General features: G+C 44.9%; 2 protein-coding genes and 1 pseudogene across 2 annotated transcripts; 1 reads left to right on the top strand and 2 right to left on the bottom strand.

The window, feature by feature from the left end:
- The first annotated feature begins 29020 nt into the window (after window positions 1–29020).
- On the top strand, window positions 29021–32874 carry LOC124695715. The gene is made up of 9 exons (XM_047228535.1): window positions 29021–29295; window positions 30142–30956; window positions 31102–31172; window positions 31256–31302; window positions 31439–31538; window positions 31622–31780; window positions 31860–32009; window positions 32371–32555; window positions 32762–32874. The coding sequence occupies exons 1-8, from the start codon at window positions 29021–29023 to the stop codon at window positions 32437–32439; spliced, it is 1686 nt and encodes a 561-aa protein (XP_047084491.1). The 3' UTR covers window positions 32440–32555; window positions 32762–32874.
- Window positions 32875–37347: 4473 nt separating this feature from the next.
- On the bottom strand, window positions 37348–37851 carry LOC124701506 (protein STRICTOSIDINE SYNTHASE-LIKE 10-like). The gene has a single exon (XM_047233577.1). The coding sequence runs from the start codon at window positions 37846–37848 to the stop codon at window positions 37348–37350; it is 501 nt and encodes a 166-aa protein (XP_047089533.1). The 5' UTR covers window positions 37849–37851.
- A 9631-nt stretch (window positions 37852–47482) lies between these two features.
- LOC124699524 lies at window positions 47483–48514 on the bottom strand (annotated as a pseudogene).
- Between the last annotated feature and the right edge of the window lie 23575 nt (window positions 48515–72089).

Here is a 72089-nt window from a genome sequence, read left to right as displayed (position 1 = left end):
AAAATACATCTATGGTACTTGAACTTCGGAATGTCAATTTTAAGTCAATGCAGATGCTCCAGGACCCCATCTACGGTCAATGTTCGATCGTTTTACCGTCCAGAGTCTAGAATTTAGACTAGGGCTACGACGTTCTTGCCCTGGTATTTCGTGGGGAATTGTTAAAGGATTTATGAGTCCCCAAATTCTGCATGTTTTATCTTTCTTACGCCTAAAGTAGTTTCATATTTGGTAGCTGACGGTATTCATGTGAGCCGTACTACGTTAAAATGGGGATGCACAAAATAAGTCAAATCCTCATCATTTAAAACTCTCTGCATTGCCACTCAACAATAGGCTCAAGTCAGGCACATGATGCACAAAGCATGAAAAAAATGCAACAACCGAAAACGAGCGCGGCAGAGCGCGCTTGAAGCGATTCAACCTGGTAAGGATTGGATCTCTGTACATATTGTGCTAGTCCCTGGATCGACTCGCTAGCACACACAGTTCGATGAATAAACAGAATAGCAAATGCGTCTTTTATTACAACGTATGATCCATAATGTATTACAACTTGCATAGCTTATGGCTAGCTCAAATAAAAGAGTTCAAAGCGGAAAACAAATAAAAGCAAAGAGCTCCATCACGCCACAGGCGAACATGCTGAGTGGAAGCTCGCGACCTAAATATGAAATCTCACTCTGTCTTCAATGTTACCTGCAACATGAAACGTTGCAGCCACGCAGGGTCAATACATTGAATATATTGGCGAGCATCACTAGAGACTTATAACAAACCTATCAAGTACATTTTCAAGGTGAGGGGTCAAACTTTTGTTTTGCACAAAGCAATCATAGTCTTGTACTAGTTTTATTCGATCAATTTTAATCTCCCCTCCTATAGTGCACATGCGAGTAGGTCAAGCTCAGGGTGCCTACCATGCTAATCTCCTCTCTTCCATTGCACATGCCAGTAAGTCAGGTTTTATACCCTTACCATGCTAATCTCCACTCCATTAGTGTACATGTCAGTAAGTCAGGCTATACACCCTTACCATGTCACTCATCACCAGTGTACATGTCAGTAAGTCTGGCTCAACACCCTTACCATGCTACTCACCACCAGTGAACATGTCAGTAAGTCAGGCTCAACGCCCTTACCATGCCACCCTCCCATCAACTAGTGTACATGTCAGTAAGTCAGACTTTATGCCCTTACCATGCCACTCGACCTATACATGTCAGTAAGTCAGGATCAAAGCCCTTACCATGTCGGTCGACCTACAACCTTCTCAAGTACTATTCATATCCACCCCAATTCATCTAATTGTTGTTTTGTCGACTAAACTAACCTTTCAACTAATACATACCCATGACATGATATTCCACCCACTTATAAAGAAAGCTTATCCAAGCAATCAAACATAGGTTGACAACCAATGAATCCAATCATAATAAACATATGGCTAGCCTACGTGGGTTTCATAGCAATAGCACACAATCCATCAATAACAATCCTACACATGTACTTGTACTAAAATCATTCTTCACGTATATGAAAACAATGGATCTGTTATGATCAAAAGTTCAACTTGCCTTATTTGTTGTTGGCGTTCGCACTCTTCTTGCAAGAACAAGTGTTACACTCCGCACGATCTAGACGATAAAATAATCACAATAAATATCTAGAGAGCACAAACAGATAAACACATAACAAAATAATGCATGCATGCTCCAAAAATAAATTTATATTTGAAAATAATTTACAAGAAAATTTATTTATTCAATAGAAATTTCAAATAGGCATTTTAGCACAAACAATAAACTTCTATATAAAATAGTTTCGTAAATTTTAGGAACATGTACTACTGCATAGAAAAATTCAATAGTTTTCATCTGCAATTTGAACCAATCAGAAATCACTTACATAACTTTAATTATATCATAAATACCAAAATCAATGTACACAGATTTGACGTACTGCAACTTTTGCAAATACAGAATCTAAAGGCTCCAAAATATTTTTCTCATTCTTATGAATTCAACGGTATATTATATACAATATTTGAAGTTACGAAACTTTAGTTATGAATTTTACAAGATTCGCATATTCCGTGTCTTTTATTTACGAGATTTTATAGTTGACAGTAAGCTGCGACGCACGGCGTAACGAGATTGGCCGCGGCGCTGACAGTGCATTGACGTGGCGTGCCACGTTGGCTGTTGTGCTCACCAGGACAACAAACGGAGGCTCGGAAGGTCGACGACGGCGGTGTTCCTGCGGTAACACGACTGCGCGAAGTAGGGGACGGGGTGCAGCGGCTCACGGCTATACTGATGGTGTCCTCGATGATAGAATCTCCTTACCAAAACGGTGCTGGCGTGCGGCTGTTCGTAGAAATCCGGCGATGCTCCGGCGGAACTCCGGCGACGGATTCAGCTCGCTCCGTCGCTCTGCGCGAGATGGGAATTGATAAGAACGACAATCGGAAGTTCGGGGAAAAGTTTAGACAGAGAAGGACGGCTCGGGGCGACGAGAACTTCAAGCTCGAGCTTGATGTGCGGCTGGCAACGGCGATCTCCGGCGAGAAATTTTGGCGGCCTGGTGGCTCGAAATCTAGGGTTTTTAAGGGGCAAAACCAGAGAAGAATATGGGGTATTTATAGGACAATTTTCGTGCAAAAGGGGACAAGAAACAGAGCAGATTTAGCGAAGGAATCGGGATAGTTCGGTTCTGTACGCGTACGCGAGGACGACTCCCAGGCTGGAGGTTAGAGATGACAAATGGCCCCACTTGTCTCAAAAAAAAAAAAACGAAAAGGAAAAAAACGTGAGGGGCAACGTGAGGCTCATGCTGCTAGGCTGAGTAAATGACGCAGAACTACCACATCACAGACGATGATGTCCGAAAACTACCAGCATTGGGCTAGGCGACACTTAACTACCCGCTGTGAGGTCAGGTCGAGACGCGCGGCACTGATTGGTCGAGTTTAGCGCTTAAGCCATGTCCACGTCGGCAAAGTTGGACGGAGAAGGAGGGACGGCGTTAGGGCGTCAGCGTGGGCAAATAAATAGCCGTTTAGGCCGATTTTCTTTGCCCCAGCTCACTCTTTCCCCATCTCACCTCCACTGTCCTCCTCCTCTGTTCCCGCCGCCGCCAGCGCCTGGAGCTCGCCGCCGCCGGTGATGGTCTCGTGGGGTGATGGTGAAGAGTCATCAGACTACCAGAGCTCGGATAGCGACGATGATGTGAGTTCTCTCTCTGCATCCCATCTCTTGTGGTCTGGGGAATGTGGGAAATCTGGGGATCTTTCACTGATTGAAATGAAAATGCAATGTTTAGGCACTGAATACAATCTATGACTCGGAGTATTGCGGGTCAGATGATGGATTACCTGCTGCTCGCTGCAAATGTCGCAAAGTAGCTGGCAGATTTGTGGCTTTCGAGGGATGGGACACTGGCAGGAGGTTTCTTGGATGTGATATGGAGGTGTGTGTCTCCGTGCAGTAATCTAAATTGTGTAGGAGTAGATAATATGTACCTGAGAAAAAATTATATCCATTGATTTCTGTAGGAAGGGCGTCGATGTGATTATGTGAAGTGGGTAGATGGTGAATGGCCCATGAACTTGAAGAAAGCATTAGGAAGACTTTGGGAAATGCATGGTGCTCAGAAGCATGATAGAACTACTGATGCTCTGGATCATTTTGAACAAAAGTTCAAGCTGCATGATGAGATTAGCAAGCTGCACAAGGATCTGAAGATGGCACAAGATGAACTGAAGACAGTGATAGGTGAGAAGCAGATGACACTTGCTCTCAAGGCTAAAGCAGAACAAGCTCTGATAGATGCAAGGGCAGAACTAGAGCAGAAGAAGCTCATTGATGCACACCATTCCAACATGCACATAGTTCTGAGAATTAGGGCAGAGAAGGATAGGGACCAGATGAAGATGGAGAGGGACCTGATGAAGAAGGAGAGGGATCTGATGAAGAAGGAGAGGGATGAGGTGAAGGCTGACAAGAGAAAGCTGGAGTTTATCATTGGAGATTTCCTGAAGCTGAAGGAAGAGCACATGTCCAAGATGAAGAAGATCATTGAAATTGCCTCAGAGTAATTGGGTGTTTGTATGTTAATTAAAGGTGCTGTGCACCTGGAAGAACTGTAATGGTGGCCTGGCATGTACTTTATCTATTTGGTAGTCTTGGATTGTAATGAATTTTAAGTTATTGTAATTCTGGTGAACAATGTTGTTGCAATATTAGCTTGAACTGATGTTCTGGAAGTTGTTGCAATATTAGCTTCAACTGATGTAATGGTTGCCTGGTGTGAACTATGTTGATGAACTATGTTGTTGCAATAAGATGATGGTAAGGTAGTTGCAATATATGGGGTTGTTTTGGACAAGGTCTCGACTCGATGTCGAGACCTTGCCATGTTAAAACAAAAAGTTGTTTTGGATAAGGTCTCGAGGCGATGTCGAGACCTTACCATCCTAAAACATAGATGTGGTTTCGACATCGTCTCGACTCGATGTCGAGACCTTACCATCTTAAAACATAGAGGTGGTTTCGACATCGTCTCGACTCGATGTCGAGACCTTACCATCTTAAAACATAGAGCCAAATAAAATGTTTGACACAAAAGAATCATCGAAAGACACATTCATTACTCAAATTAGGACAGATAGCATGTCATAGATGTTTGACACAAAAGAATCATGCAAAGTGACATGATTACATAGCAGTTCACTGGCAACTACTTTGCCCCAACCAAAATGACATAGCAGTTTTGACATAGTTCACTGCCTAACACTCAAAGTCATAGCATTGTCATCTAAAATGCTTCATCAGTTGGACCTGGTGCACCATAGTTCCTTGATGTAGCCAGGGGAGGAACTGATGCATCTCTACCAGCTGATGCATTAGCACCAGCAGTGAAGTAGCCCATCATTCCTGGAGCATGACTTGGACCTGGCCTTGCTGGTGCACTTGGAGCAGCTCTTGCTGGTGCACTTGGAGCAGCTCTTGCTGGTGCACTTTGTTGTGGGTATACTTTATGGGTATATCAACGGCATGGCCTAGATCCGGCAAGCCCGGGTGGCCCATAGTTGGTGGTGAGGCATGTGGCCCATCGGGCGGCCCAGTTGCTGTAGATCCTTGATGTCTACGCCCCCTCCTTTTCCTGTAGACAGTGTTGGGCCTCCAAGAGCAGAGGTTTGTAGAACAGCAGCAAGTTTCCCTTAAGTGGATCACCCAAGGTTTATCGAACTCAGGGAGGAAGAGGTCAAAGATATCCCTCTCATGCAACCCCGCAACCACAAAGCAAGAAGTCTCTTGTGTCCCCAACACACCTAATAGGTGCACTAGTTCGGCGAAGAGATAGTGAAATACAGGTGGTATAAATAAGCGAGTAGTAACGGCACCGAGAAAAGTGCTTTGCCCGGGACGAGTAAACAAGCGGTAGTAACGCAGCAGTAGTAACACAGTAAAACAAGTAAACAAGCAGCGATAGCGATATTTAGGAACAAGGCCTAGGGATTAGACTTTCACTAGTGGACACTCTCAACTTTGATCACATAACGGAATAGATAAATGCATACTCTACACTCTCTTGTTGGATGATGAACACATTGCGTAGGATTACACGAACCCTCAATGCCGGAGTTAACAAGCTCCACAATTCAATGTTCATATTTAAATAACCTTAGAGTGCATGAAAGATCAACACGACTAAACCAAGTACTAACACGAAGCATGCACACTCGTCACCTTCACACTATGTAGGAGGAATAGATCACATCAATACCATCATAGCAATAGTTAACTTCATAATCTACAAGAGATCACAATCATAGCCTACGCCAAGTACTAACACGGATGCACACACTAGTCACCTTTACACCATGCAGGAGGAATAAAACTACTTTAATAACATCACTAGAGTAGCACATAGATGAATTGTGATACAAAACACATTGCAATCATAAAGAGATATAAATAAGCACTTCACTACGCCATTCAACAATGAATAAGTATTCTGTGAAATATAGCCTAAGAGACCCACACGGTGCACACACTAGTCACCTTTACACACGTGGGACAAGGAGTCTCCGGAGATCACATAAGCAAAACTCACTTGACTAGCATAACGACATCTAGATTACAAGCATCATCATATGAATCTCAATCATGTAAGGCAGCTCATGAGATTATTGTATTGAAGCACATAGGAGAGAGATGAACCGCATAGCTACCGGTACAGCCCCGAGCCTCGATGGAGAACTACTCCCTCCTCATGGGAGACAGCAGCGTTGATGGAGATGGCGGTGGTGTCGATGGAGAAGCCTTCGGGGGCACTTCCCCGTCCCGGCGGCGTGCCGAACAGAGACTCCTGTCCCCCAGATCTTGGCTTCGCGATGGCGGCGGCTCTGGAAGGTTTCTCGTACCGTGGCTTTTCCGTATCGAGGTTTTAGGTCCAGGGGCTTCTTATAGGCGAAGAGGCGGCGTCAGAGGGTCAACGAGGCGGCGGCACCATAGGGTGGCGTGGGCCACACCCAGGCCGCGCCGGCCTATGGTCTGGTGGGCTCGTGGCCCCCTCCGGTCCTTCCGGGTGTTCCGGAAGCTTCGTGGAAAAATAGGATGTTGGGTCTTGATTTCGTCCGATTCCGAGAATATTTCCTTACTAGGATTTCGGAACCAAAAACAGCGAGAAACGAGAACCGGCCCTTCGGCATCTCGTCAATAGGTTAGTTCCAGAATATGCACGAATATGACATAAAGTGTGCATAAAACATGTAGATATCATCAATAATGTGGCATGGAACATAAGAAATTATCGATACGTCGGATACGTATCAACGACACATCCACCCGGACTTTTCCAACCGGTGCGCAGGACAAACCCGGAACGATTCCGTGGAACGTTGTGCGAGTTGGCTGAAGCATGTTTTCTGTTATGCGCAACGTATGCATGGTGTGCCGGTACATTATGTTTATGCTGCTCCCATTGTCTATCAGCACCTTGCTGAACTTGACGCGAGTCGTTGGCCCTTTCATGATTGGGTCCACCACGAGAGCGTAACCACCCGGGTTAGGCATAACCTTGGGGTGATCCTTGATCGACCATGAGATTTCCTGATCGACCACTGCATGTATTTTGAGTGCTTGCCGGCATCACCGCGTTTACTTCCATGGAACGGCGATGTAGGCTCTGCTCGTCTGTCGGCTCGGTGACGAACACGACACGGCACACGTACGGGTCCTCATAAACATTCCGGCCCAAAGGTGCCGGTGGAGGTGGTTGGCCGTGGCCCTCTCCCACCTGATTGACTTGCTGATACTGCTGCCTGTTTGGCTGAGGCTGTACCGGTAAAGCATTTGCTCCGATAAGCGGTGGTGGTAGTTGTTGCTGGCGCAGCATATCTTGTGGTGGTGGCAACATTGTGGCGCACCCTTGTGCTTGCGCATCTTTTACCGCCCCCTTTTGCATCAAGTACTTGGTCCAGGTACAATCCTTTATCAGGTGGTTTGACGGATGAGCCGGATTCGGCGTGTGCCACCGGCAAGGTTGATCCATGGCGGCTTCCATGGTGTATTTTCCAGGTTCTTGCCAATTCTTTTTCTGGCCCCAGGGTTTCTTTTCGACCCATTGTTTCTTAGGACCTGCCCATGGCTGCGATCCGGTTCTCTGCCTCTGGCTGCCGCTGGCATCAGAATTTTCTTGCACAGCAGCAACTTGCTGCGGACCGTACCTTCGATCCGGGAAATCTTCCCTCCTTTTGTTGTTCCGGTTGTCCCGGTATTGTTTCTGGCGCTGCTGAGGCGGGTTCGATTGTTCCGGCTTAGCTTGCACCGCCGGTTGCATTGGGTCTCCCAACGCATAGTTATCCGCCACACGTATCACCTCCGCCAAAGTTGTTGGCATGTTTCGCTGCAGCTTTTGCCACAAAGGCGAACCTCGCCGGCATCCCTGGCTAAACCATCCAATGGCTTGTGCTTCTATCACTCCTTCACAAGAGTTTCTAGTGGAGTTCCACCGGGCCAGGTAATCCCGGTCTGTTTCCTGCGGGCGCTGCACGCACAATGCGAGCTGCTGATGCCTGTTTGGCCTTCGGTAGGTGCTGCTGAAGTTGCTCACAAAAGCTTCCTCAAAGTCCAACCAAACGTTTATGCTTCCTGCCGGCAAGTTATTTAGCCAGATTCTTGCCGGTCCCACCAAAAACGTTGGCACGATTCTCACGGCCCAACGCCGGTTTCCTCCTCCGGCTACACAACCTCCGCCGCCTGCGACGTATACCGCGGTCACATAATCCGCGAGCCAATCTTCCGGCTTAGTGGTGCCATCATATGTTTTGGTATCACGGGGCAACTGGAAATTGCGAACTGGTGGTTGCTCTTTCATGATCCTTGGGCCAAAGCATTTCGGACCCGGAGGACCCTCTGCCACTATCATTTCAGATAGGTACACCCTGTCCAGACGGTGCCTCGCATCCCGTTCTGGCAGGTGTCTTTCTCCCAGGCGCTCTCCCAAAGGGTTCCGGTAAGCGGTGAGTCTTGTCGAGTCAGCTTCATCGTAACGTTCCGGTGCCGCGGCCCTTGCCTGCCGGTACCTTGGTGGAGGCATCTCCTCATCATCATATGCTGCCCTTGCAGCTGGATAGTTTTGCCCGGTTTCGTATCTACCGACATGATTATTTCCGGCATAGCCTCCTTTGGCGTAGCCTCGATCTGCCCCTTGGCTTTTTCTACCGGCATCGTGATGCCCGGCCTGTTGTTTACCGGCAAGAACCGGATCGTACACAGTCATCTGCTGTGCGTTCATTTCTTTTTCTCTCCTTCTGTCCGGATGGGGGGACGAGGCCTGCCCATGGGACTTGCTTCCGGCATTCTTTGTTGAACGCGCGGATTTTGAGGCCACAGCCTTGTTCAGCTTAGCCAGCTGCTCAGCATTTTGCTGCTCGATAGTTTCCAGCAGCTCTCTAACACGCTCTTGCTGTTTTAACAAAGCATCTCCGGAAAGCGATTCACACAACTCTACTGCAGCCTTAGCAGCTTTTATGGTTTTATCCGGGCTACTGTACTTAGGTTTCTCTATGATGTGATAAGGGGTGGCCCGATCTTCTCAGTAAGCAACGGTGGTGATGATGATCACGGAGTGATGGCAGCGGAGAAACACGACGATGAAGTGGATGATAACTTGTATGACGCAACAAGATCTCTCGATTGGTCCCTGTCGCCAACGCAACAGCTCTCAACCCTGCAAGATATTCGCAACTCCACACACTTGCGCACGTAGCCGCCGACCACGAAGCGGTAAGTTGCAACCGTCTAATTCCCAATGGAGCAATGAGATCACCGGGATCTACACAATATCAAGCAATATGGTGTAGGGATTCAATAGTTTTGCTAGAGCAAACAACTAAGAACTAGGGTTTATCTTAAACGTGGTCTCAAGCAGCTAGGGGGGCGTCCTGGGCACTTATATAGGTGTCCGGGACGAGTTCTGGTCGAAAAGATACAAAAATAACCGACCCAGAATAGATCTGGTCGAGACAGACTCGGACTGGTCCGGTCTGGAATCCGGTTGACCGGGCTGTGGACCGGCCGGTCCGGTCGGTGGTCCGGTCAACCGGGCGGCAACCGGGAAACTGCGTAGTTTCCGGTTTCTGCCCGGTACGATGCACTCCCTCCGGTTGGCGGCCGGTTGGCGGCTGGTTGACCGGGCCAGGGACCGGGCGGCCCGGTGTGGGGCCGGTCCGGCCGGGCGGCCGGACCGGCCTGGACTTCTTCTTCTCCTCTCGCGCATTCCTCCCGCTCCTCCCTCGCGCGTCCATGAGATATCTTCATGTCCAGCTCCTTGTCCAGCTTCACGTCCATCTTCACGTCCAGCTGCTCCTCTCCTCCTCGTGCGATGCTTGTCTCCTCTTCATACCTGATGATACATAAGTAATAGGACTTAGGTAGTATAAAGTTTTCATCAAACAAAATATCGTTTAGGAACAAGTTCACCTGTTGTTTAAGTAGCTTCACACGAGCTCGTGTCATTGGTCCAATCCTGACTTCATTGGACTTGAGCTTCACAGCAGGTTCATCTTCAGTTGGTAATGACGGAGGTAGTAGTGAGGTAGGGATGTCCTCATCATCTCCCCCCCTTCAAAAGGCGTCGACCCGACGCTCCAAGGTCTTCTTCGTCATATGGTGTCAAATCAGCAACATTGAAAGAATTACTCGACACCAAACTCATCCTCCGGAAGATCTATCGAGTATGCATTATCATTGATCTTGGCAAGCACTTTGTAAGGACCAGCACCACGAGGCTTCAACTTAGACTTCCTCGACTTCGGGAACCTATCCTTGCGAAAATGTACCCGAGACCAAATCACCAGGCTTGAACAACATCTCCTTGCGCTTTTTATTCATCCTTGCAGCATTGCTCTTGCCTTTCTTCTCAATCAACTCTTTAGTCTTCACATGAATCTTCTTCACAAAATCTGCCCTCTTTGATGCCTCCATATTAACTCTCTCATGTATGGGCAAAGGCAACAAGTCAAGTGGAGTAATGGGTTTGAAACCATACACCACCTCAAAAGGACATAGCTCCGTCGTAGAATGTACCGCCACTGTTGTAAGCAAACTCCACATGCGGCAAACACTCTTCCCACTCCTTCGAGGTTCTTCTTGATCATGGATCTCAACAGTTGTGACAATGTTCTATTCACCACTTCAGTTTGACCATCAGTTTGGGGGTGACAAGTAGTGCTGAACAGCAGCTTCGTCCCCAGCTTTCTCCAAAGCGTCTTCCAAAAGTAGCTCATGAACTTCACATCACGATCAGAAACAATAGTCTTCGGGACTCCATGTAGTCGAACAATCTCCCTGAAAAACAGGTTAGCAATATGCGACGCATCGTCGCTCTTGTGGCAGGCAATAAAGTGGGACATCTTAGAAAATCTATCCACTACCACAAATATAGAATCATGGCCTCGTTTAGTACGCGGCAAACCCAACACAAAATCCATACTAATATCTTCCCAAGGTGTAGTAGGTGCCGGTAACGGAGTATACAAACCGTGAGGTTTCAGCTTGGACTTGGATTTGTTGCAAGTAATGCATCTCCTCACATATCTATCCACGTCCCGCCTCATCTTTGGCCAATAAAAGTGGTCAGCTAGCATGAGTAGCGTCTTCTCACGCCCAAAGTGACCCATCAAACCTCCGGCATGTGATTCCTGCAATAAGAGCAAACGCACGAGACCATTCACGGAACACATAGTTTGTTAGCTCTAAACAAGAACCCATCGTGTATGTGATACTTTTCCCATGCTTTACCCAGAACACACAAGCGGTACGGTTCGGCAAAATCATGATCGATCGCATATAAATCACATAACACCTCTAATCCAGGAATTTTAACATCAAGATGGGTTAATAGCATAGTCTTCCTAGATAGAGCATCAGCAACAATATTATCTTTTCCCTTCTGATGCTTAATAATGTATGGAAAAGACTCAATGAACTCAACCCACTTAGCAAGACACCTATGCAAAGTAGATTGAGCTTTCAGATATTTCAAAGCTTCATGATCAGAATGTATGATAAATTCTTTTGGCCACAAATAATGTTGCCAAACCTCAAGAACTCTAATTAAAGCATACAATTCTTTATCATAGATTGGATAGTTCAACTTAGCACCGGAAAGTTTCTCGGAAAAATATGCAATTGGGCGACCCTCTTGCATCAACACACCACCAATTCCAATACCACTAGCATCACATTCAATCTCAAATTGCTTATTGAAATCGGGAAGTGCAAGCAACGATGCGAAGTTAACAATCGTTTCGAGTTCATCAAAAGCATGATCTTGGGCAACGCCCACTCAAATGCAACACCCTTTTTAGTCAATTCATTCAAAGGTGCAGCAATAGTAGAAAAATTGGGCACAAAACGGCGATAAAACCCAGCTAGACCATGAAAACTTCTTACTTGACTCACATTCAAGGGAGTAGGCCAATTTTGAATAGCTTCAATTTTAGACACATCTACTTCTACTCCATGCTTAGAGACAACATAACCCAGAAATATGACCTTATCTTTGCAAAATGTGCACTTCTCAAGATTACCATAGAGTTTACTATCACGCAACACTTGCAAAACATGTCGAATATGTATAATATGATCAGATTCATTGCGGCTGTAGATTAATATATCATCAAAATACACAACCACAAACTTGCCAATAAAATCACGCAAAACATGGTTCATCAGTCTCATGAAAGTGCTAGGTGCATTAGTTAAACCAAAAGGCATTACTAACCACTCATATAAACCAAATTTTGTTTTAAAGGCGGTTTTCCACTCATCCCCTTCTTTCATCCTAATTTGATGATAACCACTACGCAAATCAATTTTAGTGAAAACAGCAGCACCACTCAATTCATCTAGCATATCCTCTAAGCGGGGAATAGGATGACGATATCGAATAGTAATGTTGTTTATCGCTCTACAATCTACGCACATACGCCATGTACCATCTTTCTTAGGAACAAGAATAACAGGAACAGCACAAGGATAAGGCTTATGCGGATATAACCTTTGTCGAGTAGCGCTTGTACTTGCTTCTGTATCTCCTTTGTCTCTTCGGGGTTCGTTCTATATGGTGCCCGATTGGGTAGCGAAGCTCCGGGAATCAAGTCGATTTGATGCTCAATACCTCGCAATGGTGGAAGTCCTGCGGGTACCTCGTTCGGAAACACGTCGCCAATTTCTGCAAAACATTAGAAACACCAATAGGAAGAGGGGTCATGTCGTTAGAAACCAAAACCGTACCCCTGTACAAGAGCACAAGAGGCATGGCTGTAGGATCCTCACTAAATTCTCTCATGTCTTCTTTGGTGGCTAATGAGACTAAGGAATTCACTCTCTCACTTTTCGTTATATCACTCACAACATTACAATTCTCTCGCCTATCTATGGATGCATCCTCCAAGTTTACTTCAATCTTCTGACGAGTCTCATTGACAATTTGCTGTGGTGTCATAGGCTGTAAATTAATTTTCTTGCCCTTGAACTCCAAGTGATATGTATTAGCACGACCATTGTGTTGGACAGAACGGTCATAGAGCCAAGGCCGTCCCAATAGTAGGTGACACACCGTCATAGGAACCACATCAAAATCAATGCAATCCTTATACGGTCCAATAGCAAATTCAACACGCACCATGTGGTTTACTTTCATCTCACCATTGTTGCTCAACCACTAAATATAGTATGGATGCGGGTGCGGTAGATACTTCAACTTCAGCTTAGTACATAACTCCTTGCTTGCTAAATTGCGGCAACTCCCGCCATCAATAATGACCTTGCAAGCCTTGTCGGGACCAACTAAAGCCTTTGTTTGGAACAAATTGCAGCGCTGAGTAGATGCACTAGGCAACACATTAAGAGCACGCTGCGACACAACAATGGTGCGAGCATCACACGGATATGCATCTTCACCATCAGTGTCATAGTCATCATCTTCCGGAGCATTAGGATCAACATCATCTCCAGTCTCGTATTCATTGTCCTCATTGATAACCATGACTTTGCGGTTAGGACAATCTCTCTTGAAGTGACCCTTGCCACCACATGTATGACAAACCATATCATGGTTACGCGCAGTAGACACATTAGAGCCACTCATACTTGTAGCAGATTCGGACTTCTTTGTGTTAGACACATTGGAGACCGGTTTACTAGGCGGAGTAGAGTAAGGTGCGGAGCGCGTCGACGGCGTCGGCGCCGAAGATGGTGCCGTGCGGGGTGTGAAACGCCCACCTCCTGTAGCTCGACCTTTGACCTTTGCTTCGTCAGCCAACTGTGATTCAGCTTCTCTTGCATGATGTAACAATTGATTCATATTGGTGTAGCTGTAGTGACGAACAATGCCTTTGATATCATACTTCAAACCGTTGAGGAAACGCTGCATTGTCATCTCAAGAGACTCACGGACACGGCCACGCTGCATAAGCATCTCCATCTCCATGTAGTATTCATCCACAGTCTTCACACCTTGTCTCAATAGAGTCAGCTTATCATATATATTCCGCAAGTAATTTGTAGGAACAAAGCGAGAAGTCATTGCCTCCTTCATGGCACGCCATGTACGTATAGGCTGGTCACCATCCTCTTCGCGATTACGAACAAAAGCATCCCACCAACGCAAAGCGTAGCCATCAAACTCAGAAGAAGCAAGCTTGATCTTCCGGTCTTCAGTATAATGTGGATGTAAGCTCCACAACTTCTCAATCTTGAGCTCCCAAGTGAGGTATTCTTCAACGTCAGCTCCTCCTTCAAACTTGGGTATAGAAAACTTGGGCTTACCCAAGCCATATTCCTCATCTTGTCCACGACCATTGCGGCCAAGTGGAGCCCAACCACGAGGACGAGGACCACGAGGCGCACCACGAGCATTGTGTGCGTCATCTTCAAGCTCAGGATCTTCATCATCGTCTTGCTGTTGTTGTTGTGCAGTCAAATTCTCAATAGCGAGGCGCATATCTGCAATATTGCGCTGGATATCCGTCATTTGATCAGCCAATCCAGTGACGGTGACATTAGTAGCATCCAGCGTTTGTTTGATCTCGTCAACTGTACCCTTAAGCTCATCATCCTTAGTGCGGAATTCACGTCGCATCTCATTACGAAGAGCCTCATACTCCCTCCATGTGATGATATCTGCAGCACTCTTGTTTTCCTGGTTAACAATTTTATGATCACTAGCAGACATCGTTAGTAGATTAGTGCACTAAATCAAAAATATATGGTGGTACTCTCACAACTCACTCAAAACTGATAAGAAAAGGAGATCTTACCGTTCCAAAGTAAATTAGTGTTGCTTACCACTTGTAGTAACAACTAGTGCACGGATGTAGCGAAGCGAATATCAAGGGTATAAGAACAAATCACACGACAAAGCGAGGGTATATGTGGGGCTGTAGGTAGGCTACCTATTTGCACCAATAACAAGCTCTAGCGCTGACCGTAGACAACCAATGATACTCACACAAGGCGATATAATGGGGCAATGCAACTAGATGTGGGAAAGGTTGCAATGCACAAGAGAGACGCTAGCAAAGCTCAACGAGACAGGCACAAGATTGCTTAACTACGGGTGCAGTAAAGTAAACTTAGGCCTTCACTTGATTCAACTAGCACAACACTTTTCTTTTTGGATTTTTCTTTTTGTAGAACACACGCAGCTATGTAGCTCTTTTTGCTTCTTTTCAAATTTCTTTTTTTTGTTGATTTTATGACTCAACTCCTTGATAACACGGCCAACAAGATATGCAAAGCACCAAAACCCTAACGAGCAGCCTGTTGAGCGGTAAAACTAGTCTCTTATGGGGAAGTTCCTAGTCACTTATATCGATAGGCTGTGTCTATGGTTGGGAACAAGCACACTGTACGCTATGTGGACTCGGAGAAACAAAACTGACACACTATGATAAACTAGATGATAGAGAAAACACAAACCCTAACAATACTAGATTAAAGATAAAGTTACGCAAAAATAACTACGAAAAGCAACTAAAACTTGAAATTAGTGCAATCTAAGGCTATGGCAAACCCTAACCCTCACTTTTTATGGCTTTTTCTGGATAGGAAAACACTCACAACTCAACTATGGGGTGGATTGTGGATGGCTTACCGAGGAAAACTGGAAATCTGATACCAAGATGATAAGGGGTGGCCCGATCTTCTCAGTAAGCAACGGTGGTGATGATGATCACGGAGTGATGGCAGCGGAGAAACACGACGATGAAGTGGATGATAACTTGTATGACGCAACGAGATCTCTCGATTGGTCCATGTCGCCAACGCAACAGCTCTCAACCCTGCAAGATATTCGCAACTCCACACACTTGCGCACGTAGCCGCCGACCATGAAGCGGTAAGTTGCAACCGTCTAATTCCCAATGGAACAGCAGATCACACAAGACTTTTTCAGGATCTACACAATATCAAGCAATATGGTGTAGGGATTCAATAGTTTTGCTAAAGAAAACAACTAAGAACTAGGGTTTATCTTAAACGTGGTCTCAAGCAGCTAGGGGGGCGTCCTGGGCACTTATATAGGTGTCCGGGACGAGTTCTGGTCGAAAAGATACAAAAATAACCGACCCAGAATAGATCTGGTCGAGACAAACTCGGACTGGTCCGGTCTGGAATCCGGTTGACCGGGCTGTGGACCGGCCGGTCCGGTCGGTGGTCCGGTCAACCGGGCGGCAACCGGGAAACTGCGTAGTTTCCGGTTTACGCCCGTACGATGCACTCCCTCCGGTTGGCGGCCGGTTGGCGGCCGGTTGACCGGGGCAGGAACCGGGCGGCCCGGTGTGGGGGCCGGTCTGACCGGGCGCTGGACCGGCCTGGACTTCTTCTTCTCCTCTCGCGCATTCCTCCCGCTCCTCCCTCGCGCGTCCATGAGATATCTTCATGTCCAGCTCCTTGTCCAGCTTCACGTCCATCTTCACGTCCAGCTGCTCCTCTCCTCCTCGTGCGATGCTTCTCTCCTCTTCATACCTGATGATACATAAGTAATAGGACTTAGGTAGTATAAAGTTTTCATCAATCAAAATATCGTTTAGGAACAAGTTCACCTGTTGTTTAAGTACCTTCGCACGAGCTCGTGTCATTGGTCCAATCCTGACTTCATTGGACTTGAGCTTCACAGCAGGTTCATCTTCAGTTGGTAATGACGGAGGTAGTAGTGAGGTAGGGATGTCCTCATCATGATGCTAACAGATGCAGAGGTACTTTTGCCGGCAAGAATTTCCTTACGCAAATCCTGATCTAGATTGCGAGCTTTAAGCCGGTTCTCCGGTATCCTAGCAGCATGAGCGCTAACAGAAGCAAAGCCATGGGCAGCGTTGTACTCACGTAGTGTTAGGTTCAGCTCGCGCTGCGCCCTGACGATGTCGGCGCCGTTCGCGAGCAGCTTCTGGCGTTGTGCCTCCAGCTCCGCCTGAGCCGCTGCCGGGTCGATGTTCTGCGCGATGGGCGTTGCCAGCACGTTCATCGCCGCTTGGAGTGGTGTTGCCGGTGGTGCGGAAGATGCTCCCGCGGCGCCAGCGTCGCGCTGCAGCGGTGGCTTGGCCGCACGGGTCGAAGCCGCACGACCAGCACCTTCATCCGCAACCTCCTTGCCCGCGCCGGCCACGCCAGCCATCATCACCTCGACGCTGCCGGTGGCGTGGCCAGCACAGAGCCACCTTGGAGGGTCCGGTGCCACCAGCACCGGCGAGAGGCGCTGGCGCACAGGGACGGTGCCGAAGTAGACGCGGTGGCTGCCGAACTCGATGATGCGGCCGTTCTTGGGGAAGATGCCGCCGTTGGCGAAGCAGCCCGCGTTGTCGTTGATGAAGTCCATGGAGTAGAAGCGGCCGGACGAGCGCGGACACTCGTCCGCTCGCCGGCGACCTCGAGGATGCCCGCCCGAATATGTACTCCAGCAAGCGCCACTTCATGGCCCACGGTGGGCGCCAAGCTCGTCGTCGTGGTGAACGGACAGATGCCATAGGATGGCTTAAGTTGGGGCCGAATGGACGCTAGAGGATTCGGGGGAGGGTTTGTGATTAGACGGGATGAACTTCCGGATGGTTTCCTCAAGAACTTAGCCAAGGCTAGAGGTTGAAGAAGAAAGACATAAGGAAGAACTCGCTCTAGATCATCTTCTTTATTGATCTCCACAGGTTACAAGTTTCTCAGTACATGTGTTCGTCTATGCGTACATCTCTTCGTCCGTGCCCGTGAAGAGGGCTGCCCCCTCTCCTTATATAGGGGAGAGGGTAGCTTACAGGGCAAGAAACCCTAATGGCATCTTTGACTAGACAAACTACTTTACAAAGTTACTTTAATCATAGATGACACCGGGGTCTTCTTTAATCAGGGATGCTGACGCCCTCCGGCTTCTTTCATCGTCATCCTCCTCTTTATCGTCAGCCCTTCGTTTAAAGCTACTTTGCTTAGCTCATCTTTGTCTTCTAGCTCTGAAGAGAATCTTTGACCAGTCCTGCCGACTTGCTCTTCTTTCCGGTAGCCCGGTATCTTCTTTACCCGGTTCCGGCATACCCCTCTTGGGGATACCGGCTTAGCCTCACTTAGCCAACTTCTTATCTTTGTGCTCCGGTTCGAATATTAAACCGGTATCTTGATGGCTCAAACCATCCGATTTGGCATGCCTTTGGCATACCGGGGGTCATCCCCCCAACAGATAATGGACTCCTCTTTAATGCATAAGCATTCAACAACAGATAATATTCTCATAAGAGATTGAGGATGAATGTCCAAACTGAAACTTCCACCATGATTCATGGCTTTAGTTAGCGGCCCAATGTTCTTCTCTAACAATATGCATACTCAAACCATTTGATCATGATAAATCACCCTTACTTCGGACAAGACGAACATGCATAGAAACTCACATGATATTCAACAAAGGTGTAATAGTTGATGGCGTCCCCAGAAACATGGTTACCGCTCAACAAGCAACTTATAAGAAATAAGATACATAAGTAACATATTTAATACCACAATAGTTTTTAAGGCTATTTTCCCATGAGCTATGTATTGCAAAGACAAGGAATGAAATTTTAAAGGTAGCACTCAAGTAATTTACTTTGGAATGGCAGAGAAATACCACATAGTAGGTAGGTATGGTGGACACAAATGGCATAGTTTTTGGCTCAAGGATTTGGATGTACGAGAAGTATTCCCTCTCAGTACAAGGCTTTGGCTAGCAAGGTTGTTTGAAGCAAACACAAGTATGAACCAGTACAGCAAAACTTACATAAGAACATATTGCAAGCATTATAAGACTCTACACTGTCTTCCTTATTGTTCAAACACTTCACCAGAAAATATCTAGGCTTTAGAGAGACCAATCATGCAAACCAAATTTCAACAAGCTCTATGGTAGTTCTTCATTAATGGGTGCAAAGTACATGATGCAAGAGCTTAAACATGATCTATTTGAGCACAACAATTGCCAAGTATCAAATTATTCAAGACAATATACCAATTACCACATGAAGCATTTTCTGTTTCCAACCAAATAGCGATGAACGAAGCAGTTTCAACCTTCGCCATGAATAATAAAAGTAAAGCTAAGAACACCAGTGTTCATATGAACAAGCGGAGCGTGTCTCTCTCCCACACAAGAATGATGGGATCAGATTTTATTCAAACACAAAACAAAAATAAAAACATACAGACGCTCCAAGTAAAGCACATAAGATGTGACGGAATAAAAATATAGTTTCACTAGAGGTGACCTGATAAGTTGTCGATGAAGAAGGGGATGCCTTGGGCATCCCCAAGCTTAGATGCTTGAGTCTTCTTGAAATATGCAGGGATGAACCACAGGGGCATCCCCAAGCTTAGACTTTTCACTCTTCTTGATCATATTGTATCATCCTCCTCTCTTGACCCTTGAAAACTTCCTCCACACCAAACTCGAAACAAACTCATTAGAGGTTTAGTGCATAATTAAAAATTCACATATTCAGAGGTGACACAATCATTCTTAACACTTCTGGACATTGCTCAAAGCTACTGAAAATGGAACAAAGAAATCCATTCAACATAGCAAAAGAGGCAATGCGAAATAAAAGGCAGAATCTGTCAAAACAGAACAGTCCGTAAAGACGATTTTTTTTGAGGCACTTAACTTGCTCAGATGAAAAAGATCAAATTAAATAAAAGTTGCGTACATATCTGAGGATCACACACGTAAACTGGCAGATTTTTCTGAGTTACCTACAGAGAGACCTACTCAAATTCGTGACAGAAAGAAATCTGTTTCTACGCAGTAATCCAAATCTAGTATCAACCTTACTATCAAAGACTTTACTTGGCACAACAATGCAATAAAATAAAGATAAGGAGAGGTTGCTACAGTAGTAACAACTTCCAAGACACAACAAAACAGTAGCAAAATAAAAACATGGGTTATCTCCCAAGAAGTGCTTTCTTTATAGCCATTAAGATGGGCTCAATAATTTTAATGATGCACTCGCAAGAAATAAGAGTTGAAGCAAAAGAGAGCATCAAAAGCAAATAAGAAACACTTTTAAGTCTAACCCACTTCCCATGAAAAGGAATCTTGTAAATAAACAAGTCATGTAAGAACAAAGCAACAAGCATAGAAAGGCAACACAAGCACAATTTCAAGATTCTCAACATAAAGAGGGGAAACTTAATATTATTAAGATGCATATAACCATGTTTCCCTCTATCATAATAACTTTCAGTGGCATCATGAACAAACTCAACAATATAACTATCACATAAAGCATTCTTATTCACATGCATAAAAGTATCATTACTCTCCACATAAGCATAATCAATTTTATTAGTAATAGTGGGAGTAAAACTATCACAACCATCATTGTAATCATCATAAATTGCAGGCATGGTATAATCATAATAAACTTTATCCTCCATAGTATGTGGCACCAAAATACCACTATCATTATAATCATCATAAATGGGAGGCAAAGTATCATCAAAGAAAATTTTCTCCTCAAAACTTGGGGGACTAAAAATATCACAACCAGCTTCCCCAAGCTTAAATTCTTCCATAGCATTAGCAATAATAGTATTCAAAGAGTTCATGCTAATAACATTGCTACAACTATTTTGCAAACAAAGTTCCATGGGTTTTTTAATTCTCTCTTCCAACACATCATGTCCTAATTCAATATAAAGTTCATAAAGATCTCTAATTTTGTTGTTGTTTTCCATTAAGCCTAACTAGTGAAAATAAAAACAAGAAACAAAAAGATGCAATTGCAGGATCTAAAGGAAATAGCTTCGAGCACTCACACACCGGCAACAGTGCTAGGAAATAGCTTAGTAGTCGGAGGATGTGAATACCTTTTACCTTACCTCCCCGGCAACGGCGCCAGAAAATAGCTTGATGTCTACGGACGCTTCTATTCCTATAGACAGTGTTGGGCCTCCAAGAGCAGAGGTTTGTAGAACAGCAGCAAGTTTCCCTTAAGTGAATCACCCAAGGTTTATCGAACTCAAGGAGGAAGAGGTCAAAGATATCCCTCTCAAGCAACCCTGCAATTACGATACAAGAAGTCTCTTGTGTCCCCAACACACCTAATACACTTGTCAGATGTATAGGTGCACTAGTTCGGCGAAGAGATAGTGAAATACAAGTGATATGGATGAATATGAGTGGTAATAGCAATCTGAAATAACTATGGCAGCAAGTAAACATGCAGTAGAACAGTAAATAAACGGTGATTCGATATTTGGAAACAAGGCCTAGGGATCATACTTTCACTAGTGGACACCCTCAACAATGATCACATAAATAAATAAGTTCTCTTCTCTTATGCTACTTTCAAAGACTCTATTGTTGGATAACAAACACCATTCATTGTGTAGGGCTACGAGAGCACCCTCAAGCCGGAGTAAACAAGCTCCACAACGTCATAAAGGAATCACACACGATGCAAACACTGTCACTGTCACACCATGAAGAGTAATTCCGGAGTTCATATTAAAGTAACTCTAGAGTGCATAGTAATAGTTAACTTCACAATCTACAAGAGATCACAATCATAACCTACGCCAAGTACTACATGATGCACACACTGTCCACATTACATCATGAAGGAGGAATAGACTACTTTAATAACATCACTAGAGTAGCACATAGTAATAGTGATACAAAGCTCGTGATCACATAAAGATCACATGGGAGAGAGAGAGATGAACCACATAGCTACCGGTACAGCCCTTAGCCTCGGGGGAGAACTACTCCCTCCTCATCATAGGAGACAACAGCGTCGATGAAGATGGCGGTGGTGTCGATGGAGATGCCTTCCGGGGGCACTTCCCCATCCCGGCGGCGTGCCGGAACAGAGACTTCTGTCCCCCGAATCTTGGCTTCGCGATGGCGGTGGCTGCGTAACTTTTCTCGTACCGTGGCTTATGTTTTTAGGGTTTTCGCGACGGAGAGACTTTATAGGCGAAAGGGCAGCCTCGGAGGGGTCCTGGGGGACCCACACCATAGGGGGCGCGCCCCCCCTTCCCGCGCCGCCATGTGGGGTGGGGCCCCCTTGGCTCCCCTCTGGCCCCTCTTCGGTGCTCTGGAACCTTCCGTGAAATATAAGATCGTGGGCTTTCGTTTCGTCCAATTCCGAGAATATTTCCGTGTAGGATTTACTGAAACCAAAAACAACGAAAAACGAGAACCGGCGCTTCAGCATCTTGTTAATAGGTTAGTGCCGGAAAATGCATCAAAACGATATAAGTATGAATAAAACATGTAGGTATTGTCATAAAACTAGCATGGAACATAAGAAATTATAGATACGTTGGAGACGTATCAGCTGTGTTCTCGCTTAAGGCATTTTCCGCGTCGTGGAGCCTCTTTCGAAGACCCTCGACAGCGGCAGCATCTAATTCAGCCTTTTCGCGAGCTTTTTCACTTTGCTCCAACTTGAGGGCAAGATCATCAGCGCGCTTATTAGCCTCGGAAAGGGAATCTAGCAAAACAAAAGATGACAAAGGTTATAACAAAATAGAAGAGGAGAATCTACTCGATGAAAGGAAGCAAGAAAAGAATACCTTTCAACTTATTAGCAAGGTCACGGTACCCGATAAATTGGGTACCAAGACGAACGAATTACTTCATCAAAGGCTGAAAAGTAACACGGAATGAGAAAGAGCTGAAAACGTTCGACAGCAAAAATAGTTGAAAAGGTTCGACAAAAAGAGAACGAAAAAGGCACTTACGTCGTCCATAGGAGGAGTCGCCGAGCTATCGGTCAAGAGACTCAACTCTTTGCCAAGATCGGTCCTTGCTCTTTTCGGCGATGAAGCACGGGGGCTCACGACAAGACTGGGATGTCCTATATCCTGTTGAGGAGGCGAGGTTTCGTCTGCGTCAGGACGAGCCTCGGAAATAACTAAAGTACGAGACGTGCTCGTTCGAGCAGTCACGTCAACAGGAGGTTTTTCCTCCTCATCGCCACTATACACCAAGGAAAACTATAAGAAACAAAATAGGCAAAAAACATCGGGTGCAAAAGAAAAAGGCGACAGAAACTTACGAGCTGACGATGGCATCATCGTAAGGGTTGAAGGTTTTTTCCTCCTCTTCGGGTGAAGTTTCCTTGAGAGAGGACTTATCAGCTTTGGAGGTACCGGAGTCCGCGACTTCATCCCTTTTCCGCTTGTTCATCGGAGAAACAACAAAGGGGAGGGAATGTGTCGACTCGGAGGCCTCGGATTCTTCTCTTTCAGAGGAAGCCGCAGATTTGTGAGAACCCGCAACTTCGCTCTCAGGGCGAGAAGTGTCCTGGTTTTCGTCGGTAACGACGGTTCATTCTTCGACTTCCCCGCCTTGGGGAAGAGGAGGAAGAGAAGATAAAACTTGATGTTTCTACAAGAAGACAACATATATCGGCAGTAAGTTATACCAGGGAAGTCAGCAAAAAAGCAGTCGATAAATGTTAAAAATAGCAGTCGACAAAATAGCAGTAAGGACAATGATAATTTACCTTGGGGAGGGCGTTGGCGCCGCTATACGGCTCCACGCGACAGGAGGATGGAACGGTGTCTTGCTTGCTAAGCGACGAGATTCTTCGGACAAGCTTTTCCAAGTCCTTCACTGCAAGATCCTTGTAGAGCCGGTCGACATCTTTTTCGCCAGTGTACATCCAGAGAGGATTCTTGCGAGCCTGCAGAGGCTGCACCCTAATCCTAAGAAAATACGCTGTAATTTGGATACCCGACAATTCCTTGCCACGGGTATTTTGGAGCACGCGAATACGGGTCATCAGAGCCTCTGTCGCCGTTTTCTCTTCTTCGGTGGCCTCTGCGTCCCAAGATCAGCGTCGAAGAATTTCGGCACCCCCGTCGAAGGGGGCGATGTTATACTCCAACGAGTCAGGACATTCCTCGTGGACGTACAACCATTTTTTGCGCCACCCTTGTACGGAGTCAGGAAATTTGACGTCAAAATACTTGACATCAGGTCGAACGCAAATAACAACACCACCTATGTTGTAGGCGATGTTGTGGGAGCCATTGCGGCGGAGGCAGAAGATGCGCTTCCATAGAGCCCAATTAGGATGGACTCCAAGGAAGCACTCGCAAAGTGTGATAAAAATAGAAACATGGAGGATGGAGTTGGGAGTCAGCTGATGAAGCTGCAACCCGTACACAAAAAGCAGACCACGGAGAAAATCATTGATGGGAGCAGAAAGGCCGCGGATAAGATGGTCAACAAAGCTAACCCGATATTGCATGGGAGGCGTCGGGTAGCTCTCCTCGCTGGGGAAGCGCAGCGCTTCCTTCTTCTTCATCAGCCCCAGCTTCTTCATCAGATTGATGTCTTGGTTGGAAATCTTGGATCTTTCCCACTCCGAGGCTCCCAGAGCTTGCGCTGCCATATTTGATTCAGGTGTGTTGTGCCTCGTGAGTCTTGCGCGTGGTGGCATCAACAGTGGTGATGGAGGCAGAAGGGCAATGCGTGAGTGCTGGAGCTCTGGTGGTCGCAGAGGGGATTTTTGGAAGAGCAGAGGCGCGACGCAGCGAAGGGAAGAACGGAGGAAGAAGAAGGTCTTCTATAGATACCTTGCGAATCGATGCACCGTTAGATGAAGCAGTAATAAAACTGATGAGTTACACGTGGCTCAAGGGGTAAAATCGTATTTTCACTGAGAATGAACTGGACATGCGCTACAGTAAGCGTGCCAGAAAAAGCGGAGGACGTGTGTCCCCCACTTGCGTAACGTGTCAACATGCCACAGATTTTGGGTCCACAATTCAGTGACAGGACAGAATTCGCGTGTTCTCGATATAGAGTTCGTGGCTATCATCAGCATTGATGTCACTTTAACAGAGGAAAATTGCGACTGCGGTGGTGTGAAGATTGATGATAGAAAGAAGTGATGATAATTTCGCGAGCTTTTGATCAAATACAAGTTTTTGATCAAATGCTCGGGGGCTACTTTAGAAGGAAGGAAATCTCGAGTATGGCAAGAAAGAAAAGGCGAGAGCCTATGATCAAATGCAAGCATTTGTCCATAGCCTCGGGGGCTACTCCCATCGGGAGCGCTGGTCGCGCACCCGAAAAAGATAGGGGAACTCGAAAAAGACAACAATATAGTGACAAAAGGCGTTAAAATGGTGAGCCTACAACCAAGTCCAAGTACTTGGCTGTAGCCTCGGGGGCTACTCCCATCGGGAACGCTGTTCGCGTGCACGATGAATTTAGAAACAGCATGACGAGTATATTTCGAGTTATACAAATAACTCATCATATAGTCCCATCGGGAAGACAGTAAAATATACAAGTCATCTGATTGACTCGAATAAATGAGCTATTCCATCAGCCGAAAAAGGCACTCGACAATATATTCTCAGAGCGCCTCAGTAGCGAATAATCTCTGAATGCCGCAAAACTTTGCGAAGGTAAGTCCCCGGATACGTTCTGAGCGGCGTGGCACCGTCTCTGACGACGGCTTGCTACTTTTTTCCGTATCAACAGATACGAAGAAAAATCCTAACGGACGTGTTAGGTACCCGATAAAACATGACTGGAACTCGACATATGGTAAGACCTTAAGCGGCACGTGTCGAGTTACGCCAGTATCCCGAGATCATGTCCATGGATGTGATCTTGAAGTAGATTTTTGCGGATTGCCACTAGAGCAGTTAACTAGTACCTGATCCGTCAGATGAACTAGCCCCAATTACCGTTATCCCTGTACAATATATGACTGTTTTATTAAAGATATGTGTTAACTCGAAGAAGTTAGATGATGATTGTAAAGTTGGAGATTTTCCCTGATTCTTCGATTCAAGCAAAATCTCGGGGGCTACTGACATAGGCATCCCCAATGGGCCTGCCGAAGAAGGTACCCAGGGTTTACTGAAGGCCCACAGGTCGAAGAATATGAAGTTCAGAAGCCCAGTTAGTTGTTAAGGAAATATATAGTTGTATTAGGAAAGTAGAGATTTGTAACTTTACGGGTTGGACTCAGAGAGTCTCCCGGAATCTGTAAACTTGTGTAATACGAAACCCTCGACTCCACCTCCTATATAAGGAGTCGAGGGACAAAGAGAGGATCGAATCATTGTCAACACAACCTTAGTTTTCATAAACAGTCGAGTACTTTTCTGGCTGAAACCCTCGAGATCTACTTGCCCTCTACTTCCAACCAAACCCTAGTCTACAACTTGTAGGCATTGACAAGTTAATCCCTTATCAATATCCCCATCACCCGAGTATCTATTCAAGTCGTAGACTCAGGGGACTCCAAATGTCGAATCATCTTTGTGCAATCGTAGTCCGACAATTATGTCGGGTGAGGACATTGACCCGAAAAAGTATCAGGTCAGTATCATGCGTGTTTTAAGGTGTTTACCAGTCATAGGAATGTTGGTTTAACGTGTTTGGTGCTATCAACGGACCAGGGTCAGTTAATTGCTCTTGGGAAAAACAACATTAACCTACTTCAAGCTTGAGTCCCCGGACTCGAACCTAGTATATGTCGGGGTAGTTCGATTCATGTCGCGATGGCCTTATCGAGTCAAACTCTAGCTTGAGAGTGAGTACCCAACGCGTCCATCGGGATTTTCATCACACCATAGGTATAGAAATTTACCGGTAGAGCGCATCGGATGCAATTGTTAGGCATGTAGATTGGATCCGCTTGTCTTATCTTCACGTCGTAGACATGGCAACCAGATATGTTTCCGTAGCGGATGTCATCTGGACAGTCGAGGAGATTCCATCTCTCATACTCGGGATTATGTCGATTGCAATGGATACTACCAGCACGTTTAAGTGGACGGGTGCGTGATTAGCGCTCCCGATGGGAGTACCACCGAGGCTATGGTCTGTTACTTCTAGCCATGCATAGGCTTGTGTTGTCATGGCGTCGAACGATGTGTCCATCCAAGGAGGTACTCGACTTGGGCCCTGCACCAACTTGTGCGAGTAATTATTTGTTGACTCTGTTAGAGAACGCGATAAATATTTTTGGCGTAGTGGTCGTCACGGCTGATGTCACAACGTACTCTAGCGTTGCCTTGAGCCACTGGTGGGATGCTTCGTGGTGGCCCTGCAGCGAATCTTGATTGGTGTGTGTGGTAATTTAGGGTGATTTGATCGTACGTCGCGCGAGAACCAGAGAAGGTCGCTCCATGCGCTTCCACGTGTCGCCATGGATGCGAGCCACGCAATGGCGAAGTAGATCGGACGAAAGTGGATGGCCATGGGAGTGCTATAAAGGGCTTGGAAAAGGGGGTTACCCAAGCATCCCTTCATCCCTTCGTCCCTTATTCTTCCTTCTCCGTAGATCTCATCACCATAGCTACCCAGAAAACCTAGCTTTTGCACGATAGCATCCTTCAATCATGGGGAAAAAGAAGATCACCTCTACCAACGTTGAGTCACTAGAAATGGTGGGGAAGTGGGGTTGTGGGCATCCTCGCGGTAGCAAGAACAAGCCTAGGATCATCCTCTCTGCTACCGTGGAACAAACGACAGAGATGTGCCGCCGCGGTGAGCCTCGCTGCAACAAGAACTAGCCCAAGACCACTCCTACCATACATGTGGTAGGAGAAGTGGAGGAGCCTGGTCGTGGTAGGGGTGCGCATGACCAACACCCAGCCAGCCCCCTTCTCTTCCGCCATTGTTTCCCTCGAAGAAGGCAGAGCTCGAGGTGATGGGGTTTGCGGCAGAAAATAAAAAAATCTAACTAGCTTACTCTGATTGCCCAGATCTATCTAAGAGTAATGTTGTAATAGCAATAGTTTCGGTTATGTACCCTCGTGCACCGAAAACGTTTAACGTTCCACTAGAACATGGATGATTTAGTCGTACTCGTCGCCGACCTCGGGGTCGAGTTCAATCCTCCTCATACGACGTCCAGTGCTGCAAATGCAACACCTCGTAGTTTCGCACATGTACGCTCATTATAAGATTTAAAACTTGTAAACACAACTGAAAAGTATCATATATACATTGTGGGTTGACCTAAAAAAACCATTGGGCCAACGAGGTCGCTGAACTTTTTAAAATGGGTGGACCAGTGGACTCCTATATTGGCCTTGATCCCACAGGGGCTAGGTCCAAGGCCTTGTCCGAGTCGGATCATTCCCATCCTGAGATCCCAACGACAAAGCGACGGAGCACAAAATCGAGCGCTCAAACTCGTCGGACAAAAGAAGCAACAACCCTATCAGCCGAACCAGTAAAATTCCTTGTTGCCGCCTATTGGCAGCGCCAAATTGCGTGAGGGGAAGAAATCCGGTGCCGGCGGGCAGAACTTGGAGCGTTGCGCGTGTTATTGAATCGGAACACCGAAGGGGCGTCCGCCGGAGGTAGGGGTTTGAGTCTCCGGGGAAATGATGAGAGGTTGGTTGTCGTGGTGTGGGTGGCCTTTGCCCCGTAAGATGCAGCTGTCACTTTACCAGGGGAAAAGTTCTCGGGACGGGTGTAAGATGCGGCCTCAATCAGACGGTGACGACGTGAGTGCTCGTTCCGCCCGAGTACATTTTAGTGTTTTGGAGCAAAATTTCAGGCGACTGAGATGTAGTCGGGCCCGAGAAATAAAACAGACGACGCTGATAGCCGTGCTTCCTCTTGAAGGCAGCGTCGAGGTTGTATCCCCTCCCTCCATGCTCTTCATATCTCAGGTGAAAAAGCAAAACTTTGGTTTGGACGGCGGGGACGCTCTTGTGCCGTTCCCTCGATGGAGGTGCCATTTGGAGATAGCGGTTATGGGTGGACGAGCTCGGCGGTGGTGGTAGGCTTTGTCTTTGCCTGCTCCTGACAGCTTGGTCTGGTGTGTTGTGGTGTGGCATGTGGATGGCGGTGATGTTTCGTGGGTGGCGGCGCAGCGAGGCGAGTGCTCGGAGTCTTTCTCCCCAGTAGCGACCTCCGGTATCCATGCGTGCCCAGGGAGAGCAGTCTCCCACATGCGACCAGCTGCCCGCTCTGTGATCAGTCTGCGGAGACCATGACGCACCTCCTCACAGGGTGCTCATTCTCCAGGACGATCTGGTTTGAGGTCCTCTCGTGGATCCGATCCACTTCGGGACCTCCTGATGGGGGCGACTTCGTGGAGTGGTGGTCGCTGGTGGTGCGGACCACTCCCCGCCAGCTGCGCAAGGGTACCTCGTTGCTCATCATGCTCACGGCGTGGTGGATCTGGAAGCATCGGAACGCTGTGATCTTCGACAATGCACAGCCCTCGGTGCCCGCCCTCTTCAGCGACATCAGGACAGAAGCGCGGCAATGGGCGGACGCGGGAGCCCGGGGTGTCCGCCAACTACTCCCCTAGATTAGGGTCTCCTTTTTGGGTCGAGTTGTACTGCGGGGTGTTTGTCTCTCTCCGGAGGGGCATGTACATAACTAACTTTCTCTATCTATCAATGCATCGAAACGCAAGTCTTTTGCGTTTTCGCGATATAGCTTATGTTCAATGCAACTCTAGGCTGCAACAAAAGTACTTCATTCTTGCTCTATTACATCTACTTTCTTATTTATTCCCTTGTTTATTTTCTATTTTTATATGGTTGCATCTTTCCATTCCATGTTTAAAACCCGTCTGATATTTACCCGGCGGAAGGCTGGAATTTTTTGGGAACGGACGGGATACTAACTTTAATCCTCCCGCAGATAAAAATCGATATTTTGCTCTAAGTCCTTCCACCCCTCGATTGCGCAGCGAGTACGATCACCATTGTTAAACTCCTGATTCTTTCCCCAAAATCGATGGGCGACGCGCCATCCCCAATCGAGGCCGGCTGCCCTCGATTCTCCTCGCCCGGAAGACGCGCTTCACCGACAGCCGGAACGATACCACGGCCACAGCCAAATCAAAAGATGGCTACACCATGGCTGTCTCCTTCTGGATGGAAAACCCGCCGGACTTGTCCCTCTTCTCCATCCACTGTACCAAGCCCCCCCATGATTTGTCGCAAAACCTCAATTTCTCAGTTAGACCACTCGTGGTCGGCGCGGACGGCCCTTTCATCCTCCTCCGCGCCTGGACGGCTATCAGCTTCGAATCTATTCGTCCGAGACAAAATCATGGAGCACTAGGACACTGTACAATCCATGTCCTGGGCTCGACAGGGTTATACCCGACAAGGTGATCACGCTTGGACAAGAAGGCTTACTAGCCTGGGTTGATTTGTCACATGGCCTGCTCGTCTGCGACTTGCTTCTTCTTCAACATCAAGATCCTGGTCCTGTTGGTGCTCCTGTAAGCTGCTTCATCCCGTTGCCTGAGCCGTTGCCTGGAAACAGGTACAAACTCAATTATCCCTTTGCCCCCACCGAAAAGAAGAGAAAACACCCTTCATCGGACGAAACATCCCGCTCGCCAACCTGGTTTCGGGATCTCACATACGCCAATGGCGTGCTCAAGTTTGTTGAGATGGAGAATCATCCCGCTCCTCATCCTCAAAACAAGGAGGACAATATTATCTACGATGCAGACTTGATCATGTCGATCAAGTGCAAACCATTCGAAAGCGATATCTGTATGCAGCTCTCCTCCTTTAGGGATGCATGGAGGGCTGTGACGTGGACTCGGAAACTAGTTTGGCCGCTGCAGTCGTCGTCTAACTTTTGGTGCCAGACATGCGCTGCTCATGTTGCTGACATAAAGATGGGCGCACCATCGTTGGCATTGGCGGCATTCAGGGAACGCTACTCAGCTTTCCCCATCCTCAGCCCGGAGGATGGTGATGATATTATTTATCTCAAATCTATGGGGGAACCCAGTGATGGGAATGGATGGGTGGCTGCTCTTGACATAGGAGACAAGGCACTCAAAGCAGTTGGGCAGTATTATCTTCCGGATGATTTCTATTACGACTATCCTTTTGACCCTGAACATCCTTTCCGTGTCTCTGCATTGTCCCGCCATCTGGATATCACTCCAGGTATGCCTAGTCCTTATGTTCTTATTAGTTCTCTTCTTCTTGCGTCTGCCTTGTTTGTTTGTGTTTGATGGCACCTTCATCTTTGTTTGCTGGTTCTCTAAAAAAACGGTATTGGTGTTGCTTATGAATTTAGCGGCTTCTGTAGGCATTGAAGTCTCGGCATGTTGCAAGATCCCAGAGGCTAGCAGCTCTGCAAATCATCCAAACAACGCCTCAGTTAGTATATCTCCTCACTTTTTATTATTTCAAAAAATTGAATTGCTTGCTGCCAACTAACTTGCACTCTCTTTTGTGCATAGATCAATTTTGGTGAGGTCAGTTCCTGCAAAAGGAGCAAAATCCAAAGGCAAGTTTCTTTTTCTCTATGGAAACTCTGTTCTGCTAAGGCATGGGCATCTATAATTCGATTTGGATCAATTCATTCTATAATTTGTTTTACCTGATATTGCCATATTTTGTTTAATTGACTTTCTGTTCCTCAGGCTATCAGAAATCGCTGAGGAACTCAAGCGTATAGGAGATCATCAGAAGAGTGTACAGAATCATCATATTTCCGAGGTCCATCCTGTTACAAACTATCTGGTATGTTGTATTCCATATGCCCTGTTTCCAATCCATTTTTCCATCATCGTTCAGCAAGATTAATTAGAGTGCACCATTTCCAGCCACAACAACAAAAGTGGGGTGCGGCCCCTGTGTATCCATTGCGGCTCCATGGAAACAATCAGGCATGTGCGGCCCCTGTGTATCCATTGCGGCTCCATGAAAACAATCAGGGATGTGTGCCCCCTGTGTATCCATTGCGGTTCCCTGAAAACAATCAGGTATGTTGTATTTCATATACCTTATTTCACGTTTGTCTATCATCATACAACAAGATTAATTTAGAATGTACCATTCCAGCGACCGCAGCAATGCTTCAACAAGCCAAATGGATCCTGTGGCCCTGGGTATGCATCATTGACCCCTGTACATCGTGGTCAGAACTACCAGCCACTGTGGCCACCATCAAAGCATCAGTTGACGTCTAGCAGTGAGTTTAAACCTCAGGAGGTAAAAGCATTGGTGATATTCTGCTATCTCCTCTGTAGCTCTGGAACGGACCATCTCCATTTGTTATATATTACTCGCAAGATACATGTATTCTTAGTAGTAATTCTCTCACACGGCCGATGGACCCAAGTTGAAATGTTGTGTGCATTGTGCGTTTTGAAAGTAAAAGGGGAAAAAAGCTATGACACTTAGTTTAAAAATATGTCTAAAAGCAACTAAACTGTTACAATAAATTCATTATTTGAGGTCATTGTAAGTAACAAAGTTGAAATTATATATTTCTGCTATGCTGTGATGTGCTACTTTTGACGCCCGTTTTCCCATCATCTTACTATAAGCTGTTTGTTGCCTATGATTTCAGGCACCCCATACATGCTTCAGCAACCACCATGGGTATTCACAACAACTTTCTGCCCCTAATGATCCATGACTAGTGTGATGTCACTGGAGGCAGATGCAGCAGCGCAGGCGGCATGATCTGGCGTATCAAGAAGCCTGAAATAGAGTTGCGTCAGTATTAGCAACCTGCAGCAGGACGACCTGCAGGTAATGATTCATCCCCTTTTGTCGATTCATATCACTTGCATCTATTACTGCTCCTTCTCATGTGGTATTTCAGATTAAACTATCGCTTGCAAGTTTCAGTTTGCTTCTTCTGCATACAAACTAAATCCAGGCCCTGCAGCTCAATGTATATTAATGCCTCCTCAGGTGACCCCAGCTAAAATTGTTGTTTTGATTTTAACCTTCAGAAGATAAAAACGCAAATGGGTGCTGAAGTACTTGTATCTGCTCCAAGGGGACTCGAGAAGATCTGTCAAATGTATGTGCGTTTTTCTGTTTTACAACTTATTATTACTCCTTCCTCGTATCTCTGACACATATTAATCAAGGTTTTAAATAGCGTGCTATTTCATTTAGCGAGGACCTTCTCCAAACGCTATGCACGTTATAGCGTGCTATAGCGCGCTATATATAAAATAGCGTTTTGCAAAAAGATATGCAAATGTTAAGGATTTCGGCAACTAAAATCTTGTCCATCAGATAAATTGCATAACCAGATCGTTTAAAGTACATTCCCAGGATCAAATTAAAGACAACATTTTTTAACACATACTAACATTATGATTTAGAGCCAAGGAGGCAACAACAAAGGTGAAAGCACTCATTCAGAATTGGAAGAAGAATGCATGGCTCATCTACAAATCGCAGGATAGCTTGTACACTACCAATCTAGTCATCTACACATCAATAGTTCAATACATCTACGCATCTACAAATCAGGATGAGGAGGAGGTTCTAGTCAGCTCTAACCTAGTGGGTGATTTTCCTAAGGCGTCTTCGACATCCGAGCAGGAGGAAGTAGCCGATGGAACCCTTTGGGAGGAAGCAACGGATGCCGGCATCACGCTGGAAGAGGCAGCCACCACCGTCGCTAGGTTTTGTCGTACGTATACGGGCTATAGGTATTTAGCTTTGTTGGGGAAATTGGACTTTTGGGCGGATGGGTTGGCATGCATTTTTGGACCTTTGTTTTTGTAGCTAAACGTTTTAGCGCCGCTACGTGTTATGTGTTTTAGCACGATTTAGCGTGTTATTTCGTGTTTAGCACTGTAGCGACCATTTTCGGTCAAATATAGCGTGGAGGGTCCAAATCCGCTATTGCGCGCTAAAACCGACGAAATTGCGCGCTATTTAAAACCTTGATATTAATATCCTTCAGTTTATATCCTTATTGTTTCTCACTCCGTGTGCTAGATCTTCATGCCTTTCGTCAATTACAGACAGTTTATTTTCTATTCTATGGTCTCCAATAGTGCACCAACTATTACTTCTCCTTGCTGAGAATCTGACATAGCAAAAGAGCAAATTGAGAAGCTCTCAAGGCTGCTGCTAACATTGTATATACCACCAAGGGAATTGATGATATCTCACTGAATGTATTCTTTCATTATTCATGCAGAAGTTCATGGTCCTATTTTAAATTTGACTTCGGATATAGTTTGGCATCCTTGCAGTATAGACTATTTATGTAGTTCCTTTAACAAGTCCATGCTATTATTGATATATTTTATTTATCTGCTGCTAGTTTTCGTAGGTGGCACATACAAAATCTGCCGAATAATACTGACATAAATGATTCTTAACTAGAACTTGTAGTAATTCCTTCTCACGATTAATTCCTCCCTCATGTTACTTTTACAACTTCAACTTGCTAAAAGCTAGGACTACCATCACGGTTGTGACTAGATTTAGATTCACTTTTTTTTTTGCATCACGTGTTATATGCTTGCTTGCAGTTTTGGAATCTTACCATGGGAACCAATGCGAGTTTGAAGGGACATGGGTCCATGGTAGTAGTTTCTAAGTTTTCATTTTATGTTTTTCATGTTCTTTTATTAATTGCACATGTATCTGCGCCTTAAAAGAATTTAGAGTTTAAATGTCTGGCCCTGCAAACCTTAGTTCCTGGTGACTTTGATATGCTGTCGGCTGAATGATCTAGCTTGATAATTAAATGATTTTGATCATCTATTTTATGGATTGTTCAGGTCCCATCTTGGTTATTTCTTATATGGATTTCCTTTTTCATTTTTATCCGTGTGGTAGCCACAATGACTTGTGGTCTGATGAGCTAATTTAAATGCAGTGGATCGCAAACATGTCTTGCATGCTGAACTAGTTTAGGCATGCCACCAAGGTTAGTATACCTGCATTTTTTTCATGCAAGTTAACTCACTACACGCCGCACTGTCTTCTGCCACTTCGATACTGAAAAGAGAGTTTTGTATGTGCAGGTTCCATACATCAGAAGACTTGCTCTGTCGGATATCAGCTATAAATTTGTTGGTAAATTAGTAGAACCGATGTATATAGGACTAGGTAGACTATCAAATTGTGATGCAAAATTGTAAATTTTCTCCTTTTTGAGATAATTTTAATGTATGGATGGTGATTCCAATAATAAATATTTAATTTTTGTCACCAAATTCATTCATATTCTATGTTTTGTGTGATGTGATTTAGCATGTATGGACTACGGTCTTTCTATAAGAAAAATCTACCATAGCGATCAAACCAACCTGGCTGAAATATAATATTTTTTAAATAGAATTTTCAATTCATATAGTGATCAAACGCATACCCTTGTTGCCCTAAATCTGTAGCGATTTTGCAACGATTATCCCATGGGTTACTAACGCATCTATATTTGTTGCATTGTACTCCTGCAACACCCAAAACCGCAACGCATTTTTATCCGTTGGTAGAGTCGCTAGCAACGCTCATATGGACATTTAGATACGCATGACTGCGTTGCTGTAGGGGGGTGTCTCTTGTATTGGACCTAGCCCGTATCTCCGACCTACAAGACAAAAACCTTACCTCCGGCTCCGCAGAGCGTTCCCACGGCCTCGACTCCGGCCGTTGGAAACCCGATCTTCTCCCAGAAATCCGCCACAACCTCAGTCTGAGAGAGACCCGACGCACGGCCGATCGGCGTCACGTTAGGTTCCTCTCCAAGACACACGCCACGGCCTCCGCCACCTCCCTAGCATCATCGTCTGATTCCTCTTCCTCCGCGATGCAAACAAATCTAGAACCAGACACGGGCCACTCCGGTGAGGGCCTCTCCGGCGAGGGTTGCTTCGGCGAGGACTGCTCTAGCGAGGGACCGGTAGGCGGCCCTAGGGTTTCCATTCGGAGAGGATCGCAGCAATACTTGGGTGAGATTTCGGTCGAAATTTGATGACACCATACACTATCTTAGTTATGTGTTCCCACTTTTTCTAAATAACTGTAGAGTTTGCTCTCGCAAGTCTGATCCAATTTCTGAATTCTGCTCTGAGAAGAGGTTGAAATGATCAGTAGATGATGTCTGAGTGTCGGCCCCTGATAAATCTTCTGTCGCCCAAAGAGTTGATAATCACTTTTGCATGTCCGATGATGTTAATTAACCTTGTGAACTGAACTCGTACCACATGTCAAATGTTGTAATTGCAAAACATCGAAGACCGGAGAGATCACGTCAACTTTTGCAATTTCGAGTCTGGCTCTACGCTGGCAAATTATATCGTCAGAGTTCAGATTTGCATATTGCATACATTTGAACAACTTTAGTGACAGGGACAAGTTCAGTTTAGAGCTGATATGCTTCCCCAAGTTACAAGCGGTGGGAAAACCTGTAATTCTGCGTTGGCTGATTCTACGTTTATATGGCCTACCCATCTGCCTGCATATTATCTTCATATGTGGGAGTTCTTGATTTGGATAATTTTTTTGTTCATATATTTTGGGTCTTATTAGCTAGAGAATCGCTTGTTATGGTGGTTGGGTATGTTGAGTCTTGCCATGAACCATGTCACCAGCTGGTAGGTGTTTTAGTTGTGCCTGGTTTCTTCATATATTTTGCGCTCCTAGCTATACCGGATGGTGGCCGTCTTGCTTTAGTTTTTTCGATAAGGGGATGACCCCAGCCTCTGCATCAATCCATGTATACGGCTTGTCTCGCTTCAGTTAAGTTAACATGGCATTTCAAGCTTCAGTCTTTACGAACTATGAAGCTAACTCAGTTTGGACTTCGCTAGAACTGCTTGTACAAAGAAAATACAAATAAAACACCTATTAGGCAATAATCGAGCTACCTGATACACAATGATCATCAGCGTCATATTTATCACAGGAAATATCTCTATATATATTGTCTCTCAAGCAATAAATTATCCAGTCACTTATTCACCATCTTTGACTTCGCATCAATATGCGGGATGAGAAAACAATGTTTACTACTTGAGTACGAATATGTATGTGGGAGCTAAAAATTATATAAACACATATAAATGCAATGGGTGGAACTTTTTTATCCAACACAATGTTAAGGCTGAAGGGACTTGTCCCGACTCTGGCATGGCATGTCCTGTCTCCTATTGTTACTTGCTGGTCGAGTAATTAAGACACCTTGTTTTAACATCGTCTATAAAATTCAAAAAAAGTTTTTAAAGCAATAAATCCTCAGTGTATAATATATTAATTAAAAAACCTTTTTTTAGTTCAATAACTACCAGTCGAACAGTGAATTTTCTTGTACAGCTAGAGAACCCAGAATAGGGAGTATTTTTTGCTTTGCTTTTCAAAGGTCGTTTATCCACAGAAGGATAGCATGGTAAAAGCAGCTTGACAGAAATTAGCTTTTCTGGACATGAAAATGAAAGAAATAACATAAAATAATTTGCTGATAATATTTGTCGATTACATTGGTTATTCTGGCAGAAAATGAATTGGAAAATTACACAGAAGGATAAAATATAAGAAACAAAAAGCTATGTTGAATCAACCTATCTCATTTGCGTTTAACTACACTGACGTAAGGCAGCTCCACGGAACCCATGTAGATTTTGCCATTCTCCCTCTCCATGATCTCGGTCGGTCTCACACTCTTGGGACCTCTCATCTCTTCTAGTATCTTTCCGTTGGAGCCGACCCTCACAGCGAGCAAATGGCTATCCCGGCCCAAAGGAAGTTCGTTTTTCTCACGGTGTAAAGCCACCCAATAACCTCCCTTGTTGCTAGGTCTCACATTATCAGGATACCCTAGGAGGTCGGCAAAAGGCTCGGATCTTCCAGTGTTGGGACCTTTGATCCAGTGCCTTAGTAGCTTGCAAGGACCGGTCGATGCAACCACAAGGTGTGTACGGTCGGTGCTGACGGCGACGCTATTAGGGTAGGTCATGTCTATCTGAAGCACCGTGACATCTGAGGTTCGCGGGTCATACCTCATGAGACGCCCCGTGGAGTCCCCAGTTCTCGTCACCATCTCGTGCTGCGCCCTGTTGTAGTTCATAGAGCTGTCCATATACATGTTTGTATATCGCATATACATGTTTGCATATCGCATCATATCGAACCGTGATAGTTATGCATGTTCACCTATCATATATGCGGAGTATTTCAGAATACCGACTAGGTTTCCCCGCTCCGTTTAAATTGGAAGTAGCTCACCCTTTTTTTGTCTTGCCATGCTAACCAACTTTTAATATTGCCGGTACAAAAATAACTTGAACCATATAAATCTGTGTCGGGATTCCGATTCCGCTTAAATTGGATAAGTTGCATCGCATCATATCTGCCATGTCATGCATATCATCTTGAGCATGCCGATTCTTTTGCCGTAGTATAAAGTGGTGCATCCGTTGTTTGTTCTAGTGTTTTGCTTCTTCCCGGATAGGATCATGAAGTGGTGTTGTGAGATACGACAAGTTCTCTGACAAATTCTCCGACAAGTGCATCCGCTGTTTGTTCTACTGCTTTGTTTTTCACAGGCGAGCCCACCTTCTTCACCTATTTAACAGTTTCATTATCGTTGCTCTCCTGCTATCCTTATGTTGCGTTCTTGATCGAGTCACATGTCCTATTCCACTGTTACCCATATGAGCCCTGTTACCTATCCGCTACCTATCGTCGTTGTTTGTTGCTTGAGCCTTGCGAGTCGTAGCGCATATTTAGAGATCTGTTGTTATATCTACATCTGTTGGGTTTGTTGGAAGGTTATCACATTCTATATCAGTTGTTGGGGATTGATACGTCTCCAACGTATCGATAATTTCTTGTGTTCCATGCCACATTATTGATGTTATCTACATGTTTTATGCACACTTTATGTCATATTCGTGCATTTTCTGGAACTAACCTATTAACAAGATGCCGAAGTGCCGCTTGCTGTTTTCTCGCTGTTTTTGGTTTCAGAAATCCTAGTAAAGAAATATTCTCGGAATTGGACGAAATAAAAGCCCGGAGGCCTATTTTCTCACGAAGCTTCCAGAAGTCCGAAGGAGAGACGAAGGGGGCCACGGGGTGGCCAAACCCTAGGGAGGCGCGGCCCCACCCCCGGCCGCGCCGGCCCGTGGTTTGGGCCCCCGTGCCGCCTCTTGACTTGCCCTTCCGCCTACAAATAGCCTCCGTGACGAAACCCCCGGCACCGAGAGCCACGATACGGAAAACATTACCGAGACGCCGTCGCCGCCGATCCCATCTCGGGGGATCCCGGAGATCGCCTCCGGCACCCTGCCGGAGAGGGGAATCATCTCCCGGAGGACTCTACACCGCCATGGTCGCCTCCGGAGTGATGAGTGAGTAGTCTACCCCTGGACTATGGGTCCATAGCAGTAGCTAGATGGTTGTCTTCTCCCCATTGTGCTATCATTGTCGGATCTTGTGAGCTGCCTATCATGATCAAGATCATCTATATGTAATTCTATATGTTGCGTTTGTTGGGATCCGATGAATAGAGAATACTTGTTATGTTGATTATCAAAGTTATGCTTATGTGTTGTTTATGATCTTGCATGCTCTCCGTTATTAGTAGATGCTCTGGCCAAGTAGATGCTTTTAACTCCAAGAGGGAGTACTTATGCTCGATAGTGGGTTCATGCCTGCATTGACACCCGGGACGATGTGATGAAAGTTCTAAGGTTGTGTTGTGCTCGTTGCCACTAGGGATAAAACATTGATGCTATGTCTAAGGATGTAGTTGTTGATTACATTACGCACCATACTTAATGCAATTGTCTGTTGCTTTGCAACTTAATACCGGAGGGGTTCGGACGATAACCTCGAAGGTGGACTTTTTAGGCATAGATGCAGTTGGATGGCGGTCTATGTACTTTGTCGTAATGCCCAATTAAATCTCACTATACTCATCATGATATGTATGTGCATTGTCATGCTCTCTTTATTTGTCAATTGCCCAACCGTAATTTGTTCACCCAACATGCTGTTCGTCTTATGGGAGAGACACCTCTAGTGAACTGTGGACCCCGGTCCAATTCTCTTTACTCGAAATACAATCTCATCGCAATACTTGTTTCTACTCGTTTTCTCTGCAAACAATCATCTTCCACACAATACGGTTAATCCTTTGTTACAGCAAGCCGGTGAGATTGACAACCTCACTCGTTTCGTTGGGGCAAAGTAGTTTGGTTGTGTTGTGCAGGTTCCACGTTGGCGCCGGAATCTCCGGTGTTGCGCCGCACTACATCCCGCCGCCATCAACCTTCAACGTGCTTCTTGGCTCCTCCTGGTTCGATAAACCTTGGTTTCTTTCTGAGGGAAAACTTGCTGCTGTGCGCATCATACCTTCCTCTTGGGGTTGCCCAACGAACGTGTGAAATACACGCCATCAAGCTCTTTTTCTGGCGCCGTTGCCGGGGAGATCAAGACACGCTGCAAGGGGAGTCTCCACTTCTCAATCTCTCTACTTTGTTTTTGTCTTGCTTTATTTTATTTACTACTTTGTTTGCTGCACTAAATCAAAATACAAAAAAAATTAGTTGCCAGTTTTACTTTATTTGCTATCTTGTTTGCTATATCGAAAACACAAAAAAATTAGTTTACTTGCATTTACTTTATCTAGTTTGCTTTATTTACTATCGCTAAAATGAGTAATCCTGAAGTTGAAGTTCGTTCATTTAAGCAACAAGGGGGAGAATGTTTAAAAGATGCTTGGTATAGAATTAGTGATGCCCATAATAGGTGCACTAAGAAACACTCCACCACTATCCTACTCAGGAATTTTTATGTTGGTATCTCTAGTTGGAATAGATATGTTCTTGATTGTCTCGCGGGAGGTAACTTCCTAGGTGCTTCCGCTTTAGAAGCTAGTTGCATTATTGAGAGTTTATTTGGAATACCACCTGTTAATGAAACTAAAAGTGAAACCTCCCTTGAGGATGTTATGAAAAAATTGGAAACCATAGAGAAAAATTGTAGCATTGAAACTAAAATGGAAACATTACTGGATAATACTGATAAACTTGATAAAATCCTAAGAGGAATTAATGAAAGAATTGCTACTCTAGAAACTTGTGCTATCCATGATAATCAAACCCATAGAATTGGTAAACTTGAAGAAGCCATGAGAAAATTGGGTTCAACTTTTTCTTCTCTTAAATTTAATGAGAAAGCTTATGTGGGTAAGTAGCAAAAATTCATGTATGTCTCTAAGGTGCCTAAACCAAAGAATTACTATAGGCCTAAAATTGATAAAACTCCCAACACCGCTGGTAATGATGTTGATGCTTCATCTCTCGATGTTACTTGATACACACTTTCTGCGCCTAGCTGAAAGGCGTTAAAGAAAAGCGCTTATGGGAGACAACCCATGTTTTTACCTACAGTACTTTGTTTTTATTTTGTGTCTTGGAAGTTGTTTACTACTGTAGCAACCTCTCCTTATCTTAGTTTTGAGTTTTGTTGTGCCAAGTTAAGCCGTTGATAGAAAAGTAAGTACTAGATTTGGATTACTGCGCAGTTCCAGATTTCTTTGCTGTCACGAATCTGAGCCCACTGCCCTGCAGGAAGCTCAGAAAATTATGCCAATTTACGTGCATGATCCTCAGATATGTACGCAACTTTCATTCAATTTGAGCATTTTCATTTGAGCAAGTCTGGTGCCATTTTAAAATTCGTCAATACGAACTGTTCTGTTTTGACAGATTCTGCCTTTTATTTCGCATTGCCTCTTTCGCTATGTTGGATGAATTTCTTTGATCCACTAATGTCCAGTAGAATTATGCAATGTCCAGAAGTGTTAAGAATGATTGTGTCACCTCTGAATATGTCAATTTATATTGTGCACTAACCCTCTAATGAGTTGTTTCGAGTTTGGTGTGGAGGAAGTTTTCAAGGATCAAGAGAGGAGTATGATGCAACATGATCAAGGAGAGTGAAAGCTCTAAGCTTGGGGATGCACCCGGTGGTTCACCCCAGCATATATCAAGAAGACTCAAGCGTCTAAGCTTGGGGATGCCCAAGGCATCCCCTTCTTCATCAACAAATTATCAGGTTCCTCCCCTGAAACTACATTTTTATTCGGCCACATCTTATGTGCTTTTTCTTGGAGCGTCGTTTTGTTTTTGTTTTTGTTTTGTTTGAATAAAATGGATCCTAGCATTCACTTTATGGGAGAGATACACACTCCGCTGTAGCATATGGACAAATATGTCCTTGGTTTCTACTTATAGTATTCATGGCGAAGTTTCTCCTTCGTTAAATTGTTATATGGTTGGAATTGGAAAATGATACATGTAGTAATTGCTAAAATGTTTTGGGTAATGTGATACTTGGCAATTGTTGTGCTCATGTTTAAGCTCTTGCATCATATGCTTTGCACCCATTAATGAAGAAATACATAGAGCATGCTAAAATTTGGTTTGCATATTTGGTTTCTCTAAGGTCTAGATAATTTCTAGTTTTGAGTTTGAACAACAAGGAAGACGGTATAGAGTATTATAATGCTTTCAATATGTCTTTTATGTGAGTTTTGCTGTACCGTTCATCCTTGTGTTTGCCTCAAATAACCTTGCTAGCCTAAACCTTGTATCGAGAGGGAATACTTCTCATGCATCCAAAATACTTGAGCCAACCACTATGCCATTTGTGTCCACCATACCTACCTACTACATGGTATTTTCCAGCCATTCCAAAGTAAATTGCTTGAGTGCTACCTTTAAAATTCCATCATTCACCTTTGCAATATATAGCTCATGGGACAAATAGCTTAAAAACTATTGTGGTATTGAATATGTAATTATGCACTTTATCTCTTATTAAGTTGCTTGTTGTGCGATAACCATGTTTACTCGGGGAACGCCATCAACTCATTGTTGAATTCCATGTGAGTTGCTATGCATGTTCGTCTTGTCCGAAGTAAGGGCGATCTACACCGAGTTGAATGGTTTGAGCATGCATATTGTGAGAGAAGAACATTGGGCCGCTAACTAAAGCCATGTTCCATGGTGGAAGTTTCAGTTTTGGACAAACATCCTCAAATCTCTAATGAGAAAAGAATTAATTGTTGTTGAATGCTTAAAGCATTAAAAGAGGAGTCCATTATCTCGTTGTCTATGTTGTCCCGGTATGGATGTCTAAGTTGAGAATAATCAAAAGCGAGAAATCCAAATGCGAGCTTTCTCCTTAGACCTTTGTACAGGCGGCATAGAGGTACCCCTTTGTGATACTTGGTTAAAGCATATGTATTGCGGTGATAATCCAGGTAGTCCAAGCTAATTAGGACAAGGTGCGAGCACTATTAGTACACTATGCATGAGGCTTGCAACTTATAAGATATAATTTACATGATGCATATGCTTTATTACTACCGTTGACAAAATTGTTTCATGTTTTCAAAATCAAAGCTCTAGCACAAATATAGCAATCGATGCTTTTCCTCTATGAGGACCATTCTCTTTACTTTCAATGTTGAGTCAGTTCACCTATTTCTCTCCACCTCAAGAAGCAAACACTTGTGTGAACTGTGCATTGATTCTTACATACTTGCTTATTGCACTTATTATATTACTCTATGTTGACAATATCCATGAGATATACATGTTACAAGTTGAAAGCAACTGCTGAAACTTAATCTTCTTTTGTGTTGCTTCAATACCTTTACTTCGAATTATTGCTTTATGAGTTAACTCTTATGCAAGACTTATTGATGCTTGTCTTGAAATGCTATTCATGAAAAGTCTTTGCCTTATGATTCACTTGTTTACTCATGTCATACACATTGTTTTGATCGCTGCATTCTCTACATATGCTTTACAAATAGTATGATCAAGTTTATGATGGCATGTCACTCCAGAAATTATCTTTGTCATCGTTTTACCTGCTCGGGACGAGCAGAACTAAGCTTGGGGATGCTGATACGTCTCCAACGTATCGATAATTTCTTGTGTTCCATGCCACATTATTGATGTTATCTACATGTTTTATGCACACTTTATGTCATATTCGTGCATTTTCTGGAACTAACCTATTAACAAGATGCCGAAGTGCCGCTTGTCGTTTTCTCGCTGTTTTTGGTTTCAGAAATCCTAGTAAAGAAATATTCTCGGAATTGGACGAAATAAAAGCCCGGAGGCCTATTTTCTCACGAAGCTTCCAGAAGTCCGAAGGAGAGACGAAGGGGGCCACAGGGTGGCCAAACCCTAGGGCGGCGCGGCCCCACCCCCGGCCGCGCCGGCCCGTGGTTTGGGCCCCCGTGCCGCCTCTTGACTTGCCCTTCCGCCTACAAATAGCCTCCGTGACGAAACCCCCAGTACCGAGAGCCACGATACGGAAAACATTACCGAGACGCCGTCGCCGCCGATCCCATCTCGGGGGATCCCGGAGATCGCCTCCGGCACCCTGCCGGAGAGGGGAATCATCTCCCGGAGGACTCTACACCGCCATGGTCGCCTCCGGAGTGATGAGTGAGTAGTCTACCCCTGGACTATGGGTCCATAGCAGTAGCTAGATGGTTGTCTTCTCCCCATTGTGCTATCATTGTCGGATCTTGTGAGCTGCCTATCATGATCAAGATCATCTATATGTAATTCTATATGTTGCGTTTGTTGGGATCCGATGAATAGAGAATACTTGTTATGTTGATTATCAAAGTTATGCTTATGTGTTGTTTATGATGTTGCATGCTCTCCGTTATTAGTAGATGCTCTGGCCAAGTAGATGCTTTTAACTCCAAGAGGGAGTACTTATGCTCGATAGTGGGTTCATGCCTGCATTGACACCGGGACGAGTGACGTAAAGTTCTAAGGTTGTGTTGTGCTGTTGCCACTAGGGATAAAACATTGATGCTATGTCTAAGGATGTAGTTGTTGATTACATTACGCACCATACTTAATGCAATTGTCCGTTGCTTTGCAACTTAATACTGGAGGGGTTCGGACGATAACTCGAAGGTGGACTTTTTAGGCATAGATGCAGTTGGATGGCGGTCTATGTACTTTGTCGTAATGCCCAATTAAATCTCACTATACTCATCATGATATGTATGTGCATTGTCATGCTCTCTTTATTTGTCAATTGCCCAACTGTAATTTGTTCACCCAACATGCTGTTCGTCTTATGGGAGAGACACCTCTAGTGAACTGTGGACCCCGGTCCAATTCTCTTTACTGAAATACAATCTACTGCAATACTTGTTTCTACTGTTTTCTCTGCAAACAATCATCTTCCACACAATACGGTTAATCCTTTGTTACAGACAAGCCGGTGAGATTGACAACCTCACTCGTTTCGTTGGGGCAAAGTAGTTTGGTTGTGTTGTGCAGGTTCCACGTTGGCGCCGGAATCTCTGGTGTTGCGCCGCACTACATCCCGCCGCCATCAACCTTCAACGTGCTTCTTGGCTCCTCCTGGTTCGATAAACCTTGGTTTCTTTCTGAGGGAAAACTTGCTGCTGTGCGCATCATACCTTCCTCTTGGGGTTGCCCAACGAACGTGTGAAATACACGCCATCAGGGATACTCATGCCTTACTTTAATGTTAACAACTAAAATTGCTAAGGAGTGGCATCTGTGAGCCCCTTTGCGAAAGCATCGTATCTTTGTCTCGCTAATGTCCCCAGGATCCGAGTTCTTGTTATCTGTTCCGAGATTGAGCGCTCTACCCATTCGTGGGGATGATTATTGGGACCCCCTTACCCATTACCTTTTCTCAAGTCTATTGAAAAGGGGGCCACAACCTTGGTTTTAGTTGCCTATGCCATGTATGTCATGCTTTACTTACTGTTGCCTTCGGGTGGTTTATATTATGCAATGTACCTTGCGGGACGTTTAGCGAATCGTGTGGTTTGCACGCCTAGCCGCCGACGCAGACCCTGAGTGTGCGTCAGAGTACGGCCGAGAATTTCGTCACAGGTAGCTTAGTCGGGTGGCCCCCTAGACTTTCTTGTTGGTCTGGAAACGGTCTTGTTGTGAGGCGGAGCATAAGCGGGTTCGAGCATGCGTATGATTAGATTTGGGCAACCTCTATAGGGTGTACATCTTATCGATAAGTCGTGTCCGTGATTATGGATGACTTGGAGCTGTATGACTCGATCATAGAACAACTTGCACCCTATACTTGTTGCTAATAACTTGATAATAAAACTCTTACAAAAGTGGTGTGCCCTTGTGGTTATGTTTGCACATTATAGAACCGTTAGCGTATGCGTTCTCTCACCTTCTTTGTTTAGACGAATGTTGTTGCGTGTCTCTATTGGTTACTACACCGGACAATATATATTGCCCACTGGCAAGCACACCGGTCTAGTCTCGCAAGTATGTGTCTTGGTACTTACTCTCGCCTTTCTTTCTCTTTTGTCTCCTCCCCTCTTGTCGGCAACCCTTGGCCCAACTTTCACAGGTATGAGATGACGATGTTAGCAACGTTACTCTTCCGGCTTGGCCTGGACAGGGTTATGAACGATACTGGTTATCTTCAGGACTCTTAGTCCCATTTATATCTTGTTCATACTCGGACGTATTTGATTTTTTTGTATGATTCAGATCTTTTTATTGTATATTTTTATTCTTGACTCGTTGGAGTCGTTGTTGTAATATATGTTTCATGTAAGCTCTATTATAAACCTGTTGTAATGTAACCGCTCGTGGTAATTCCTCTTGCATCACGTGTGTGATTCGCCGTGCACGTCGTGTAGAAGGGCGTCTCAAAATCGACATTGTGCGAAATTTTGACGGAATCGTTGAAATCCTCATGGTACCGGTTTTGAAGCTAAATCAGTTTGGACTTTGCTAGAACTGATTGTACAAAAAAAATACAAATCAGACACCTATTGGGCAATAATCGAGCTGCCTGATACACAATGATCATCAGGGTTCAGAATACAAGCGTTATATTTGTCACACGAAAGAGATCTCTATATATATTGCCCCACGTGCGATAAATTATCCAATCACTTATTCACCATCCATGAATCTCTCAAACTATAGTCTCATGCATCAATATACTGGAAGAGAAAACAATGTTTACTTCAAAGCCTGAAAACTTGAGTATGAATATGTACGTGGGAGCCACAAATGATATAAACATACATGATGCAATGGGTGAGAATATTTTATCCAAGACAATGGTGAGGCTCCCACAAATGATATAAACATACATGATGCAATGGGTGAGAATATTTTATCCAAGACAATGGTGAGGCTGAAGGGACTTGTCCTGACTCTGGCATGTTATGTCTTGTATTATAACTTAGGATTTATTTGTTGTAATTGCTGGTCGAGTGATGAAGACACCTTGTTTTAACATTGTCTATGAAATTAAAAAAAGTTTTTATTATTAGAGCAATAAATCGTTAGTGTGTGTTATATTACTTCAAGAAAAGCTTTTCAGACCAATAAATTGGCAGTGCATGTTATATCAGTTCAATAACTAACCGTGGAACAGTGAATTTGCTTGTACAGCTAGAGAACCTACAATATATAGTGAGTATTTTCTTGCTTTGCTTTTGAAAGGTTCATCCCACAATAAAAGGAGCTTGACAGAAATTATCTTTTTTAGACATGAAAATGAAAGAAATTAACATAATAATTTTCTGATAATACGTGTCAATTACACCAAGAGAAAATAAACTGGAAAATTACACGAAAGAATAAAATATAAGAAACAAAAAGCTATGTTGAATCAACCTATCTCTATTTGCGTTTAACTACACTGACATAAGGCAGCTCCACGGAACCCATGTAGATTTTGCCGTTGTTCCTCTCCATTATCTCCGTCGGTCTCACACTCTTGGGACCTCTCATCTCTTCTAGTATCTTTCCGTTGGAGCCGACCCTCACAGCGAGCAAATGACTATCCCGGCCGAAAGGAAGTTCGTTTTTTTCACGGTGTAAAGCCACCCAATAACCTCCCTTGTTGCTAGGTCTCACATTATCAGGATATCCCGGGAGGTCGGCAAAAGGCTCGGATCTTCCAGTGTTGGGACCTTTGATCCAGTGCCTTAGTAGCTTGCAAGGACCGGTCGATGCAACCACAAGGTGTGTACGGTCGGTGCTGACGGCGACGCCATTAGGGTAGGTCATGTCTGTCTGGAGCACCGTGACATCTGAGGTTCGCGGGTCATACCTCATGAGACGCCCCGTGGAGTCCCCAGTTCTCGTCACCATCTCGTGCTGCGCCCTGTTGTAGTTCATAGAGCTGTCCGTGAAGTAGACCTAGCCGGTAGTTTGGTCGACGTCAACCCCGTTGGTGAAGCTTAGAGGTATGCCATCGACATTGTTGACCAGCACCGTCGCCTCCCCGCCGCCTGGGCCAACCCTCATGAGACCCTTGTACGCGTCGGCGATGTACAGGTCTCCTGTCTTCTGGTCGAACCGAAGGCCGAGCGGGCGGCCACATTGGCTCTCCGTCGCGGTCTCCGGGCGGAATTTGGTGGCCGTGCACAGCTTGCTGTCGTAGCCGGGGCCGTGCGTGTAGGTGGTCCAGCCAAGCTTGTCGCCGTTCCACTTGAGGACGCGGCCGTCGGAGACGCCGCTGTAGGGGCCCTGGCCCTGTCCGTCGAAGGCGACGCTCTCCGGCCCGCGGACGTTCCCGCGCGGCAGCGGGAGGTGCTGGCTCCGGGTGGCGTCGAAGCTGGCGGCCGCCATAGCGGCGGGCAGGAAAAGCATGACCAGGATCACCAGGGCGATCGTAGCCTTGGCAAGGCGGCTCATCCCGCAACCCATATTTGCTTGTTGCTTCTTCGATTGGTCGATCTATCAAGTTCGCGTCGTTGGCTAGCTCGTATTTGGTTCTGCGATGGAGCTTCGTATGTGGTTGGCTGATTCGCTAGCTCGATGGTTTGTGGAGAGTACACGGTGGGTGCCTGCACTTATATACTGTAGTAGTAGTACTGACCGAGAACTATTTACCGTTCCGAGTCGGTGCATGAAACAGATTCCGAGTCGAAGAGAAGTACTACTTCGTACTACTGTGGAGAACTATCCTACTCTTGTCTCTCGATCGGAGTAGTAATTTCTGCGCGACTTTGCTTAAAGTGCAGCGATTCCGAGCGCGATGGTGACTCCGCGTTGAACACGACGAGCTGCCCACGAACGGAAGGCCTCTGATTCAGTTCGTGGCCACATACCTGATTGTTTCATAGATCTGCAATGGATACACAGGGGGCGCACCCCACTTTTGCTGTTGTGCTGGAAATGGTGCACTCTAATTAATCTTGCTGAACGATGATGGAAAAATGGATTGGAAACAGGGCATACGGAATACAACATACCAGATAGTTTTCGTATTCTCGAAGAAAAAAAACATACCAGATAGTTTTTAAGGAAATAGTTTTTAACAGGATGGACCTGGGAAAAATGCTTGGAGTATTGCTTTTCTATCCTCTGTATTGTGTCATTTCTATTCTGATTTTTGCCTGTCTGGAACATTATGGCCGAAAGTTATGCACCTCTTTCATAGGTTCAAAACTGACACATGGATATTGGTGCACGGTGCACCTGTAAATGTGCACCAATTTTTTTTTGTTCAAGTTAGTTTGTTCCACTGGTGGAAAAAGGGCTTTTGGTCGCGGTTCGCAACTGCCATTAGTCGCGGTTGCGCAACCGCGACCAAATTAGCGCGACTAAAGGCCCCCCCTTTAGTCGCGGTTGCTTACGAACCGCGACTAAAGGCCCGTCCACGTGGGCGCCAGGCGACCGTCGGGCGGAGGACCTTTAGTCGCGGTTCTTCGGCCAACCGCGACTAAAGGCCGCCGCAGGTTTAGGGTTTTTGGCCCCCCTAAACCTGCCCCCCCCTAAACCAGTTTTCTGTTTAATTTGTATTGTTTTATTTCTTTTGTGCTTTATTGTAATTTTGAAGGAGTTTCACATATTCTACGGTACTACATACATGCATATGAATGTACAATTTCAAACAAATTTGAAATTAGAACCAAAAATAATTCAAGAGGAATATACAATATATATTCAATATCATCGGATGACCATATACAAGTTTGAACAAGTTTCCATACATAATTTAATGCATGTATAGTTCTACGTCCTCATAATGGTGTTCTCCTTTAGGATCGAGGACTTCCCTCCTGAACCATCCAGCTAGTTCCTCTTGAAGTGGTCGGAAGCGAGCTTCGGACTAAGCATCATCCGGAGGTTATTCCTCTGAGCATTGGTATCACTCGGAACGCGCTCAGAGGTGTATCTCCGGATCATCTCACAGACATAGTATCCACATAGATTGGTCCCCGGTGGCTGAATATCGCCACCATTCTTAGCCTTTGACCGCATGAAATGTAGCTCTTTTTTGAATTCACCGACCTTTGTATCTGAGAACCGTCTCCAAACCCTACGAGGCAAAGAAAATTAAATGAACAAGAGAGTTATTAGTTAATTACTTGAAGCTTAATTAGGAAATGAACGAAATAGGCCGATCGATATAGAGCGCAAATGAATGAAAACAATTACTTTTGAATCATTTTTCTCATGTCGGCCCAAAGCGCCGGATCCATATTCAGAGAGTCGTGGAGGAGACATTCTGATTTGTCAACTTTAATTACTAGCGAGAATCCAGTGGAACCTGCGGACACGATACATGCACGAGTACGTCATGCATAACTCATCGATTAGCCGGCCACATACCATGCATGGAGTAAACAAAAGAGAATGTGCTCAAGACATAAACACTCACCCAAAATGGTAAGGAAATAGAATATCACTTTTGAGTTCCTGCTTTGTAAGAAACTGCCACGGGTCTGCCTCCACGTCGGCGGGGGTGATGCTGTAACGTATATCCATTAACGATGTGTGGGTCAATGAACCCAACATCATGGATGTTCCTTACTCTGCATTCCTTAATCTTCAATCTGCATGTATAATAGCGGACACAACAATATAGTTAGGACATATATATTGTGCAGGCAATATGAACGAGATGGGGTAGAAATTAATCACTTACAGAACGTAGCAACTGATGATAGATTTGTCGAGCACGCGCAGATTGAAAAGCTGGAACAATTCACTCAGATGAATTTGTACAGAGTAATGTTTGAAGTGATGCTCATATCCAACTTCCGCATAAATATATTCTTTGGCGTTTTTATTTTTTATGTAACCCTTGTACCATTTCAGCAGACCTTTCATTTGTGGAGGTAGATCCTCTTCCTGCGCAGGCTCGACGAGAGGCCCATTCTTCACATATGTAAGTACTACCTCCTTCACTGGCGCCTCATCAAGGCCTAACAATTCACGAAGAGCAATACCTAAGTTGGCCGCTTGTTCTCTGGCACTCGTTACAGTCAATCCCTGTGCTGCCGCAGCTTCTATGATATCGGGGGCATCCGGACCAGCGGCTGTCACTATAAGCGGGGCAATCGATTGTTTACTTTGTTCCCCGAGCTGGGCAACTCGTTTCCCGCTTTTTTTACTTTCTAATTCCGCTTTCTCGGCCTCCTCTTTCTTCTCCTTGAACATGCGTGCCTGATTACGAAGTTCACGTGCATAGTCGTCAGGCAGATTCTTCGCGGCTTGGGACGGTGCGTTCAAAAATGACTTAGCCCACTTCTTTTGCTCATCAAAAAATACTGGCTTGGGCTCGGGCTCTCTTTTCTTCTTGCAGCCCGCCTTCCATTTCTCATATTCAGCAGTCGCGGCCGCATCGAATTCCTCGGCACTACGTTCCCAAGGCCTCGTGGGGAGAGGCTTCAGTGATGGCTCCGGTACCTTTGTTATCTTAGGTACATAAGGGTCCGGGTTAATACTCCAGGACTGCTGCTTCTGCTTCTTCGCCGGAGGTGGATTGGGGGGCGGAGTTCGCACCGCCCGGGGCGGACTAGGGGGCGGCGGCTGTTTACCCGCCGGAGGTGAATTGGGGGGCAGCGTCGGCTGACGTGAAGGAGGTGTAGGTGAAGCACCACCACCACCACCGCCACCACCACCACCGTAGGTGTGTGGACTTGTTGGCGCCTCGCCTGGAAACTTGATAAACTTCTTTTGCCATAGAATGAACTGGCGCTTGACATCTCCAAGTCTTCTCGCCCCTTCAGATGTAGCAATGTCAATGTCCAGGTCCTCAAACCCTTGTACTATGTCCTCCACTGTGACACGAGCATAGCCATTTTGAATGGGGTTGTTGTGGTGGAGTGCTCCAGGTAAACATGGTAAAGCACTGCCGATGGCTACCTTCATGGACATGTTCCCGATAGGATAATACAGATGACATTCTTTCATCTCCTTTATATCGTCCACGGGGTAGCGAGGAGGCTCCGGTGCAGTAATTTTGACCACCAGAGGCTCGGGTGCAGTAATTTCGATCGTCGGTGCACCAGCCGGTGGGGCCTCCGTGGAAGCCACGCTGCTTCTCCGCTGCTGGCTTCCGAGATCCAATGGATGATCTTCATGCTGCGCCCGAGCTGCATCTCTTTCGGCTACTAGTACACTCACGGTTTTCTTCATCACATCCATTTCCGATGCCAACCGCGCCACAACATCTGCTTCCCGATCCATCTTTCTCTTACGGCTTCGTAACCGTACGGGTCATCGTTACGGGGAACCCTATTTTCCACGGAATGTGTCCCATGCCTCGTACACGTCCTCCGTGTTCAGGATTCCCGAGGGCTTTTGTCAGCGCGTCGTTCTCTCTGTTGAACTTGATCTTCCCCTCTTGAGCATCCCTCATTGCCTCAATAAGCTTTTGGGTGGGTTTAATTATTTTGCCCCGGTAAACACACTCCCCTGTCTCCGGGTTCGGCGATCCCCCATGCCCGTACCACCAGCTTTTGGCCCTTGGGTCCCATCCCTCCGTACTCGGACGGATTCCTCGCGCCCTCAGCTCGTTCTCCATCTTCTCCCACCTAGGCTCCCAAAGGCGATACCCTCCTGGCCCCATAATATGATTGTACTCCTTCTTAGCCGCATTTTCCTTATTTTTTTCGATATTTGAATGAACTGCTCCGATTTCTTTTGCTTCACAAATTCTGGCCAATCATATTTCAGTTTCTCATATTGTCCTTTGAAATCCGGAGTCTTGTTATCCTTGACAAAGTCATGGGCTAGATTTTGCTTGAATTTCCGGAATGCGCCGGACATCTTATGAAGAGCGAACTGTTTGACTAGCCTCCTCCTCTCCTTGTTTTCCTCAATCTTGTTACCCTCCTCATCGAATTTGTTGTATTCCGGAGGTAGAACGAAATGTTCCATAAGCTTCTTGAAGCAATCTTTTTTTGTTCTCTTATCGACAAAAGTGAAACCAACTCGTGCCTTCTTTGGCTCATTCCACTCCTCGGACGGTGATCGAGACGTTGTCTCTAACAATGGCTCCGCATTGGTTGACAAACTTGGTGGCGTTCTTGCGGGGCTCCAACGGCCTGCCGGTTGCACTCGTCGACAACCTCGATGGTGCATGTTTCTCCTTGTTTCATCGTCTTGGTTGCGCCACGCTTTGACGACGTACTCGATTGTTTCGACGATCCGGCCGAGGGCTAAAATAAGAAAGAGAGTCGCGCGCGTTAGTACACACATATTTATTCAAATCAGTTAGTTTGTATCACCAGAATATCGCCGGCACATATAGAATATCGCCGTTTATGATGCCGAACATATGGTCTTCAGCGTCCGGATCATAGTTGTCCATAATCGGGTCAGCTCTATCGTCCGCCATATGTCAGTCCTGAAAACATGTAGTAAAAACAAATTAATTGTGTATATGCATTATCACATCTCTTCTACATATAAAGAGAGAGGGCGACGAGGGAGGCGAGAGGGGGGACGCAGTGACCGCGTGACCGGTGGCGGTGGCGAAAGGGCGGTGGCGGTGCCGAGGACACATAACCCTCGCCGCCCCCTCTCGATCCCCAAAAAAACACCGCGCGTATACGGAGGGGCGACGAGCTGCCCCCTCCGTATACGCGCGGTGGTTAAGTTATGTGTCCTCGGCGCCCTAGTGCGTGTGTGTGGCGCGCCGCCCTAGTGCGTGTGTGTGGCGCGCGCCCCCGGCCGGCCGCCGGCCTCCCTCTCTCTCTCCCGCGGTGGAGGCAACGGCGGCGCGTGTGGCGGCGGCGCGCGCGTGGCGCGCGCGTGGCGGCGGTGACGATGACGACGACGATGACGGTGGCGCGTTTTAGTTTTGTTTTTTGAATATGTAACTAAGTTTTTTTTTAGTTTTTTGAATTGTTACTAAGTTCTTCACATATAATACACGTCCACAAAGTTGTTTCGTTTTTAATTAAAAAAAACTTAGTTACAAATTTACAAACTTAGTTACAAATAAAAATAAATAAATAAACTTAGTTACAAATTAGTTCTTCTAATAGACGTTTACAATTTAATTAAGTTACAATTTTAATTAAAAAAACTTAGTTACGATTTAAAAAAAAACAAAAAAAACCAAAAAAACGGCCAGGCCCCTGGCCCTTCTCTCCTCTCCTCCTCTCTGTGCTTCGTCGTCTCTGCCGATCGGCGCGCGCGGCGAGGGCGCCGGCGACAAGCGGCTAGGGGCGCGCACTCGGGGGCAGCGCGGCGAGGGGCGGCGCGGCAGGAGCGGCGGCCCCCGGCCTCCTCTCTCTCTCCCGCGATGGTGGCAACGGCGGCGCGTGTGGCGACGGCGCGCGCGTGGCGGCGACGACGATGACGTACTCGGGGCGGCGGAGATCGAGCGGCGGACGACGAACTCGGGTGGCGGACGACGAACTCGGGGCACGGCGAAAGGACTCGGGGCGCGGCGAAGGAGATCGATCGATCGGGCGGAGAAAGGAAGAATGAACCGCCAGGGCGCGCGCGCGAATTTATAGCGGCGACCCTTTAGTCGCGGTTGGGGACCCCAACCGCGACTAAAGGGTATTTTCGCCGGGTTTAAGTTTCCCGCGGAAAATACCCTTTAGTCGCGGTTGGCGAGGCCAACCGCGACTAAAGCTATTTTACAAATTTCTTTTCTTTTTCAGAGATATATCAATAAATTCAGAAAAATAAAACTAATTCAATTCAAAATCTTAAAAATACAAATAATATATCAAAAAATTCAGAAAAATAAAACTAATTCAATTCAAAATTTTAAAAACACAAATAATATATCAAAAAAATCATAAAAATAAAACTAATTCAATTCAAAATTTTAAAAATCCAAATAATATATCAAAAAATTCATAAAAATAAAACTAATTCAATTCAAAATCTTAAAAATACAAATAATATATCAAAAAATTCAGAAAAATAAAACTAATTCAATTAAAAATCTTAAAAATACAAAAATATATCAATAAATTCAAAAAGATAAAACTAATTCATTTAAAAATCTTAAAAATACAAATAATATATCAAAAAATTCAGAAAAATAAAACTAATTCATTTAAAAATCTTAAAAATTCAAATAATATATCAAAAAATTCAGAAAAATAAAACTAATTCATTTAAAAATCTTTCCGCCTCCCTCTTCCCACCAGTTCTTCCCACCAGTTCTTCCCGGCCGCCTTTGTCTTCTCGTTGGCCCCCTCTTCCCGCCTCTGTCTTTCCGCCGGCCCCCTTTTCCTGCCTCGTCTTTCCACCCCCTCTTCCCGCCAGTTCTTCCCAAATGTCCACCCACGCGTCCTTATCCTGCCGACAGATTTAGTCACGGTTGCACCCTCCAGCCGGGACTAAAGCTTACCCAAATGTCCTTATCCCACCGATAGTTTTCTTAGATGACACAAAACCAACTTTAGTCCCGGTTGCACCCACCAGCCGGGACTAAAGGTTAGATGACAAGCTCTGGATTCCTCTTCTTCCCGCCATTTCTTCCCTGTCTTCCCGCATCTTTCTTCCCGCCACTTTCTTCCCGCCTCCTATCTTCCCGCTCCCATTTTTCTGTTGATTTCTTCCCTGTCTTCCCGCCATTTCTTCTTCCCGCCATTTCTTCCCTGTCTTCCCGCCTCTTTCTTCCCGCCACTTTCTTCCCGCCTCCTATCTTCCCGCTCCTATTTTTCCCGCCATTTCTCACTACATATATGTAGCCCGGCTTGGCCAGCATTATCACATCTCTACAATCTCTCATCACTCTCTCATGGCTTCCACCGTACCCACTCTAACCTACCAGCAGGTGGAGGAGCTTTGCGCCTCGAACTACCCTTGCCCACCGGGCTACCGCGTTCCCGCCGGGCCGGAGCCTAGCGCCGGCGGCGTGCCGGTCCCTCCCGTCCCTCGTGGTACCGCACGCCGGGCGGCCATCACAAACCACTACTACCTCGACCTCACGCCGGAGCAGCGGATGAATCCCCGCCGGCATCCCGATAACCGAGCATACTTGGGACGCCTTCTTCATCAATCGGCGTGAGAGGGCGCTCGCCAGGTATGAGGAGGACGGTCCGCCTCCCGGGAACTTCCACGAGGCCGGCCGTCGGCTATGGTGGTATGGCCGGACTCGCAGAGCGTCATGGACTACATCACGGCCGGCGATATCCCCCGCCTGCGCTACCCTCGGCTCGAGCCACGAGCGCCGCCCGATGACGAGCGACGACGACGGTGACGACGACGGCGGCAACTTAGAAGGCGACGACTACCAGTACAACGGCGGCAGCTATGAAGACTACGAGTATGCATATTATACGCCTAGGCAGGAGTATGACTGAATCACTCCAAATTTCATGTATCATTAGTGCTATCTCGAGTCAATTGAATCATTCGAAAATGGACACCAAACACATCACGGGTAATATAATTCACATGATCCATTCAACAAAGTTTGGTACAATAAATTATTACACATCATTTCTTTCCTTGTGTCCCCGCTTGCTTACGATTGTGCCGTATCCATGGAGCATCCTCATCATTTAACTTAATGCTTGGGTCGGTGTTCACTTTGAAGGGCGGAATTTCAGCAAACATATTATAATCTTCCGACATGTCTGTCTTGTCCTCCACTCCCACGATGTTTCTTTTCCCTGAAAGAACAATGTGGCGCTTTGGATCATCGCATGATGTACTGATCGTTTTCTTATCTTTCCGTTTCCTCGGTTTGCTACTCATGTCCTTCACATACAAAACCTGAGCGACATCTTTCGCTAGGACGAATGGTTCGTCAAGGTAACCAAGATTGTTGAAATCCACCATTGTCATTCCGTATTGCTGGTCCACCTTTACCCCACCTCCTGTTAGCTTGAACCATTTGCACCGGAACAAAGGGACCTTAAAGGAGGGTCCATAGTCAAGTTCCCATATCTCCTCTATGTAACCATAATATGTGACCTTTTGCCCATTCTCGGTTGCTGCATCAAAGCGGACACCACTATTTTGGTTGGTGCTCTTTTTATCTTGGGCGATCGTGTAAAATGTATTCCCATTTATCTTGTACCCTTGGAAAGTCGTTATAGTCGAAGATGGTGTCTTGGCCAACATGTACAGCTGATCTACAACATGATCGTCATTCATTAAATGTTTTCTCAACCAACTGCCGAAAGTCTCCATGTGGGCCTTCCTAATCCAGGATTCAGGCTTCCCCCGGTTGTCCGAGCGTAAAATATTCTTGTGTTTCTCAAAGTACGGAGCCACCAAGCTGGAATTGGTCGAAGCTGTGTGGTGTGCTTCGATCGGAGAATGGCCGTCCATACATATCGTTGATTTCCTTCCGATCGTGCCTTTTCCACTTAGTCTCCCCTCGTGCTGCGATCGAGGAAGACCAATCGGCTTAAGGTCGGGAACAAAGTCAACACAAAACTCAATTACCTCCTCATTTCCATAGCCCTTGGCGATGCTTCCTTCCGGCCTAGCACGGTTACGAACATATTTCTTTAATATTCCCATGAACCTCTCGAAGGGGAACATATTGTGTAGAAATACGGGACCGAGAATGGAAATCTCATCGACTAGGTGAACCAGGAGGTGCGTCATAATATTGAAGAAGGATGGCGGGAACACCAACTCGAAACCGACAAGACATTGGATCACGTCGTTCCGTAACCGTGGTAGAACTTCCGGATTGATTACCTTCCGAGAGATTGCATTGAGGAATGCACATAGCTTCACAATGGCTACTCGAACATTTTCCGGCAGGAGCCCCCTCAAAGCAATCGGAAGCAATTGCGTCATAATCACGTGGCCGTCGTGAGACTTCAGGTTTTGGAACTTTTTCTCCGCCATGTTTATTATTCCCTTTATATTGGACGAGAATCCAGACGGTACCTTCATACTGCTCAGGCATTCAAAAAAGATGACCTTCTCTTCTTTGGTCAGAGCGTAGCTGGCCCGTCCTTGAAACCATTCCGGATGCCGGTCATCAGGGTCTTTCAAACGTTGCTGGTCTTGCCGTGCTTCATTTGTATCATTTGTCTTCCCATACACGCCCAAGAAGCTTAGGAGGTTCACGCAAATATTCTTCGTAACGTGCATCACGTCGATTGCAGAGCGGACTTCTAGGACTTTCCAATATTCTAGCTCCCGAATATAGATTTCTTCTTCCACATGGCTGCGTGCCCGTCAGCTCCCTTCGGAACTGATTGTCCGCCAGGACCCTTTCCAAAGATGACTTTCAAATCCTTGACCATATCAAATACCTCAGCACCAGTGTGTTCCGTAGGCTTCGGCCGGTGATCTGCCTTGCCGTTGTAATGCTTGCCTTTCTTTCTTACTGGATGAATTTTCGGAAGAAATTGACGATGCCCAAGGTACACGTTCTTCTTACAATTTGGCAAATGTACACTTTCAGTCTCATGTAAGCAGTGCGTGCATGCATTGTATCCCTTATTTGACAGTCCCGAAAGGTTACTAAGAGCAGGCCAATCGTTGATGGTTACGAAAAGCAACGCTCGTAGGTCAAATTCCTCTTCTTTGTGCTCATCCCACACACGGACACCAGGTCTGCCCCACGGTTGTAAAAGTTCATCAACTAATGGCCTTAGGTACACATCGATGTCGTTGCCGGGTTGCTTCGGACCTTGGATGAGCACTCGGCATCATAATGAACTTCCGCTTCATGCACAACCAAGGAGGAAGGTTGTAGATGCATAGAGTCACGGGCCAGTGCTATGGCTGGAGCTCGCTCGCCAAAAGGATTCATGCCATCCGTACTTAGACCAAATCTTATGTTCCTTGCGTCGACTGGAAAATCTTTGAACTCTTTGTCGATCTTTCTCCATTGCATTCCATCTCGCGGGGTGTCTCAACTCCCCGTCCGACTTACGGTCCTCTTTGTGCCATCGCAACAACTTGGCATGCTCTTTGTTCCCGAACAGACGTTTCAACCGTGGTATTATAGGAGCATACCACATCACCTTGGCGGGAACCCTCTTCCTGGGTTTCGGCCCTCAACATCGTCACCAGGGTCATCGCCTCTGATCTTATAACGCAATGCAGTGCATACCGGGCATTCATTCAAATTCTCGTATTCACCGCGGTAGAGGATGTAGTCGTTGATGCATGCATGTATCTTCAGAACCTCTAAACCTAGAGGGCAGACAACCTTCTTTGCTTCGTACGTACTGGCGGGCAACTCGTTATTCTTTGGAAACATATTCTTCAACATTTTCAGCAAGTTTTCAAATGCCGAGTCAGCTACACCTGCCCGTGCCTTCCATTTCAGCAAATCCAGTGTGCAGCCCAGCTTTTTCAGACCATCATCGCATCCGGGGTACAGCGCCTTTCTGTGATCCTCTAACATGCGATCCAAATTCTCCCTCTCCTTTTTAGTTTCGCAGCGTCTCCGTGCATCAGCAATGGTCCGACCAAGATCATCAACGGGCTCATCACGTGCCTCTTCTTCACCTTCACCTTCACCTTCGAGCATCCTCCATGAAAGTATCACCGAAATGAGCAAGATAGCTTTCATCGATGAAATCATCCCCTTCTTCATCTTCTTCCATTATAACCCCTCTTTCTCCATGCTTGGTCCAACAATTATAGCTTGGCATGAAACCGTGCCGAAGCAGGTGCATGTGAACATCTCTTGAGGAAGAGTAACCCTTCTGATTCTTAGAGTTAACACATGGACAGATAACAAAACCCCCTGCTTGTTCGCATTAGCCACTACGAGGAAATCTTTCAAACCCGTAGTGAACTCGCCGGAGAGTCGGTTACCGTACATCCATTGCCGATTCATCTGCATTATTATAATATAAAATATATAATTAACCATCATGCATTTGTTAAACTAACTAGCTACAAACAATATAAATTAAACAATGAACTACACACATGCATATTTTATCAATGACACATGAAAGGTTCAAGTTGCTAACCGCGATCGAGGAGGAAAAAATAAATAAGGAAGCTCAAGTGTGGCTCCAACACTTCATATCATGTTTGTTTCATGCTCTTGGGGCATTTTTATCAAACACCTTGTGTGCATAAGAGGAACCAAAAGCAAACCTACACCCCTTGTGAAGCTTGTGAAGAGAAGTGGCACCAAATGGCTAAGTGCTGTGAGCTGAGGTCCTTTTATAGGGATGGGCCTTTAGTCCCGGTTGGCCTGGCCAACCGCGACTAAAGGCCTTCGGGCCAGGCCTGAGGACCTTTAGTCCCGGTTGGCCTGGCCAACCGTGACTAAAGCCCCTCCCGTCCACCAGCTGGCCAGCGAGCGCGCTGGGCACAGCTCTTTAGTCGCGGTTCGCCACCCGAACCGCGACTAAAAATCCCATTAGTCACGGTTCCTATATTTTGGCGACTAATGGGGCTGGACGGAAGGCCATTTTTCTACCAGTGTTCACTGTCATATAACTTAGGCTTACACTGTTTTCTCTCTCAGCATTGATTCAATCTCTAAAATCCTCTCCGAGATGAGGTTTGGCTACAAAAAAAGGCAGGCTCATTTACAAATCTTATTAACCTTGTTAACTGAATTACTGGAATAGTACTACATGTCTAGGTGTTGTTGTTACTCCCATGGTTTCGAAAAGCACTGCTAATGCAATTGTTGAGGCATCAGTTATGTGCTCTGCTCTTCAGTTTGATTCAGAATGCACCTGAATCTATACTATTATATTGCAGTTGGTCGTAGGTCGTACAACGCGTTTGGTGAAGGAGATTCAGATCATCCAGACCGTCAAATTTAATCTCACGGTCCACGCTTTATTGATCTAATTAGGAATCAATTTCATGCACGGTATCAATCAATCTCGCATGCGCAATAAAATACCTGCCAAAATTCTTTGATCGCTTTCTGTGTTATCATAAAATCTTTACCATTATATGTGAGTCTGTACGTCATCAAAAGTGTGGTGCGCCCCCTGTTTTGTTGCCAGGGCGGTTGTAGATGGATGCGGTGGCGCATCGTCCCGGATCAGCATGGCGGCAAGCAGACTTGAGCTAGGTGGCATGCGAGGAGGTGCCAGGCGTCGTAGGAGGAAACAGTCGACCAGATGGCTGTGGTGGGGAGACGGGGCGCTCCAGAGGTCCGTCGCATCCTATCGCGTATCGAGGAGGCATGTCGTCGAGTTCGCCGCTTCCATGTCTCCTATCGTCAGATGGCGCATTTACATCAGGTGGAGGTCACAGAAGATGGTTGCAAGCTCCATCAGTTGATCCCTTCTCCGTAGAGGCGTTGCACCTTTCAAGATATGGCAACATAGATGAGTTGGAGAGTTCAAAAGGACGTCCAGAGAGATACCGGGGTGCTACAACGGGTGAACCTTGATTTGTTTTGCTTCAGATCCGAATTTTTACACCTCTCTCTATACATGTTTGTGCTTGGTTTGGTTCTAGATACTAAAAAAATCATCTGGTCATTATTCTACTGGAGTATGTTGTTCTTGGTTCCGATCCAAATGATGACGAACATCGATATATTAACGCTAGATAGCATGAAGACTGACTTGTTTTTTCTGATGTACTCCTTATATATGTTAAAACTAGCATGACAAGCATTCTACTAGAGTATAGAGTATGCACTATTTTGTTTAAGAATTATTTTCCAAAACATTCTGGTTCACTTGCATCTTAATTTGAAATGCCTTGAATACATTGCCTAACTAGACTCATCATGTTCTAGGATTTGGAGCGAAACTCAGGCCTTATGTAGTGGATTAGTTGCCACAACTATGCAGCTTCAGTTCTCCTGGTGGAGCTCCTGTAATCATGTCCATTTTATGTAGAGACTAAAGAAATTACTTGATTCTTAAAGGAACCATCTGGGGGCTCAAAATCACTTATGGCAGTGGATAACCTTACACAATTATGCAGTTTCAGTTCTGCCAGTGGAACTCCTCTGCTCATGTCCAACTTATGAAGACTAAAGAAATTACTCGAGGCTCGAAGTCACTGATGGTACGCATCCCTTTATGTTATTTTTCAGTTTTAGCTCTCACATTAGTGAGTTTGGGTCATGTTAAAAAAATCTAAATGAACTTTTCATAATCATCTCTCTACTTCTTGATGCCTTAGCAACGCAGGAATGTGGAGGCATTGAGACAAGTTTACTTTTTGGAGCTATGCAGAGACAAGTGAGTAGACATCATATGGAGCTGGTTCTGGTTCAGTTGGACGATCCGATGGACAGTGGCATGAGCAAGTAGCCTGATTGAGGCGAAGCGTAACAGGCCAACTCTCAGCCTACCATTGTCGCGAAAGCATGTATATCGCGGCGGACTGCTATGACTATCGGCAAGGGCGACAATGAGATAACTGTTAGATTTGATGGCTTTTGGCCTTTACATATTGGCCCTTCGGTCTCCACGTGTACATGTGTCAGGGGAAATGAGGCTAACAAAATAGCTAGAGTGCATGTGTGCAGAGCACTATAACAAGTTAATGCACGAGAGAATGCCAATAGATGATGTCACGCAAAGGAGAAGCTTTGGACACTATCATAATGATGTCAACGACTTCAAGTATCTTGAAGAAGAGCCGAATAACAAGGTAAATATATCAATGTTCTTGGTTACCGCCTTTCTCCCAGTGAATTTCATTCTCTAAAGATCTATTTTATTTGGATGTTTCTCAACAAGAGGAACGATCCATCGTTCCATCTCTGACTTACTACTTCTTGACTGGAGTAGTTCTATTGTTTCCATATACACTTGAAATAGCGGAAATTTAGCGATTGATACGTCTCCAACGTACCTATAATTTCTGATGTTTCATGCTTGTTTTATGACAATACCTACATGTTTTGCTCGCACTTTATAATATTTTTATGCATTTTCCGGAACTAACCTATTAACAAGATGCCGAAGTGCCAGTTCCTGTTTTCTGCTGTTTTTGGTTCCAGAAGGCTGTTCGGGCAATATTCTCGGAATTCGACGAAACAAAGACCCAGAATCTTATTTTTCCCGGAAGACCCCAAAACACCGAAGTAGAGTCGGAGGCGGGCCAGGGGGCCACCACACCATAAGGCGGCGCGGACCCAGGCCTGGCCGCGCCAGCCTATGGTGAGGGGGTGATACGTCCCAAACGTATCTATAATTTCTTATGTTCCATGCTACTTTTATGATGATACTCACATGTTTTATACACATTATATGTCATATTTATGCATTTTCCGGCACTAACCTATTGACGAGATGCCGAAGAGCCAGTTGTTGTTTTCTGCTGTTTTTGGTTTCAGAAATCCTAGTAAGGAAATATTCTCGGAATTGGACGAAATCAACGCCCAGGGTCTTGTTTTTCCACGAAGCTTCCAGAAGACCGAGGGAGAAACGAAGTGGGGCCACGGGGCGCCGCCACACTAGGGCGGCGCGGCCTAGGGGGGGGGCGCGCGTGTGGGGCCCCCGTGACTCCTCCGACTCCGCCCTTCCGCCTACATAAAGCCTTCGTCACGAAACCCCCAGTACCGACAGCCACGATACGGAAAACCTTCCAGAGACGCCGCCGCCGCCAATCCCATCTCGGGGGATTCAGGAGATCGCCTCCGGCACCCTGCCGGAGAGGGGAATCATCTCCCGGAGGTCTCTTCATCGCCATGATCGCCTCCGGATCGATGTGTGAGTAGTCCACCCCTGGACTATGGGTCCATAGCAGTAGCTAGATGGTTGTCTTCTCCTCATTGTGCTATCATGTTAGATCTTGTGAGCTGCCTATCATGATCAAGATCATCTATTTGTAATGCTACATGTTGTGTTTGTTGGGATCCGATGAATATTGAATACTATGTCAAGTTGATTATCAATCTATCATATATGTTGTTTATGTTCTTGCATGGTCTCCATTGCTAGTAGAGGCTCTGGCCAAGTTGATATTTGTGACTCCAAGAGGGAGTATTTATGCTCGATAGTGGGTTCATGCCTCCATTGAATCTGGGATAGTGACAGAAAGTTCTAAGGTTGTGGATGTGCTGTTGCCACTAGGGATAAAACATCGATGCTTTGTCTAAGGATATTTGTTTTGATTACATTACGCACCATACTTAATGCAATTGTCTCGTTGTTTGCAACTTAATACTGGAAGTGGTTCGGATGATAACCTGAAGGTGGACTTTTTAGGCATAGATGCATGCTGGATAGCGGTCTATGTACTTTGTCGTAATGCCCTGATTAAATCTCATAGTAGTCATCATGATATATGTATGTGCACTGTTATGCCTTCTTTATTTGTCAATTGCCCAACTGTAATTCGTTTACCCAACATGCTATTTATCTTATGGGAGAGGCACCACTAGTGAACTGTGGACCCCGGTCCATTCTTTACATCTGAAATACAATCTACTGCAATTGTTCTTTACTGTTCTTCACAAACAATCATCATCATCCATACTATACATCTAATCCTTTGTTTACAGCAAGTCGGTGAGATTGACAACCTCACTGTTACGTTGGGGCAAAGTACTTTGATTGTGTTGTGCAGGTTCCACGTTGGCGCCGGAATCCCTGGTGTTGCGCCGCACTACACTCCGCCACCAACAACCTTCACGTGTTCCTTGACTCCTACTTGTTCGATAACCTTGGTTTCTTACTGAGGGAAAACTTGCTGCTGTACGCATCACACCTTCCTCTTGGGGTTCCCAACGGACGTGTGTCTCACGCGCATCAAGCACATTTTCTGGCGCCGTTGCCGGGGAGATCAAGACACGCTGCAAGGGGAGTCTCCCACATCCAATCTCTTTACTTTGTTTTTGTCTTGCTTTAATTTATTTTATTTACTGCTTTGTTTGCTCTTATATCAAAAACACAAAAAAATTAGTTTCTAGTTTTACTTTATTTACTGTCTTGATCTCTATATTGCACAAAAAAATTAGTTACTTGCATTTACTTTATTTAGTTTGCTTTATTTACTACTGCTAAAATGGGTACTGTTGAGAATACTAAGTTGTGTGACTTCACTAGCACAAATACTAATGATTTCCTATGCACACCCATTGCTCCACCTGCTACTACAGCAGAACTCTTTGAAATTAAACCTGTTTTACTAAATCTTGTTATGAGAGAGCAATTTTCTGGTGTTAGTTCTGATGATGCTGCTGCCCATCTTAATAATTTTGTTGAACTATGTGAAATGCAAAAGTATAAGGATGTAGATGGTGACATTATAAAATTGAAATTGTTTCCTTTCTCCTTAAGAGGAAGAGCTAAAGATTGGTTGCTATCTTTGCCTAGAAATAGTATTGATTCATGGACTAAATGTAAGGATGCTTTTATTGGTAGATATTATCCTCCCGCTAAAATTATATCTTTGAGAAGTGGCATAATGAATTTCAAGCAATTAGATAATGAACATGTTGCTCAAGCATGGGAGAGAATGAAATCTTTGGTGAAGAATTGCCCTACCCACGGACTAACTACTTGGATGATCATCCAAACCTTTTATGCAGGACTGAATTTTTCTTCACGAAACCTATTGGATTCAGCTGCTGGAGGTACCTTTTTGTCCATTACTTTGGGGGCGGCAACAAAGCTTCTTGATGATATGATGATAAATTACTCTGAATGGCACACGGAAAGAGCTCCACAAGGTAAGAAGGTAAATTCTGTTGAAGAAACCTCTTCCTTGAGTGATAAGATTGATGCTATTATGTCTATGCTTTTGAATGGTAGATATAATGTTGATCCTAATAATGTTCCTTTAGCTTCATTGGTTGCCCAAGAAGAACATGTTGATGTGAATTTCATTAAAAGTAATAATTTCAACAACAATACTTATAGGAATAATTCTGGTAACAACTATAGGCCATATCCTTCTGCTAATGGTAATGGTTATGGTAATTCTAATGGGAATTCTTACAACAGTAATAGGAGTGTACCCCTTGGTCTTGAATCCAGGCTTAAAGAATTTATTAGTACACAAACTGCTTTTAACAAATCTGTTGAAGAAAAGCTTGATAAAATTGATATTCTTGCTTCTAAGGTTGATAGACTTGCCTCTGATGTTGATCTTTTAAAATTGAAAGTTATGCCTAATAAGGATAATTATAATAAAATTGTTACTACAGCAAATGCCATCCAAGTTCGAATTAATGAAAATATTAGATTGATGGCTGAATTGCATGCTAGGTGGGAAAGAGAAGAAAATGAAAAACTAGCTAAAGAGAATAATGTAGCTAAAGTTTGGACTATTACCACCACTAGTAATGATAATGCTTCACATGTTGCTACACCTCCTACTATCAATGGTAAAATAATTGGTGTTGGCAATGTTTCTACTCCTACTGCAAAGCGTGCAAAATTGCCTGAAACTGCTGAAACTGCTGAAACTGCTTGTGATAAAACTGCTGAAATTTTTCAAAATGTTGGGGACAATGATCCCATTGCTGTAGGTCATAATGGTTTAGATTTTGATGATTGTCACATCTCTGAAGTTATAAAGTTCTTACAAAAACTTGCTAAAAGTCCCAATGCTAGTGCTATAAATTTGGCCTTTACAAAACATATTACAAATGCTCTCATAAAAGCTAGAGAGGAGAAACTAAAACTTGAAACTTCTATTCCTAGGAAGTTAGAAGATGGTTGGGAGCCCATCATTAAGATGAGGGTCAATGATTTTGATTGTAATGCTTTATGTGATCTTGGTGCAAGTATTTCTGTTATGCCTAAGAAAATCTATGATATGCTTGACTTTCCACCATTGAAAAATTGTTATTTGGATGTTAATCTTGCTGATAATGCCAAAAAGAAACCTTTGGGGAGGATTGATAATGTTCGCATTATGGTTAACAATAATCTTGTTCCCGTTGATTTTGTTGTCTTGGATATTGAATGCAATGCATCTTGTCTCATTATATTGGGAAGACCTTTTCTTCGAACTGTTGGTGCTACCATTGATATGAAGGAAGGTAATATTAAATATCAATTTCCTCTTAAGAAAGGTATGGAACACTTCCCTAGAAAGAGAATGAAATTACCTTATGATTCTATTATTAGAACAAATTATGATGTTGATGCTTCGTCTCTTGACACTTTCTGCGCCTAGCTGAAAGGCGTTAAAGAAAAGCGCTTATGGGAGACAACCCATTATTTTACTTCTACACTTTTGTTTTATATTTGAGTCTTGGAAGTTGTTACTACTGTAGCAACCTCTCCTTATCTTTATTTTATTGCATTGTTGTGCCAAGTAAAGTCTTTGATAGTAAAGTCAATACTAGATTTGGATTACTGCGCAGGAACAGATTTCTTGCTGTCACGAAATTGAGCCGCCCCATCTGTAAAAAATTTAGAAAAATCTGCCAATTTACGTGCGTGATCCTCAGATAAGTACGCAACTTTCATTCAATTTGGGAATTTTCATCTGAGCAAGTCTAGTGCCTCAAAAAAATTCGTCTTTACGGACTGTTCTGTTTTGACAGATTCTGTCTTTTATTTTGCATTGCCTGTTTTGCTATGTTTGATGGATTTCTTTGTTCCATTAACTTTAAGTAGCTTTGTGCAAGGTCCAGAAGTGTTAAGAATGATTATGTCACCTCTGAATATATGAATTTTCAATTATGCACTAACCCTCTAATGAGATTGTTTTGAGTTTGGTGTGGAGGAAGTTTTCAAGGGTCAAGAGAGGAGGATGATACAATATGATCAAGAAGAGTGAAAAGTCTAAGCTTGGGGATGCCCCCGTGGTTCATCCCTGCATATTTTAAGAAGACCCAAGTGTCTAAGCTTGGGGATGCCCAAGGCATCCCTTCTTCATCGACAACTTATCAGGTCACCTTTAGTGAAACTATATTTTTATTCCGTCATATCTTATGTGCTTTACTTGGAGCGTCTGTTTGTTTTTGTTTTTGTTTTTGTTTGAATAAAATCGGATCCTAGCATTCCTTGTTTGGGAGAGATACACGCTCTGCTGTTTCGTATGAAAACATATGTTCTTAGCTTTATCTTTAATGTTCATTGCGAAGGTTGAACTACTTCATTCATTGTTATATGGTTGGAAACAGAAAATGCTGCATGTGGTAAATGGTATAATGTCTTGAATAATGTGATACTTGGAAATTTTTGTGCTCATATAGATCATGTTTAAGCTCTTGCATCATGTACGTTGCACCCATTAATGAAGAACTACATAGAGCTTGTTAAAATTTGGTTTGCATGATTAGTTTCTCTAGAGTCTAGATATTTTCTCGGTTAAGGTGTTTGAACAACAAGGAGACAATGTAAAGTCTTATAATACTTACAATATGTTCATATGTGAGCTTTGCTGCACCTTTTATACTTGAGTTTGCTTCAAACAACCTTGCTAGCCTAGCCTTGTATTGAGAGGAATCCTTCTCGTGCATCCAAATCGTTGAGCCAAAAACTATGCCATTTGTGTCCACCATACCTACCTACTACATGGTATTTCTCTGCCATTCCAAAGTACATTACTTGAGTGCTACCTTTAAAATTCTATTCCTTTGTCTTTGCAATATATAGCTCATGGAAAAAATAGCCTTAAAAACTATTGTGGTGAAGAATATGTACTTATGTGTCTTATTTCTTAATAAGTTGCTTGTTGAGCGGTAACCATGTTTCTGGGGACGCCATCAACTATTATACCTTTGTTGAATATCATGTGAGTTGCTATGCATGTTCGTCTTGTCTGAAGTAAGGGAGATTTTCATGATCAAATGGTTTGAGTATGCATATTGTTAGAGAAGAACATTGGGCCGCTAACTAAAGCCATGATTCATGGTGGAAGTTTCAATTTGGACAATTAATCCTCAATCTCTTATGAGAATTTTAACTGTTGTTGAATGCTTATGCATTAAAGATGAGTCCATTATCTGTTGTCTATGTTGTCCCGGTATGGATGTCTAAGTTGAGAATAATCAAAAGCGAGAAATCCAATGCGAGTTTTCTCCTTAGACCTTTGTACATGCGGCATAGAGGTACCCCTTTGTGACACTTGGTTGAAACATATGCTATGCAATGATAATCCATGTTAATCCAAGCTAATTAGGACAAGGTGCGAGCACTATTGGATGAGGCTTGCAATTTATAAGATGTCTTATACATAACACATATGATTTATTACTACCGTTGAAAAAATTGTTTCTATGTTTTCAAAATGAAAAGCTCTAGCACAAATATAGTAATCCATGCTTCCCTCTGCGAAGGGCCATTCTTCTACTTTATTACTGAGTCAGTTTACCTATTCCTTCTATCTTAGAAGCAAACACTTGTATCAACTGTGTGCATTGATTCTTACATGTTTACCTATTGCACTTGTTATATTACTTTGTGTTGACAATTATCCATGAGATAAATATGTTGAAGTTGAAAGCAACCGCTGAAACTTATATCTTCCTTTGTGTTGTTTCAAAGGTTTCTACTAAGAATTTATTGCTGTATGAGTAACTCTTATGCAAGTCTTATTGATGCTTGTCTTGAAAGTACTATTCATGAAAAGTCTTTGCTATATGATTCATTTGTTTACTCATTATCTTCATCATTGCTTCGAATTGCTGCATTCATCTCATATGCTTTACAATAGTATTGATCAAGATTATGATAGCATGCCACTTCAGAAATTATCCTTGTTATCGTTTACCTACTCGAGGGCGAGTAGGAACTAAGCTTGGGGATGCTTGATACGTCCCAAACGTATCAATAATTTCTTATGTTCCATGCTACTTTTATGATGATACTCACATGTTTTATACACATTATATGTCATATTTATGCATTTTCCGGCACTAACCTATTGACGAGATGCCGAAGAGCCGCTTGCTGTTTTCTGCTGTTTTTGGTTTCAGAAATCCTAGTAAGGAAATATTCTCGGAATTGGACGAAATCAACGCCCAGGGTCTTATTTTTCCACGAAGCTTCCAGAAGACCGAGGGAGAAACGAAGTAGGGCCACGGGGCGCCGCCACACTAGGGCGGCGCGGCCTAGGGGAGGCCCGCGCGGCCCTAGCGTGTGGGGCCCCCGTGACTCCTCCGACTCCGCCCTTCCGCCTACTTAAAGCCTTCGTCGCGAAACCCCCAGTACCGACAGCCACGATACGGAAAAACTTCCAGAGATGCCGCCGCCGCCAATCCCATCTCGGGGGATTCAGGAGATCGCCTCCGGCACCCTGCCGGAGAGGGGAATCATCTCCCGGAGGTCTCTTCATCGCCATGATCGCCTCCGGATCGATGTGTGAGTAGTCCACCCCTGGACTATGGGTCCATAGCAGTAGCTAGATGGTTGTCTTCTCCTCATTGTGCTATCATGTTAGATCTTGTGAGCTGCCTATCATGATCAAGATCATCTATTTGTAATGCTACATGTTGTGTTTGTTGGGATCCGATGAATATTGAATACTATGTCAAGTTGATTATCAATCTATCATATATGTTGTTTATGTTCTTGCATGCTCTCCGTTGCTAGTAGAGGCTCTGGCCAAGTTGATACTTGTGACTCCAAGAGGGAGTATTTATGCTCGATAGTGGGTTCATGCCTCCATTGAATCCGGGATAGTGACAGAAAGTTCTAAGGTTGTGGATGTGTTGTTGCCACTAGGGATAAAACATCAATGCTTTGTCTAAGGATATTTGTGTTGATTACATTACGCACCATAGTTAATGCAATTGTCTGATATTTGCAACTTAATAGTGGAAGGGGTTCGGATGATAACTCTGAAGGTGGACTTTTTAGGCATAGATGCATGCCGGATAGCGGTCTATGTGCTTTGTCGTAATGCCTCGATTAAATCTCATAGTACTCATCATGATATATGTATGTGCATTGTTATGCCTTCTTTATTTGTCAATTGCCCAACTGTAATTCGTTCACCCAACATGCTATTTATCTTATGGGAGAGGCACCACTAGTGAACTGTGGACCCCGGTCCATTCTTTACATCTGAAATACAATCTACTGCAATTGTTCTTTACTGTTCTTCATAAACAATCATCATCATCCACACTATACATCTAATCCTTTGTTTACAGCAAGCCGGTGAGATTGACAACCTCACTGTTACGTTGGGGCAAAGTACTTTGATTGTGTTGTGCAGGTTCCACGTTGGCGCCGGAATCCCTGGTGTTGCGCCGCACTACACTCCACCACCAATAACCTTCACGTGTTCCTTGACTCCTACTGGTTCGATAACCTTGGTTTCTTACTGAGGGAAAACTTGCTGCTGTATGCATCACACCTTCCTCTTGGGGTTCCCAACGGACGTGTGTCTCACGCACATCAGGGGGGGCCCAGACATCCTCCTGCGCCGCATCTTCGCCTATAAGACCCCTTTCGACCTAAAAACGCGACACCAATTGACGAAACTCCAGAAAGACTCCAGGGGCGCCGCCGCCATCGCGAAACTCCAATTCGGGGGACAGAATCTCTGTTTCGGCATGCCACCGGGACGGGGAAGTGCCCCCGGAAGCCATCTCCATCGACGCCACCGCCTCCATCATGCTCCGTGAGTATTTCCCCCATGGACTACGGGTTCTAGCTGTAGCTAGGTTGTACTCTCTCCCCCATGTACTTCAATACAATGATCTCATGAGCTGCCTTACATGATTGAGATTCATCTGATGTAATCGGTGTTGTGTTTGTTGGGATCCGATGGATTGTTACTATAAAGTTTATGAAGTTATTGTTGCTGCAATCTTGTTGTGTTTAATGCTTGTCACTAGGGCCCGATGGCATGATCTTAGATTTAAGCTCTATACTTATTGCTTAGATTGTATCTACAAGTTGTTTGCACATGTCTATGTCCGGAACCCGAGGCCCCGGAGTGACAACAACTGAGATAACTGGAGGGGAAGGCTTAGATATGAGGATCACATGTTTTCACGGAATGTTAATGCTTTGCTCCGGTGCTCTATTAAAAGGAGTACCTTAATTTCCAGTAGATTTCCGAGAGGCCCGGCTGCCACCGGCTGGTAGGACAAAAGATGTTATGCAAGTTTCTCACTGCGAGCACGTATAACTATATATGGAAAACATGCCTACATGATTAATAATCTTGATGTTCTGTCTTAATGCCATTTCAATCCTATCAATTGCCCAACTGTAATTTGTTCACC

Source organism: Lolium rigidum, chromosome 3, assembly GCF_022539505.1.
Source record: "Lolium rigidum isolate FL_2022 chromosome 3, APGP_CSIRO_Lrig_0.1, whole genome shotgun sequence".
Taxonomy (NCBI): Eukaryota; Viridiplantae; Streptophyta; class Magnoliopsida; order Poales; family Poaceae; genus Lolium; species Lolium rigidum.
The sequence above is the reverse complement of the archived record's forward strand: the minus strand, read 5'-3'. Positions and strand labels throughout refer to the sequence as shown.

What these genes read in the sequence shown, in the direction of transcription:
- LOC124695715 (XM_047228535.1), top strand. Translation starts at nt 29,021, where the DNA reads ATGACGCACCTCCTCACAGGGTGCTCATTCTCCAGGACGATCTGGTTT. An exon ending in GACATCAGGACAGAAGCGCG is followed by an intron (nt 29,296 to 30,141) that starts GCAATGGGCGGA and finishes TGGGCTCGACAG; the next exon opens with GGTTATACCCGACAAGGTGA. An exon ending in CCATCTGGATATCACTCCAG is followed by an intron (nt 30,957 to 31,101) that starts GTATGCCTAGTC and finishes CGGCTTCTGTAG; the next exon opens with GCATTGAAGTCTCGGCATGT.
- LOC124701506 (XM_047233577.1), bottom strand. Translation starts at nt 37,848, where the DNA reads ATGAACTACAACAGGGCGCAGCACGAGATGGTGACGAGAACTGGGGAC.